This window comes from Salvelinus alpinus, chromosome 11 (genome assembly GCF_045679555.1).
Source record: "Salvelinus alpinus chromosome 11, SLU_Salpinus.1, whole genome shotgun sequence".
NCBI classification, from domain to species: domain Eukaryota; kingdom Metazoa; phylum Chordata; class Actinopteri; order Salmoniformes; family Salmonidae; genus Salvelinus; species Salvelinus alpinus.
The window spans coordinates 34853289-34911211 of NC_092096.1; the positions used below are offsets into that span (position 1 = coordinate 34853289).

Consider the following 57923-nt stretch of genomic DNA (forward strand, 5'->3'; position numbering starts at 1 on the left):
TTTCCCGTTACATACAGTAGGTCGCCAGTAGACCTAGTACATGTACCATTAATCCCCCATGATTTAGTTACATGAATGTATATTAATGCATGTATTAATTACAGTCATCCAGGTCTGGTGTGGCAGAGCCCCACCTGTTTTGAGCCCCACATTTTTTGCACTCCACCCCCAAATCTATATTAGATTTTTTTGATTGCTTGTTTTGCATGTTTTTTTGGCATTAATACGAGTCACATATCAGTTTGCAAACAATGTAAAACAAAATATATATATATTATTGAGTTAATAGGGCCGCATACAAACATAGTCTCTTTTTTGTTTTCTTGAGTAAGGCAGCTCCAAAATGCAGGTGTTTCAGCCTAGCTCAGTGCTTTCTGTGGTGAAGGGGCAGAGGAAAATACGGAGCGTTGCGTCGTGATTGTCTCAGTGTTCTGTCACTCATGCGGACACTATGTTGCTGCCAAGTCTAAAGGAAGAGCTAGAAAATCCCAGCCACTTGTGTGCTGCCATAGAGTTACAATAGAAGTACCCATCCAAGAAGGCTCAAGGTCATTGGCCACAGATAAAATGACTCAAATCATGTTATATCTACAGTAGCTTTGATTGGTCAACATCATACTTTCAAAATCTTAGCTAGCAGTCATCATCATGAATCAAGTCAACAATATACTGGCAAATCATTTTTAGTCCATGTCATATGTAGAGAAATAATGAGGAGAAATTATATATAAAACGTATTGGTGCTCATCGGCCATTGAACATAAACATTACACAACAAGTTGGAAATCGCAAATTCAACAATGAGTTTGGAAGGAATCAGTGGCTAACTGCAAGCATTGCAAAGCAATCATTAGCCTGATATTCAGTGGAGTGGCTGTGTGGTCCCAAGTCTAAGATTAAGGGTCTCTTTTCCTAGTTAGTGCAATTCATGTATTGTTTAGTGTTGTGTTGTGTAGTTGCTTTGCTGGCATGCATCCCACTTTTTTTCCCCCACCAAGATTTACATGCTAAAATCACCACTGCATTTTTTCATTGTTTTTCGTTCGGGGTGCTGCATGTCGGCAATGAGCATGTGTCTGGTTTCTCGGTCCTGATCATGTTGAGAGGGCCCGCGCGCCTGAGCATGCATTGAAGTATGTAGGAAGGTGCCCATTTGGGATGTTTTATTTCTTATTGTCTTAACTCACCACATCCATCCCTAATAAGCTGAGCTTCTCAATATTTGTATTCTTTATCGCAACAGTTTTTTTTCTATCCATTGCGAATACTAATAGTTCTTCACATTATTTGAAAAAACTTTCCAACACTCCAGGCCTCGATAACCACCAAGCCTTGATCTGATGATCCCATATATCCAGTGGAAACGTCATATAAAACAGATGTCTGTCCCGATCGAGTTCACTGGCGCAGGAAACTGAGGGCCCAGAATAGGCTGATTGATACAACGTTGCAAGTTCGCTAGCGACAGCTTCGGCTGGACCCAGTTGGAGCCAGTTGATGATTTGATCAAATGTTTCACTTCACTAGCAATAGCTCAAGTCAAGACCGAGAGAAAGGGAGGCAGACAGGCGGAGTACATGAATGTGATTGAAAGAACCAGAATTTTCATCAGGATATTTGATTGTTTTTATTTTGTCAGCTTCAGGCCTATGTATTTTACTTAGATGACAATGGAAGTACAGGCCTACTGCTGCATTGGCATATAGGGTATGTTTGATTTCCATGCGCTCATTTATTTAGCCAATGGATCACAGTGTAGTGTAGCCTATCAATGTGTCTATATACCCTACATTACTCATCTCATATGTATATACTGTACTCTATACCATCTACTGCATCTTGCCTATGCCGTTCGGCCATCGCTCATTCATATATTTTTATGTACATATTCTTATTCATTCCTTTACACTTGCGTGTATAAGGTAGTTGTTGTGAAATTGTTAGGTTAGATTACTTGTTAGATATTACTGCATGGTCGGAACTAGAAGCACAAGCATTTCGCTACACTCGCATTAACATCTGCTAACCATGTGTATGTGACAAATACAATTTGATTTGATATGTCAGAGACTGGTGCTCTCGCCTTAGTTGATTTTGAACTTTTAGATATTTTTATTTCATATTTTTATGATTAACCACGTAACAATGATTTTGAGAAACGAAAACATTATTATTGAAATGAAACTGTTCCACGAAAATGCGCATATACAACTAATAATAACTGGCACCCAGATCGGTAGAAATTGTAGGATAAATTGTAGGGTACTAAGAGGTAACTATAGCCCTCCCTAAGAACAATGTCTAATTGCTGACACATAAAAGCAATGTTTGGAAAATGGGTATGAGGGTCATGCTTAGGCAAATTAACTATAAAGGGAAATAAATGGCTACAGTTTACACTTTCTTTAGGTATTTCATTAAATGTTTGTAGAAAAGGGGCGTTCTATAAAAGTACCAGCGTTACTGGCCCCTCCCCAGGGGTGCCAGTCACATTGGTAAAAGATTATGGCATAGGGTTTCAAACAAGTGTGTTAAAATCCATTTAATCCGTTTTATTTAGAAATTATTTAGTAAGTAATACTTAAAAGCTAAGTCTCGTTTTCTTATTTTAATTATTTAAATAAAATATGGAGGGGGGAAATGGTGTTGCACATGTCCAAATTAATATTCGCACTATGAGGAGATTTGATGTAAAGTCCCTCTTTAGCTCACCTGCACATTCATTTTCTTTGTTGTTCCTTTTCCATACAATCCATTATGTACAATTGTGCTAAATATTATTTGAATATTGCAAGATTTTAAATCCTAGCAGTCTTTAAAATTACATTCAGGATCAAAATGTTTTCAATAGCTGTTTTTAATCAATGAAAAAGATATTAATTGGAAAATTGGAAGTGAATATAACTAATAACATTAAATAATATTGGAATATAACATTTAATAACAACTCATAACTTAACTCATGAATTCAGTGTAACATTGATGTGGCAACTCTCTTATGCTCTGTTATTGCACAATTCTAATTTGTACATAGGTCACAAATAAAGCTATCCCCAGTAAAATTGGAGCACAACTCATGAGCCCACCTCCTGCACTGCTCACACCTAATCCAGTCCACACCTGTGACTGAAAACGGGGGAGATACTATATATGACATACAATACTGTGGAAAATAGCTAAAAGGCTATAAAGTAACATTAACTGTAAAGCAATCAGTCACTAGTGGAAACATTTACAACTGCAATTAAGTCACGTGTCTTATTTTATGTATTTTACCACTCCTAGCAGCTTATGCTAACTAGCTAGCTGGCTAGCATGTACTGCTAGTGAAGCTGCTAGCTAGCAAGTTAGCATAAACTAGCGCTAACCGGGCTAGTCATTGTCTAAATGACAGGTAGAAAGAAGCACATTCATAGAAGCCAGTTATGAATGTGCTTGGTGGGCGATGTTGCTCATCCAACATATTACTACTTTACTCTAAAATGATCTACATTTTTCTCTCTAAACACGTGGATTATTTATCTTAAGGCTTTCCTACTTGTATATTTAACAAATATATATATATATAGATCTAACTTCATTGGAATATATCTACAACTTTTTCCAAATGTAAAAACAATTGATCAATTTACCATAAAATATTTTGTTGACATATCTCCAAAAGTTGTGATGAAGTGTTGGGGAAATAATTACCCTAAACTTTCCCAAACTTGAAACTCAAGAGCTGCCTATGGCCGCCGGCCCTGAGTCTACACACACACTTTTAAAATAGAGGTTCTCTAAGAAAAATATGTGGATCTTCTCCACTTGCACCATGTGAGGCTGGAGAAAGAGTGTTTCGGGATATTTCTTGAATGTTGTAGCTTGATGTATTACCAGTAAATAATGCAGACAAAGTAGGTAAAGGATATAAGTAGAGGACAAGGATTAAAACTAAAATCAAACGTTAAACTCTGTCTCAACTCAATTTCTTGACTGGCTCTCTCTGGCATTTAAGCAAGCCTACACAAAAGTTGGAAGGATGTCAAAACTGCATTTTTATAGCTTATAGTAGCTTAGAAATCACTTCGGCAATACAAATCCATAAATTGGATCAACACCTATTATTGGCAACAACAAAAAATCAGTCAAAATTGGACACTTTTCCATTAATTACGATACAAAAATAGCAACTTCCTCTGTCTAGTATTGCACTTCCGGTGAAGGGAACAACGTGAGAGTTTGTCACCTTGCTCCGCCTATATCTCCCTGTTAACAACAAACAGCGCCAAACTGCTGTAACCGTTTTTGGACCGAACTCCGGTGTGTAGCGTTCCTAACGGTACAATGGACCCGTTATGGAAAAAAGTAAACTCATTTACTGGACCTATTCCCCGGTCAAGACACGGACACCGAGCAGCGGCTATTCGGGAACTTATTATCGTGTTTGGAGGTGGAAACGAGGGGATAGCGGAGGAGCTCCATGTTTACAACACCGGTAGGCTAACGCGTTAGTTAACTAGTTTGGCTAGCTAATCGACGCTACACATTTTGCCTTTGAGAAGTGAGCTAACTTAGTTAGCTATTTGGTTTTCCTAGCCGTCTGGTGCGACTAATATGTTAATGCCTTGAAAGTTTCACAAACATTCCCTGAAGCGCAGCAGCCAGCTTGCTTAACGTTACCAGGCTAACGTTAGCTAGCTAAGCAAACCAAATTTTGGTCGGTCTCTGTCCCTTTGTCTAGTTTCTAAGCAGTGGTTTCTCCCAGCGGTGAGAGGGGACATCCCTCCAGGCTGTGCTGCCCATGGTTTTGCCTGTGAGGGAACCCGCATCCTGATCTTTGGAGGCATGGTGGAGTTTGGCAAATACAACAACAGCCTGTACGAGCTACAGGTGAGGCTCTCCCACCCAATAGTGTCTTCAGTAATAGGGATCCTCTTGTCATGTTTTATGTATAAGGTGAAGAGTGTGCAGCAGCATTGTCATTCACAGACCTGTAGCTCTGATGGAAGGTCTTCACAAGTACAGTGTCTTTCCCCCTTAGATTGTATGTAGTCACTCTGATGGATAAGATGCCATAGTTGACCCCTTGTCTATCAGGCGAGCCGCTGGCTGTGGAAGAAGCTGAAACCCAGGCCACCCAAGAACGGCATGCCGCCCCCCTGTCCCCGCCTCGGACACAGCTTCACCCTCATTGGGAACAAGTGCTACCTGTTCGGGGGACTGGCCAATGACAGTGAGGACCCCAATGGCAATGTCCCAAGGTATGGAGCTATGTACCTAGCTCCAACAGTCTCCAACGCAGCTTCTCTAATCAGGGTACTGAGGGTTGTAATAATCATAAGAAACCTTAATGTTTGCTCTGTCACTAATGTTGTTCTCATCTAGCCTGGACCTAGATCTGTTTGGACACACCAATGACCATAGGAGTGGGAAAGATCTGGGACCAGGCTAGTTCTCATCCCACTGGCTGTCTCTGTTTTCTCTCTGTAGGTACCTGGATGACTTTTATGAGCTGGAGCTGCAGTCAGTGTCAGGGGTGAAGGGTTGGAACATTCCAGATACTAAGGGCGTGGGTCCGTGGGCTCGAGAGTCCCACACGTCGGTAGCATACACTGGATCAGGCTCCCCCAAACTCTACATCTTCGGAGGAATGAGAGGCAGTCGCCTTGACGACCTCTGGCAGCTTGACCTCGGTAACCTCACGGCCTACTGCCATGCTTTGATGAACCACAATCTGACCACAACACTTTGAATGAACTAACCTCCTTGGTGTAAATTCAAGGTGCTGTAGCAGTAACCAACCTTCAGTTTCCATAAAACGCAACCTTGTGGTTGTGGCGATGAACTGATTCCAGTGAGGTAATCTAACTGGTTCTCTGAATCCACTCTCTTCTGTCTGCTCTTTAGAATCTATGACATGGTCTACACCTGACACTAAAGGACCCCCTCCTCTACCCAGAAGCCTTCACTCTGCCAACGTTATAGAAAACAAGTAATATTTTGTGTGTGCTGTATATGTTTGTGTGGTATCATGGATGTTTGCCTAATGTTTTTTGTTGTTGTTGCTTTGCCTCTGTGTGGGAAGGATGTATGTTTTCGGGGGGTGGGTCCCCGTTCCAGAGACAGACAAACCTAACGCCCTGGGAGCTGAATGGATCTGTACCAACTCCTTATCCGTGCTCAACTTAGGTCAGTATCATACCCTAAGTGATTAGCTTGTAATAATGAGTATCTGACTGGTCACATAATTTAATTTAATTCATCATATTGAATTGAACCCAGTTAGGTTAAACCAGTCACATTTATTTATAAAGCCCTTTTTACATAAGCAGATGTTACAAATTGCTTAAATAGTTGACCCCTTTTCCTGTTGATATCAGACACCATGACATGGCAGAGCCTAGGCCCAGATCAGCAACAGGGGCAGACAGTGAGCCAGGGTGACCAGGAAGAGCCCCAGCCCAGCAGCGGGGGACCCCGAGCCAGGGCAGGCCACTGTGCTGCCTCTATCGGCTCCCGCCTCTACATCTGGAGCGGCCGTGACGGCTACCGGAAGAGCTGGAACTACCAGGTGTGCTGCCAGGACCTGTGGTATCTGGAGACAGGTGAGAAGAGAGACAAGGATACTATTAATATCAGCACATGTCTTATTACTGTAGCTCAATATGTGCTGCAGAGTCATACCATCTTTAAAGCATATTTTTACATTTTAATTGAACCTTTATTTAGCTAGGAAAGTCAGTGGAGAGAGTGTATTTCTCATTTGTTCACACTAGCAACCCTCAGATAAAGTTAAATGGATATTGCTACCTGCTAGGCCATTTTGCTGCTACAACCTAACTGTGACTTGTGGTGTTTTCAGAGCGGCCCTCCACCCCAGCAGCAGTACTACTGGTCAAGTCCACGGTCAGCATGCTCCATGTGGCCTGGCGGCCCCTACCTGCAGCAGAGTGTTACATCCTCCAGCTGCAGCCCGTCTCCCCCTTTAACACCCCAGCCAACCCCACAGCCCGACCCAGCACAGGTGCACAGGAGAGGAACCCCCAGGACCAAGGTGAGAGGCGAAATCTACCTGCTGCTCACACACAACCAATCAGAGACCACTAGTTTGAATAGAAATGACCACAGTGAATTTCACATGGCCTTGAGAGGAGTTCTGTTTGATGCCAAGCTATTGGCTTTGAAAGTGGTTTAGAACCAGAAGCCTTTGTCCAGGGCCATCTGGTCCACTCACAAGGCCAGGGTTGAAAGGTTGATGCAGGCTAAGATATGATGAGCTAAGAAGAGGTATACGTGTAAAGCTATGCTTGATGTGCTCGTTTTCCTCCAGATGTCCAGTCAGCTCAGGTCCCAGACGACCCCACCTCACAGGAAGCCCAGAATACATCCCAACAGGTCAGATGGTGACCCCTTACATACATATCTAGTTGTCTTAGCTACAGTGCTGGGAAAGTGCTATATTCAGATGGTGTTAGTACTGCCATTGAGACCGTAACAGCTAAGCTAAATGTTACACCCCGATTGTTAATGCTACATTGACTGACACTGAATATTGCGGTCTCTTCCCCCCCGCACGCCAGGAGGTGGCTGCAGGGCAGAAAATGACTCCCATGGAAGTGTCAGTGGCTGTTAGAGACCCCCATCCAGAGGGGGAGAGTGATGCTAGTGGAAAAACACAATCCGAGCCCTTGGGACATGAGGCTGACCCCACAAAAACCTCCCAGCCCTCGGACACAGTGGCGAGCAGTGAACACCAGCCAGGTAACAGCATGGACCTCAAGCTAGCTTTTTACTCTACCAGTATGGTTTGAATATCATCTGCATAAACAATGACAGTCCTTCCTCATTCACAGGACAAGAACCTGACACCACTTCCTCAGATCTCAACACTGTCAAATGCAAGGTAGGATAAGAATACTAAAGAAGTTATTCATTTTCCTACCATAGAGACTGAAGGAAGTAACCCCTGTCTGTACCCTGTAGGTATCTGGTGAGAAATCAGATGAGTCTGAGTGGTTTGATGCTGGAGTGTTCAAAACCCTGTTTTCTGAGGTTACCCACTACTACCTGTCACCTGGGAATGACTTTATTTCCACCATCTACAGCAGACCTACTAACACTAAAGATGTAAGCCACATCTTGGTTTGAATCTTAAATGACAGTATATAATGAAAAAATATGCCCCAGAATGTGTGCAGATGACATGCAGAAACTTCAGCTAGCAGTCATTTTTTGTTAATTTGTCTCTAATCTGTTCATTGATTTCCGGATTTGACACACACACACGCACCATTTTCAACACACCCCACTCCCACAGATTAAGTTGCAGGGGCCTCAGGACTATGAGTGGAGGGAGAAGCAGGAGCTGTGTCCAGGTGTAGCCTACAGGTTCAGAGTAGCAGGCATCAACAGCTGTGGTCAGGGAGACTTCAGCCCTGCCAGCGAGTTCAAAACCTGCCAGCCCGGCTTCCCTGGAGCACCCTCTTCTGTCAAGATCACCAAGGTACTGTACACTACAACAGCAAACTTTACACTGAGATAAGGTTACTGTTGAGGGGTGTAAATGAGGCCAAGCACATTAACATAATGTGCTGCCAGCATTCGTTATTGTTCAACAGAGGCTTCAGAGAGCTCACGTGGGAGATTGTTGTGATTTCTTGCTGCCTGTTCAATTTCACAAGTTTTCTAGTTCCACAATATATTTCTCGTTTTATCATGTGTATCATTGTTTCTCCTAAATAACCTGCTTTTCCTCTCATCCTTTATCCATCAACCACTGTCTCCCCCTAGGCTAATGACTCGGTTCACATCACATGGGACTCCCCCACCTCCCCGTCAGGTAAGATCCTGGAGTACTCCATGTACCTGGCGGTGAGGAAGAGCCGGTCCAGCAGCAGCAGCTCTGAGCACCCTGGCCAGCTGGCCTTCATCAGGATCTACCGCGGCACCAAGACCTCTTGCACTGTCAGCCCCGCCCACCTGGCCAACGCCTACATTGACAGCTCCGCCCCCAACCGGCCAGCTGTCGTCTTCCGCATCGCCGCCAAGAACGAGCAGGGCTACGGGCCCGCCACACAGATCCGCTGGCTACAGGGTACGCTGCAAGACGGGTGGGGGGGAGGTTATCCTGACCCTGAATCAGTACTCTAGTGGCATACTGACTGCCACCAATGAGTGGTCTCTAACCATGGGCTCTGTCTCCTTTCAGATGCCAGTAAACTCAAAGCCTCGTCGTCACAACCAGATGGCAGCCCCACGGAGGCAGAACAGGAGGCAGCAGACAGGTGAACAAGCTCTGCTCTCATCTGACTAAACCTTAGGAGAAGGTTTATATGAGATGAGTTGTCCCCTGCCATTGTCAGGCTTGCTCTTTTTAGAGTTTGATGTTAGAGGACTTATTGTCGTTTTTCTTCTCCTCGTGTCTTGCAGCTCAGGTTGAAGATGGACTGCCAGATGCTTGCCGATACCCAGGAAAGATGATGTAACTAGTCAGAGGGCATGACTACTTTCCAACCGAGCCATGTCCCTCACAAAAAGGCTGTACAGAACTTATAGATTTTTAAATTATTTTTTAATGTTTTTTCTAATTGTTGTACATAACTGTTGCATTATACTGTATTACATTATAGTGTCAAAGTTGCACTTCCATGAGTATTTTTTAAGTTAAATAGATAACTGGTGTTAGAGCATTTCCCGTCTTGTCAAACAGACAAGGAATGAACGTGCCTTAGTGTATGAAGGGGTTTTGAATGGGGATGATGATCAACCGGCCAGCGACTGCTTCACAATAATTAACATGTAGCAAACTTGAATTGGATAATAGTGGGATATTTTGTGTATTTATCATTTGGGCCAAGTCAATGGTTGTATTTCAGCCTCAACATGCAGAAGTTTTTTGTTAAGTATAACATGATTCCAGCACAGCACTTCTTACATGCCTTGTGGGTATGGAATGTGAGGGTTTGAGTCCATCAATTTATGTTGTTCATTTACCATTTCATATTTATGGATACTGTTATTATCCTTTATTCAAAGGATTGTTTTGTAGCCATAGGAAGAAAGCCATGTGTTTGAATCTTAAGCTATCTATACTTCTGTTAATACATAAATACTGTGATTGACACTACCTTTCCTCACTGTAGCTCACTATGCAATGTGGAAATCACTAGAATTCTTTGGGCTGCTCATGTTTACGAATTGAATAGTAGATTTGATCCAGACATTAATTCCATCTGATTTCAAAGCTACTTTAGTATGGCGAAAGCGAAGATACGTATGAGCTTTTTTTTTCTTTTTTTTTTGAATCTATAACAATTTTGACCATATGTTACTCAGTGAGTATGTAGCCCAGATCTAATTTTTGTTTATATGAGCTCAATGCAGGAGATAATTGTGTTTTAACATTCCTGTTTTGTTACAGGGTTGTATTGAAAAAATAATCCAGGCGGCATGACTAACTGTTATCCCTGTCCTCTTGGTAGGTAGGTGTATGTTGTACAATTTGTCAAATGAGAACTGAGAACATTTTGGACTTCTGTTAACAGTCCAAATGTGGTTAAAAAAATGACAAGAAATAAAACTGGTCATGACAATCTGCTAATGAGCATTAATATCAGTGTGTGTGTGATTCTTGTCTGAAATCAGACAATAACCTTTTTTATTAAATTTGTGAAAATGGATCAAAATGAAAAATTCATTGTAGCGAGAGTTTTCCATGAGCCTTTGTAATGTTGCAATTTAACCACATGGGGTTAAAATTTAAGTAGAGTTAAGATAAATCTCCCATGATCCCATGCGAATCTGTAGTTCTCTGCAGGATAAGATAGCTAGTTTTGTCAAGGAGTCGAGTTCGAGGTAAGCAACGATCAAAACGGCATATTATTATCGCTGAAGTGGTAGCTTCTAGGAAGGAGAATTGTAAATTGTGCCCAAGAGCTAGCCAGTTAACTTGATAACTGATTTGACATTGTTCAGTGACCGGTTGTTAGCAAGCTAGTGTACGTTGGCTAGAACGGCGGGAGTTAAAAGCGCCACTTTCAAAAAGAGTAGCAAGAGTTGACTCTAAATGACTGGCTAACTACTGATGACAGCTTGGTGATCTGTGTCCTTGCTATTTGTTTTTGTGCGACAGTGATCAGCCAAACACAGTTGTTATGCTATCAAGTACTGTAGCTAGTTAACGTCGTATGGTCCAGGCAAGACAGTCAGCTGAACTGTTTAGTGTGCAGTGATGGGACTGTTTGTCTTTGCTGGGCTGGATTGCCTTGCCTGTATTTGTTGCATCTGAGTCTGACATTGTCTTTGTTCTTTGAGTAGCTAGCTACATTTATCCAGGGTGGGTGGGGTGCTTGAGATGAGGCCAAGATGTTCGAGTGCAGTGTTTGCAATCAAGCATAATCATCCCTCCCTTGACCACGCGTATCCACAACAGAAAGTGGAGAAATCACTTGAGACCGAGGCTGTGTAGTTACCTGAGCGGTTGTCATTTGCACAAATAGCTGGGGAATTTAGGGCTACCATGGTAACGACTGCAATTTTCCCCAAACCACTCATCACACCATCCTTACAACATCAGTCTTTACCATGTCTGACCTGCAAACAGAGGAGAGCACAGCACGTCTCTTCCCTTTGAAGTTGGTTCTGTTTTATGATTAATTTTGTTGAGCTAAAGCCTTTGTGTAGAGCTGAAGAAGTGGATCTTGCTTTGATGTCAATCTTTCTTACTAATTGGATGATGTATTTGAAAATGGATGGAGAGGAACAACCCACAGATCTCGCTTTCCCTAACCTCATTCTCTCGTCCTCCCTCGATATATCCATCCAGTAGAGGCGAGATGAACCCCTCTGCCCTTGCTCAGTCCGGCCCCCTGCTCCCAAGCCTGGACCCTGGGGGGACGGTGAAGCTGGGGGGGTCCGACATGGAGCTGCAGAAGATGCTGATCGATGAGCGGATGAGATGTGAGAACCACAAGACCAACTACCGGACTCTCAAGGCTGAACATACCAGGTAACAGCCCAGGAGAAGTGTGAGTGTGTAATACCATAATACTGATTGTTTGTGTGTGTGTGTGTGTTGTGTTCACGCTTGTATATATCTCCTTCACCGTGGTGTCTGTCCCAGGCTGCAGGATGAGTTTACCCGGGGGCAGGGAGAGCTGAAGCGTCTCCTCAGTGACAAGCAAACCGCCCAGGAGAAACTGCAGCTGCTGCTGGCTGAACTCAGAGGAGAGATGCTGGACAAGACCAGGGAGCTGGAGGAGCTACGACTACAGGTACTGGAGCTAGTCCATAGAAAACACACCTACTGACCTATGACTACTGTAGTGTCCCCTTTGTGTATGGCAGAGGTTTCTGTCTCTGTGCCAGTGTGTACAGCAGTCGGTTTGTTTTGTAAGGTGCTGACCCCCCAGCGGTTGGAGCTGTTGAGGGCCCAGGTGCAGCAGGAGATGGAGGGGCCTGTCAGAGAGCGCTTCAACAAACTGGAGGAGGTGAGCCTCGCGCCCCAGAACACTTCTGTCTATTCTCTAATGCTATTTACTGTTCTCTGCTCCTGACTGCTTTTAACCACCTCCGGCTGCCTCTGCTTCTGTTTTTTTACACTTTGTACTACTTCTATCCAGCTTTGACACTTTAGTTCCACTGTGCTCTCCAACTGTCACAGTTGTAACCGCTATCTCCATAGCAACTGCTTGAGAACTAAGCGTTGAACGTTTTTGGAGGGCAGGGAACGGTGGGCCATCACACTTACACTGTCAGATTATTGAGAATGCAAATGGTACATCCATTCAAATTCAACTTTCTCTCTTTGTTTCTGTCTTTTTCTCCTCCTCCGATTATAACAAGCCCTCTTGTCTCTGTGTTCCTTGCAGGAGACTGAGAAGTACAGGTCTGAGTATAACAAGCTGCGGTACGACTACACCTTCCTGAAGTCAGAGTTTGACCACCAGAGAGAGGAGAGCGCTCGCATACTGGAGGAGAAGAAGATCCGCTTTGATGCTGAGGTGTGTGTGAGACATAACGTTTTTAATGTGAGGTCTGATACAGTATGTTTGTCTTTCCATATACACTACATGACCAAAAGTATGTGGACACCTGCTCGTCGAACATCTCATTCCAAAATCATGGGCATTAATATGGAGTTGGTTCCCCCCCCCTTGCTACTATAACAGCCTCCACTCTTCTGGGAAGGGTTTCCACTAGATGTTGGAACATTGCTGCGGGGACTTTCTTCCATTCAGCCACGAGCATTAGTGAATTTGGGGCGATTAGGCCTGGCTCGCAGTCTGCGTTCCAATTCATCCCAAAGGTGTTCGATGGGGTTGAGGTCAGGGCTCTGCAGGCCAGTCAAGTTCTTTCACACCGATCTCGACAAACCATTTTTGTATGGATCTCGCTTTGTGCACGGGGGTATTGTCATTCTGAAACAGGAAAGGGCCTTCCCCAAACTGTTGCCACAAATTTGGAAGCACAGAATCGTCTAGAATTGTATGCTGTAGCGCTAAGATTTCCTTAATTGGAACTAAGGGGCCTAGCCCAAACCTTGAAAACCAGCCCCAGACCATTATTCCTCCTCCACCAAACGTTGACAGTTTGTACTATGTATTCGGCCATGGAAACCCATTTCATGAAGCTCCAGACGAACAGTTCTTGTGCTGATGATACTTCCAGAGGCAGTTTGAACTCTGTAGTGAGTGTTGCAACCGAGGACAGACATTTTTTTTTACATGCTTCAGTGCTACCGTTCTGTGAACTTGAGTGACCTACCACTTTGCGACTGAGCTGTTGTTCGTCCTAGACGTTTCCACTTCACAATAACAGCACTTAAGGTCGACCGGGGCGGCTCTAGCAGAGCAGAAATTTGACGAACTGACTTGTTGGAAAGGTGCCACGTTGAAAGTCACCGAGCTCTTCAGTAAGCCCAATTTTCTGCCAATATGTGTCTATGGAGATTGCATGGTTGTGTGCTCAATTTTTATACACCTGTCAGCAACTGGTGTGGCTGAAACAGCCGAATCCACTAATTTGAAGGGGTGTCTACATACTTTTGCGTGTATGTATAGACGTTGCTCTTCTGATTATGTTGTGTGTGTGTTCAGGTATCACGGCTGGAAAGGGACAGAGAGGAGCTGATGGCCCAGTATCAGGGCACAGACCCGTCTAGAGACGGTAAACGCGTTGAGTCTCTGCTGAGAGAGAAGGCCCAGCTCCACCTGCGTCTGAAGGGCCTGGAGGCTGAGGTGGCTGAGCTCCGGGCCCAGAGGGACAACTCTGGCCAGCAAGCCGAGAACGTTCAGCGCATCCAGGTCCGCCAGTTCGCAGAATCCCAGGCTGCAGCCAAGTCACTGGAGGTATGAAACTGTGGTCTCTGTCTGTCAATCAATTTTTTTATTTGTTATTTTATCTGTTATTGTCACTATGAAACTTAAGCTAGATGATGAAATAAATCTGTTGATGGAGTAAGTCCTAACTTGGGTAGAATGACTTTACTGTGTGTGCTTGTTTTGATTTCTGGAATAATGAATAATTTGATTGTGTTTCAGGCAGAGAGGCAGTCACTGCGCCTGCAGTTGGAGCGTCTGGGGAGCGAGTTGCAGCTGAGTCATGAACAGAACACCCAGCTGACCGGCAGACTACACAAGGCTGAGAGAGAGGTCAACACTCTCACCAGCCAGGTAAGTACCTATGTGATCCTTAACCTCTAACCCCAGAGATCATCAGCTGTTACTCATAGCAGATGCTCTTATCCAGAGCGACTTACAGTCCTCACCATAAACACTTATATCAATAGATTGCTGTGTGCTCATGCCAGTTTCTCTGTTTCTCTCAGGTGGCGGGCATGAGGCACTCTCACAAGCTGGAGGTGGCCAATGTGAAGCTGGAGTGTGCCAGGTCTAGAGGGGAGGTGGAGAGGGAGAAAGACACACTACAGGGCCAAATGGAAGGTAACTCGGCAAATAACCTCTGTGTGTTTTGATCATACATGTACTGTACATCACTCTCATTTTAGTCTGCAAACTTAACTCTTTCCTTCCTGTCTCTCTCCTTTCATCTCCAACTTTCTCTCTCTCCCCCCCCCTTCCTTTCTTCTCTGTCTGTCTGTCAGGTATGCAGTCTGATGTGGAGGTGTTGAAGGGGACGGTGGAGAGACAGAAGGAGGTGCTGGCTGAGAGGGAGAGGGAACTCGTCCGGAGGGTGCAGGCTGCTCGCGAGGAGGAGTTCCACAAAACAGCCACCGTGCAAGAGGAGAAGTTAGGATCCGTCTCTCTCTCTCGCTCTCTCTCTCTCACACTCACACTCACACTCACACTCACACTCACACTCTCACTCTCACTCACTCACTCACTCACTCACTCACTCACTCACTCACTCACTCACTCTCTCTGTCTCTCACTCTCTCTGTTACACTCACTCACTCACAGTCTCACATACACACTGTCTCAGATTACTTTGTTGAAATTGTGTACATCCATCGTGTGTATATAATGTGTGTGTCACCTTAATTGGGGAGGGTGGGCTTGTGTTAATGGCTGGTGCGGAATTAGTGGAATGGTATAAAACACATGGTTTCCCTTCGTTTGATGCCATTCCATTTGCTCCATTCCAGCCATTTTATGAGCCGTCCTCCCCTCAGCAGCCTCCACTGGTGTGCGTGTGTGTATATAATGTGTGTGTGTGTTCAGGTTGGTGCTGGAGGATCGTCTGGCTGAGCTGGAGCAGCAGAGGGCGCTACAGGATGCTGCTGGCCACACCCAGAAAGAGGAGTGGGAGGAGCGTCTCCGTGGCGCCCAGCTGGGGGAGGAGGCTGCCCGTAAGGAATTGCAGATCCTCAGGTTAGTAAGAGGTGTGTTGCTTTACCCGTGCATAGTGTGCATTACTAATATATTTCACATAAGTGTGTGTGTTAATAACCCTGTGTTTGTTGCGTGTGTCAGGACTAAACTGCAGCAGCAGGGCTCTCAGCTGGAGGAACTGGAGAGACAGAAGACAGATAATGCTGATCTGAGACGGGTACTAAGCTGCCTGAGGCTCAGCGCCTGACTGACATTCAGTTTGTATTGCCCTTTCAACATTGATAGGGCATTTACATCAGCCAATGTTAATGTCCAAACAACATTGAGTTGACCACATACCCGTCTCTCCCTCTCACAGCAGAACCAGGAGCTGGGGCTGCAGCTGGGGACGTTGTCCCACTCCGAGGCTGAGCTTTTGGAGTCCAACCAGCGTCTGAGGGACACCCTGGAGAGGGCCCGGGAGGACCTGAGGAGCGCCCGCTCACAAGCTGAGAAGACCCAACACGAAGCCGAGAGGTACACTGCATCACCTTTATACTGTGGTCTGTATACTGTATAGATATGCTGTCTATATGCTGTCCAATTTGTAAGTCGCTCTGGATAAGAGCGTCTGCTAAATGACTTAAATGTAAATGTATGAGGAGGGATGGAACTGTTAGAAATTATACTGTTGGAACCATCAAGTGGTTTCTATTCTAACCTTCCTTTCTCTGCAGATTGGTGGAGGAGCGTCGTGTGGAGTGGTTAGAGGAGAAACACAAACTGCAGGAGAGGGATGCAGAGCTGCAGGAGAAGTACAGCCAGGCCAAGGAGAAACTTCAGAGGGCCGCGCTGGCACAGAAAAAGGTACCTGCCCCCCCCCCCCCCCCCATATCTTCCTTTCACCACCGTCTTTACCTCTCTTCCCTTCCTCCTTTGCTCCTCTGGCTTCTATTTCTGATGTCTCTCTCTCTGTCCCAGAGGAAAAACATGACAGAGAACAAGGAGAAGAGATACCAGGACAGGATCCAGCTACTGGAGGCTAAGATGGCAGAGCTGGAGCTACAGACCAGCTCAGCCAAGAAGTATGTATATTTTCTTACTGTGTGTATGTTAATGACTGTGTGTGTTTTTAAGACTAGTATGTGTGTTCCTCCCCAGGCGTCCTTCCTACACCGAAGAGCATGCCCTCCTTAACAGACGACTGAAGGAACTGCAGCGCCGACACAGCGAGTTCCGACGCCTCCTATTGGGCAACCAGGTGACCTCTGCCACAGGCCCCGCCCTCATGACCTCCACCACCGGCACAGGACTTGGCCCTGTCCTTGTACCCGGGTCTGAGGGGCCTAGTCTTCATGTAAGTACACTGAAGCCGGGTACCTTCTCATATACCTCATCACTGGTGTTCACAGATCAGGTACAGTCGCCACAAAGAGTCTCAGAGTAGGAGTGCAGATCTAGGATCAGTTTTACTTTCAGATCATGATGAATAAGATTATGTGGACTGGGGTGGGGGGGTCTGGTCCTAGCTAGGTGAGAGCATCCTGGAATAGCTAGGTGAGAGCATCCTGTCAGGCTGTTTCACCGCCTGGTACGGCAATCGCACCATCCGCAAGGGTGGTGCAGTCAGCCCAACGCATCACTGGGGGCACACTGCCTGCCCTCCAGGACATCTACAGCACCCAGTGTCACAGGAAGGCCAAGAAGATCATGGACCAGAGCCACGGCCTGTTCACCCTTCTAACATCTAGAAGGTGGAGATGGTACAGGTGCATCAAAGCTGGGACAGAGCGACTGAGAAACAGCTTCTATCTCCAGGGCATCAGACTGTTAAATAGCCATCACTAGCCGGCCTCCGCCCAGTACCCTGCCCTGAAGCTCAGTCACTATTACTAGCCGTCCTCCGCCCAGTACCCTGCCCTGAAGCTCAGTCACTATTACTAGCCGTCCTCCGCCCAGTACCCTGCCCTGAAGCTCAGTCACTATTACTAGCCGGCCTCCGCCCAGTACCCTGCCCTGATCCTCAGTCACTATTACTAGCCGGCCCCCGCCCAGTACCCTGCCCTGAAGCTCAGTCACTATTACTAGCCGGCCTCCGCCCAGTACCCTGCCCTGAACCTCAGTCACTATTACTAGCCGGCCTCCGCCCAGTACCCTGCCCTGAAGCTCAGTCACTATTACTAGCCGTCCTCCGCCCAGTACCCTGCCCTGATCCTCAGTCACTATTACTAGCCGTCCTCCGCCCAGTACCCTGCCCTGAAGCTCAGTCACTATTACTAGCCGGCCTCCGCCCAGTACCCTGCCCTGAACCTCAGTCACTATTACTAGCCGGCCTCCGCCCAGTACCCTGACCTGAAGCTCAGTCACTATTACTAGCCGTCCTCCGCCCAGTACCCTGCCCTGATCCTCAGTCACTATTACTAGCCGGCCTCCGCCCAGTACCCTGCCCTGAAGCTCAGTCACTATTACTAGCCGTCCTCCGCCCAGTACCCTGCCCTGATCCTCAGTCACTATTACTAGCCGTCCTCCGCCCAGTACCCTGCCCTGAAGCTCAGTCACTATTACTAGCCGGCCTCCGCCCAGTACCCTGCCCTGAAGCTCAGTCACTATTACTAGCCGGCCTCCGCCCAGTACCCTGCCCTGAAGCTCAGTCACTATTACTAGCCGGCCTCAGCCCAGTACCATGCCCTGAAGCTCAGTCACTATTACTAGCCGTCCTCCGCCCAGTACCCTGCCCTGATCCTCAGTCACTATTACTAGCCGGCTACCACCCGGTACTCTACCCTGCACCTTAAAGGCGCTGCATGGTCATTCCAACGTCTGCGTTGGCCGTGCAGCATTTTGGTGATATGGCCTCTGCAGAAGTCAGGGCATTCATACTACTAATGCTTCGCTGCACAGAGCTGTTGTCAAGGAAGTGAGTTTGTGTTTATACAGGACCTCCCGCCCTCACCTATCGTCAACCAATCATGTCAATGCGGAGCTATACGGAGCCCTCCGCGTTGTTACAACATTTGAGAGGCGCATGGCGATGTGGTATGGAGCTCAATCTGCCCACTGGGGGCTCCGCAATTTCGTCACACCATCCATATGGCGCCTCCGACCACATTTTCGGGTCAAGAATAAATTGGCTCTTGGTTAGCATAATCATTTAACACTGGCCACTAATGTTTACATACTGTTTTACTCACTTTGTTTATACTTTTAGTCATGGCTAATTTTTGTCTATTTTTCTGGATTATGTGTGTATTACTGCACAGTTAGAGCTAGAAACACAAGCATTTCGCTGAACCTGCGATAACATCTGTGTACGTGACCAACAAACTTTGATTTGATAGGTGTTAGCAACATGGTCACTCCTCCATCCCTTTCTGTCCCTCATCCTCTTTCTCCCCACCCCTCGCTCTCTCTCTCAGGAGGAGCAGCACCAGAGAGAGTTATCACTGCTGCGTCGGAGGCTGGAGGAGTTAGCCTGTACTCAGCAGCAGCAGATGGAGGAACTGGGGCCTCCCATGGACAGGAACAGGGGCTCTGGCATGCACGACTCTCTCCCTGAACTCTGACCTCTCCTCTCTGACCCCCCCCCCCCCCCCAGAGAGTGAGCATGACCTTCACCGTAGGATTTATTACTCCCTAAAAGTGATGTTTGGTAATATTCTAATTTAATCAGTGAGATCTCAAATATTTTGTGAAAAGCAGTTTGATTTTATTGGCACAAAAGAGAACTACATGGATTCAATGTTTACATTTCCCTGGTGAGTAACGGTACTCTAGTCCTTCCATGCCTTGGCTGTTGATGCCTATGTAAATAATGATTTCAATGGCCAACCAATGACTTCCGCAGAGTTTTAATTGACTGTTGTGAGATTTGTATCAGATGTTTACACTAAGGCCATCACTCTGAAACTTTAAAAGCGTGATAGTGCCAAAGGCATTTGTGTTAAAAAAAAAGTTGGTTTCACGGCTCTAAAGAGCTGTGACTTGCACAACATTTATAAAAATAAAATTAATGTTATTTCAAGATGTATGTGTTTTTGTATTTGCAATTCATACAAATAAATGTTTATGCTTTACTGAGGTTGTGTACATATTTGTTGTTGTGAGCTTTACTTGTGTGAACCATTTAACACTAGAGCTGCTGAACTCTTCTTTGTCTTTCAGTCGAGGAAACAAAAGTCCCAGCTTCAGAATACGAGTATATTCCCTGCCATCATTTGGTTCATCCCAGTAATCTGAAGAGCCTTTTTTTTTTTTTTCTTGAATTGTAAATCCCTATGTAGTCTCCTGACATATTCCATCTTTGAATCACAAAGCGGGGTGGGCATCGGTACTTCGAGCAGCTTTCTGGCCTTCAGCATGTCAGAGGGGAGGGAGTGAGCTCAGTTCCAGGAACAGCTCTTGAGGCTGTCAAACAGGCTCTTCACATGCTGCAGTTGCTCCTTCAACTCCACGGGGGCGCCGTTCTGATCCAGCTTCAGTTTAATCTGCCAGGGAAACACCACATACATCCAATTGTTTTCACAAGTGGGCAAAAAAAAAAAAAAGGCCAGCTTGTGTTCATAAATTTAAGACCTCAGCCAGTAGCAATATGCCACAATGGGGGATTATCATTCCACACAATCTAGGCAAATTTAAACAAAATATTTGGCATAGGTATGGCCAGCTGCCATTGTGGAGCTCAAACCAGTCCATAGATCATTACAAAATGAAGAACTGAAAACAGCCTGACCCCGACCCCACAGAGAAGTGGTATAGGCTGTGTTATATCCTCAGCCTTGCCACGGCAGTTATTTCTCATTTCCCAAGACCTAGGCTTTGTGCCAGTCAGCTTTACAGTTACACAGTGATCGTGTCATGTTGGCCTGAACAACAGCTTTTTCAAGATGTTTAGTCCTGGTTGAAGTGATTAGACAGTGCATGGGAAGTGTGAAGGTTGAGGGAAAAATCATGAATGCCAATTAAGGGGAGACTACTAAAGGTGGGAGTGAAAAAGACAGTTTACCTCATCAAAGTACAGCTGCACGTATTTGTAGAGTTCACGGAGGGCAGCAGATTCATTGAATTCGTTTTCATGTTTCTAAAGAAACAAATATAAATGTCATGTCCTTAAAGCACAATATCAAAAATAATTATTTATTAGAAAACTGAACCACTAGATGGGAGGTACCTTTGACTCCTTATGCAGGAACTCCTTGAACTCAGAGCTGCTGATTGGTGGCTGGTCCCTGACCTGCTTGTAGTAAGCCCTTACTTCCTGCTTGTACTGGGAGATATCTTTGGCATAGAGCAGCTTATTGGTTGGGTCATGCTGGAACAGAGAGGGGGTAGAAGAGTCATGTCAAATCTAGGTGATAGGTGTGCTTACATTTGAGCTTCTAGCATTGTCAATGCCAGGTATTCTAAGAGGCCTGCAAGTTATGGGACCAAGTCTGTGGCTTGCATTTTGTTTTACATCTATGGGCTCGATTCAAGGTAGAGCTGTCAAATCCATAAGCAGCTACTGGCATTATACCCATCGCTGCTAGTGCGGAGCGTTTAACTGACATTTGTTCTTTTAAATTTTTTAAAACAACTAATGGATTGACGTCGGTTAAGTTAATTTGAATTCAATTTCGTTCGTTTTTTCTGTGAGCTCAATGCGCAGTTTCTCTAGCGATAAATCAGATCAAGCCTGAACTGTGCGATGTAGTAGGGAGTTGTAGTTTCCAACAAGCCAATATTCTACATACTGCAAAAAAAAACATGGGAATTAACTACAATGACCATAATCCATTGTGCTTCTACTTGGCCTGTCTGTGTAGGGCAAACACAGAAAGGGAGAGAAGAGACAAGCAATGTTGCCTCAAATTCTTTGGGTCACTTAAATTTTAGGTCTTGTGAGTGGAAACTTGAAAGTTTTGACAATTATTTGGAACTTCCGATGCACATTTTTTTGTGAACACTGAGGCTGTATTCTTACAGTTTGACAATAGCCAATAGGCTACTTGAGCATAATGTAGGCCTACCAACAAAGCCAATGGAGCAAATCCCGTAACATTTTCACACGGAAATAGCTTTTGATTTCTATGATATAGCCTACAGTATTCCTAATATGCAGTGTTCAATGCAGGCCTACATTGCATGAGATTTTTTTTAAACATTATTTTGCATTATGAAGGGCTTGATATTAATTATTTTTTACTTGGTCTGTAACACTATGGACCAAATATGTGACTATAAATTGTATTGTGTTGTATGTTGCAAGAAACATCTTTGCAAAATAAAATGTATTATTACCATACAGAGCATTAGAATGTAGGCTACCCCTCTGACTATTGGCTTATTTGCATATTCAAGCCTGTCTCAAAATACAACACTGCCGCTTTAATTAAGACAAGCTTTTTACCTGACTTGCTTTTCAAAGATGGCTTGAAATGTAGACCACAAGTTTTGTGCTCTTGTAGGAAGCAGTACTCCCCATTGCTGACCTATACTTATCTATAACTAGGGTAATAACTCGCAAACTAGCAAAGAATATCAACAAATGTTCACATGAGCGGCTCTGAACTGATCTGAAAAGCACGTTCATTCACTAGCAGGTGATTGAAAGACCCCTAGTGGGCTACCCACCAATAGAATTCTACTCCGTTGCTCTGCCTATAACAAAATCACAGCCTCAAATCTTGCAAAGTTAGATTTTGTTTCGTTGCATTGAAAAGGGGCTGATATAATGTTGATTCAATCACAGAAAAACATTGCTCTATATAGTGCAAACTAATGGGGTGAACTCAGTGAAGTGCAGTCTCTTGCGTCTCTGCTCAGCCTGACATTTCTTCTGTTTGGCAGGCCTGGAGGAGGTGCGGGCCTAGCTTGTGCAGTTTAGAGGGAACATTAGAGACAAGACGCTTGAGGTATCTCTACCTGAAAATACATGATCTAAGTGATTGATAGTTGGTATTCAGCAGTCATAAAAGTATGCCTTATTTACTTTGAAGAACTACTAAAATAGTGATTTTGTCAGACAGCATAGACAGCAGCTCTATAGAGATGAGATGATGACTTGGAATGAAATAAAGTAATCAAATGTATTAAACAACTGAAATATTGTGAATAAATGATGGTTAATAAGTGATAAGCAGTAAGGGGCAGTCACTGCCATCATGGGACTTATATTAATCGTTTTATTCTGTGTTACAGCGTTCAACCCGCATAGTGCATTTCATGTTTAAAAAATATATTTGAAATCATAAACTGATAATCGAATCGAAACTACCTCGAAAGCACTCATCGCTAAGACTCACTGACCAGCAGAGTCTTCAGTAGGCAACCATGCCCAGGAGCCGGCACCTAGGTTTAAACCTACATTCCTGTCCTTAGGGGCCGAGGTTCTTGCACCAGAGCCACAAACTCCTTAACATTTAATACGCTTCTCTTTGTATATTTGAGATTGACAGTTGCAGAAACATACAAGAATTTAGGCTTGAACCTACAACCACTTGGTTGCTAGGCAGGGATTTAACCATTGGACCACTGTCTCCTTGACATTCTTTACCCGGCTCTTTGTATATTTGACATAGAGAATTGTGTAAACATACACAAAAACACAAGAAATTAACTTTGAACCTAAAACATCTCAGGTCCAAAGCAGGAATTTAACTTCACATTTTCTACTCTTCGTATAAATGACATTGAGGCTTGTAGAAACGTGCAAGAGAGGAGATTTGAACAACCAACCTTTGTGTGTTACATGGCTCCTAGTATATTTTACATTGAAAGTTGTGTGAACCACCAACTCTTTTTGCATATTTGATATTGAGATTTGCAGAAACGTACACAAAAGCACAAGAGATGAGGTGTGTTTGTCATTATATTCTGTGATGTCTCGGTCCTGTCCCCACCTTGCCCAACTGTTTCTCAGCCAGGGAGAAGGAGTCCATGAAGGCCTGGGCAATGACAGACAGACAGCCATCCAGAGGTGGGGTCTTCTCCATGTCGAACACAAACTGGGGGTTCTTCAGGATGTTCACCCAGAACCGCAGGGGCAGGCTAGGAAGGAGCAGGACAGAGGGCCAGTCAAACATTCTATCACTATCCCAATACAGTGAGTTGTGGATTGAGTATGAGTGAGTAAATACAACACATTGATTGGACATGAGGAAGACATTAAGAAAGATGGATTCTACTATAAACATACTCAAACAGGTGTACCATCAGGGTCATATTCATTAGGCACCAAATGGAAGATAACACTGAAAAATGGAGGGACTACTTGAACTTAATGCTCATAAAAATAAAATGCTCATATTTGTTTTCCATTGCAAAATGTTTTGCTACAGTGTGACCTAATGAGTATTTTTATTTGTATTTTATTAAACCTTTATTTAACTAGGCAAGTCAGTTTAGAACTAATTCTTATTTACAATGACGGCCTACCAAAAGGCAAAAGGCCTCCTGCGGGGACGAGGGCTGGGATTACAAATAAGAAATATAGGACAACACACACATCAAGAGAGACAACACACATCTACATAAAAGAAAGACCTAAGACAACAACATAGCAAGGCAGCAACACAAGACAACACAGCATGGTAGCAACAGGACAACATGGTAGCAACACAATATGGTAGAAGCACAAAACATGGTACAAACATTATTGGGCACAGACAACAGCACAAAGGGCAAGAAGGTAGAGACAACAATACATCACACAAGCAGCCACAGCTGTCAGTAAGAGTGTGCATGATTGAGTCTTTTAATGAAGAGATTGAGATAAAACTGAGTGTTTGTTGCAGCTCGTTCCAGTCGCTAGCTGCAGCGAACTGAAAAGACGAGGGATGTGTGTGCTTTGGGGACCTTTAACAGAATGTGACTGGCAGAACGGGTGTTGTATGTGGAGGATGAGGGCTGCAGTAGGTATCTCAGATAGGGGGGAGTGAGGCCTAAGAGGGTTTTATAAATAAGTATCAACCAGTGCATCTTGCGACGGGTATACAGAGATGACCAGTTTACAGAGGAGTATAGAGTGCAGTGATGTGTCCTATAAAGGAGCATTGGTGGCAAATCTGATGGCCGAATGGTAGGGAACATCTAGCCGCTCAAGAGCACCCTCACCTGCCGATCTATAAATTATGTCTGCGTAATCTAGCATGGGTAGGATGGTCATCTGAATCAGGGTTAGTTTGGCAGCTGGGGTGAAAGAGGAGCGATTACAATAGAGGAAACCAAGTCTAGATTGAACTTTAGCCTGCAGCTTTGATATGTGCTGAGAGATGGACAGTGTACCGTCTAGCCATACTTCCAAGTAATTGTATGAGTTGACTACCTCAAACTCTGTAATCACACCTTTGGGGAGAGTCGTATTCTTCTTACCAAACCACATGACCTTTGTTTTGGAGGTGTTAAGAACAAGGTTAAGGGTAGAGAAAGCTTGTCAGACACTAAGAAAGCTTTGTTGTAGAGAATTTAACACTAAATACAGGGAGGGGCCAGATGAGTTTAAGACTGTATCATCTGCATATAAATGGATGAGAGAGCTTCCTACTGCCTGAGCTATGTTGTTGATGTAAATTGAGAAGAGCGTGGGGCCTAGGATTGAGCCTTGGGGTACTCCCTTGGTGACAGGCAGTGGCTGAGACAGCAGATTTTCTGACTTTATACTCTGCACTCTTTGAGAGAGAGGAAGTTAGCAAATCAGGCCAAAGACCCCTCAGAGACACCAATACTCATTAGTGGCCCACAAGAATGGAATCGTCTACCGTATCAAAAGCCTTGGCCAAGTCAATAAAAATAGCATCACAACATTGCTTAGAATCAAGGTCAATGGTGACATCATTGAGGACCTTTAAGGTTGCAGTGACACATCCATATGACCCAGATGAACACATACCTGTTGGTTTTCCAGATGTGTAGTACATCCGGGTCACTGATCCTCTTGTTCTCTCCCTGGGCGTCCAGGAAGTCAAAGAAGTACTTGATGGCAGGCGGGGTTTTGAGGTTAGGGGTTCCCCAGATCGTTCTGAACAGGTTTTCCACAAAGGAATGCACAGCCACCTGAGAAAGGAGGAAGTGGAGGGCATATGGTCATATATAATGTCCCTTACACTGAAAACGCACTGACAGCTCCAAGCAAGCCACTTTAGTACCTATCCATGTTTTTTTTAAAGCAATGTTCATAAGGGACATGAGAAAAGGGAAGGGAACTGTTACACAGTCACTATGTATGCTGGATCTCACATAACTGAAGAGTCTAGATTTCCATCTTTCAGTTAACCATTTATCAGAGCACAGTGGCAGGTTGAAAGGGGTTGGTTTGACAGGTCAGGATGTAAGTTAACAGTGAGTTCCTCTTGCCTTGGTAGACAGCAGCTTGGTGAGGTACACTTCCTTCAGTTTCAGCTTCTTCCTCTCGGGGTTCTTATTTTGGTCCTGGTCAATGTCAGGGTCAATCTGGGGTCAAAGAGCACCATTAATCAATCATATCAAACGCAAATCAGTGACATGAAATTCAGAGGTCATGTTGGCACTTACCAGATGGAAGTACTTTGTGGAGTAGTTCTGATCGTCTGTGACAAATACACAACAACAGGTCACCATGGATGACTAAATAGCAGACAATTGTACTAAATAGCTTCCTGGTTTCTGTTAGTGTTTTATATAAGCTGACACAGGTAAGTGGTTTTGCATCTCACTTGTGTTTCACATCTGCCATATAACAATATTAGAAAGATGGGGAGGGTAAATGTGGAGCAAAACATGTCTACTTTAAAGCTAAACTTTACTGAGGAATGTTTGTTTTGTTGAATGTTGTTTTATTATTTGTATGTTTCTTTGTGTATTTCTAATGGGCCCATGCTGCCTTGATTGAGTAATTGTTTGCACGCAGGGCTCCCTTGTAAAAGAGACCTTGGTCTCAATGGGACTCCACCCTGCCAAAATAAAAGTTTAAATAAACAATAAATAAATAAAAGATGGACTTTGACAAAGCGAATCGCAAAAGTTACTCCGTGCACAAGTGTGTGGTAGTGTGATGAGCATTAACTATGAGCATGCGCTTGTGTGTATGAATACTGTTCGTGTGTACTCTGTGTGTAGTGTACTCTAGGCACCCCCCCTCCCCGCACGCACGCACACACACACACAACCATTAATTTCCTGTTTAATACAGTGTGAGGGGAAGTGTACAAGATCCACATCTCTAGGAGCTATGGAGGCATGGTGTACTGTAGCATGGCAATATCTGTTGACACCCTTACCTTTCAGGCTGCTCTGAGGACTCAGAGTGGGATGGGTCTTAGAGAGCACTTTGATGGACGCTCCATCCGGTACCTGTAGACACACACCGAGTTAGAAGGTCGATAGTTACCAGCTTCTCAACCAGCTGGTAGACCTAAAATACAGTAGTGTTCTACAGTGAGACTAATAAAGAGTACAGGAGTTCTAATCTATTTGTGGTCGGGTTTAGCCTTGTGACACAGGCAGCTCAGTCCTACCAGCCAGGCTGCCTTGAATGGAGCTAATACTGCTTGGTATTAGCCTTGAATCAGACTACTTAGTAGTCTGATTCAATGCCAAGGATGTTCTGGTCGAGTGGGACCCTCTACTTATAAGATACCTGACAAAGTTGTGCATGTGGTTTGGTGACATTAAGCAACAATTTGACAACACAATCCGTCTAGTTATTACAACTACTCAGGACTAGATTGAATCCGGATCGCGGAAGATCCGCGTTATAGCACGATTGAAATGGAAAGGTATTTTCCTATTGAGCCGACATATGCAGGGTTTACAGTGAATGCAGTCTCTGCAGACACGGGAACGTTGCCTTTAAATTCAAATCGCGCAGCTCTTCAGCGGTACTGATGGAATCCAGGCATTAGCCATTGAGTAATACTACAGCTGCCAGTGATTGGACTTTTTAATCTGCCTTTTTTTAAAGTTTAGGCCTTCAACTACATGTAAAATATATATATACACTTGTAACGTTCGATTTCCTCCTCTTCGACTGAAGAGGAGGTGTAGGGATCGGACCAAAATGCAGCGGGTGATGAATACATGATGAATTTATTAAACAAAGACGAACACGAAGAACACTTGGATAACTACAAAACAATAAACGATGTGAACAAACCTGAACTAGAGAACATAACGCACTAACAGGAACGAACACATACACGAACGAAACCGAAACAGTCCCGTGTGGTGCGACAGACACAGGAACAATCACCCACAAACAAACAGTGTGAACAACCTACCTTAATATGGTTCTCAATCAGAGGAAACGTAAAACACCTGTCCCTGATTGAGCACCATATCAGGCCAATAGACAATGAACCTAAACATAGAAACACATAACATAGAATGCCCACCCCAACTCACACCCTGACCATACTAAACAAATACAAAAACAAGGAAAACAGGTCAGGAACGTGACAACACTGCTCAAAAAAATAAAGGGAACACTAAAATAACACATCCTAGATTTGAATGAATGAAATATTCTTATTAAATACTTTTTTCTTTACATAGTTGAATGTGCTGACAACAAAATCACACAAAAATTATCAATGGAAATTAAATTTATCAACCCATGGAGGTCTGGATTTGGAGTCACACTCAAAATTAAAGTGGAAAACCACACTACAGGCTGATCCAACTTTGATGTAATGTCCTTAAAACAAGTCAAAATGAGGCTCAGTAGTGTGTGTGGCCTCCACGTGCCTGTATGACCTCCCTACAACGCCTGGGCATGCTCCTGATGAGGTGGCGGATGGTCTCCTGAGGGATCTCCTCCCAGACCTGGACTAAAGCATCCACCAACTCCTGGACAGTCTGTGGTGCAACGTGGCGTTGGTGGATGGAGCGAGACATGATGTCCCAGATGTGCTCAATTGGATTCAGGTCTGGGGAACGGGCCGGGCCAGTCCATAGCATCAATGCCTTCCTCTTGCAGGAACTGCTGACACACTCCAGCCACATGAGGTCTAGCATTGTCTTGCATTAGGAGGAACCCAGGGACAACCGCACCAGCATATGGTCTCACAAGGGGTCTGAGGATCTCATCTCGGTACAGGCAATGGCAGTCAGGCTACCTCTGGCGAGCACATGGGGGGCTGTGCGGCCCCCCAAAGAAATGCCACCCCACACCGTGACTGACCCACCGCCAAACCGGTCATGCTGGAGGATGTTGCAGGCAGCAGAACGTTCTCCACGGCGTCTCCAGACTCTGTCACGTCTGTCACATGTGCTCAGTGTGAACCTGCTTTCATCTGTGAAGAGCACAGGGCGCCAGTGGCGAATTTGCCAATCTTGGTGTTCTCTGGCAAATGCCAAACGTCCTGCACGGTGTTGGGCTGTAAGCACAACCCCCACCTGTGGACGTCGGGCCCTCATACCACCCTCATGGAGTCTGTTTCTGACCGTTTGAGCAGACACATGCACATTTGTGGCCTGCTGGAGGTCATTTTGCAGGGCTCTGGCAGTGCTCCTCCTGCTCCTCCTGCACAAAGGCGGAGGTAGCGGTCCTGCTGCTGGGTTGTTGCCCTCCTACGGCCTCCTCCACGTCTCCTGATGTACTGGCCTGTCTCCTGGTAGCGCCTCCATGCTCTGGACACCACCATGACAGACACAGCAAACCTTCTTGCCACAGCTCGCATTGATGTGCCATCCTGGATGAGCTGCACTACCTGAGCCACTTGTGTGGGTTGCAGACTCCGTCTCATGCTACCACTAGAGTGAAAGCACCGCCAGCATTCAAAAGTGACCAAAACATCAGCCAGGAAGCATAGGAACTGAGAAGTGGTCTGTGGTCACCACCTGCAGAACCACTCCTTTATTGGGGGTGTCTTGCTAATTGCCTATAATTTCCACCTGTTGTCTATTCCATTTGCACAACAGCATGTGAAATTTATTGTCAATCAGTGTTGCTTCCTAAGTGGACAGTTTGATTTCACAGAAGTGTGATTGACTTGGAGTTACATTGTGTTGTTTAAGTGTTCCCTTTATTTTTTTGAGCAGTGTATATATATTCTCTGTCCTAGATGGTGATTTGAGATATGGAGAGAAATATTGAACGTGAGATTAGGCTTATTTCCTGTATCAGGAATCTTGGTAGTGTTCTCTAACCTTGTAGTGCTTGAGTGTGTTGAGCATGGTCACTTCTCCTAGAACCTCTGAGCTGGCATCCACCTCCTTCAGTGGGACAAACCTTCCATCCTTCTCATACTCTGCAGAGTTCAAGAAACAGAGAGAGAGAGAAGTCATTCTAATGAACATTTGAAAGCCATTCCTTTACAAGAATGCATGATCGATCAAGATGTTTTCATTTGAGGTACACATGCTTTTAGAGTCATAATACTCGCTAGCACTCTTCCCTCTTGCATTCCCTCCTAATGTCTCGGACACATGAGGTACGGCAACTGACCGATGTGCATCTGTCGGAGAGGGGTGTTGTAGGGGAAGCCAAACTTGGTCTTGAAGGCCAGGAGGATCTTCTCCTTGACCTGCTCCACCGTGTCACAGTCCAGAGCACTGACCTCCAGAGGCTCACTGACCTCTCCGTCTGTTCCCACAGCAAACAGCACCTGTAGCCTCTGGGGTGGAGGGTGGAGGGCGGGGTCAGACAGACACACATACATCATGATGTAGGCTACTTACATGAGGTTTGGGTTAGAAAATTAAACGTGAGATAAGATCTATTCATCAGTGTGGCTAACCACTGAAGCTAACCTTCATTCCCACTATCTTTCTAGTTGGGTCTGGGAAACCACACAATTAGCTAAAGCTTTATAAAGCCACATGTCTGTGTATATCACTTGATGGACTTCATACAATAAAACCTATACACTACAGGGATAACATTTCTCTGGTATATGAAACCACTGAGCAACTGTCTCAGCAGGATTACCATATGGCTCAACCTATGCTTATAAAGACTAGAGTCTGGGTCCATTTTGGCTTTGATCCATTTACTTCTAGACTCGTTTCTTTCATTTAAAAGGGTTAACCTTTCGCTTCTGAAAGACAAACTGAGAAATGTGCGAAAGCGGAGGCCATATCTACGAATAGCTTCCTAAAACAGCAATAGTTTCCCCTGTCAACATCGCATGTGAGGATCCCTTTCAACCCATCTACTTTTGCCCCAGCATACTGAGATATGTTTTCTAACAGACCAGCTCCTCTAACCACAACCTTTCTGATAACAATCAAAACATAAAGGAGGAACTGCCAACTACCTCTCTCGCCACGCCCTAGATCCAGGAAGGGTGTGTTCGTGGCAGTGTGCTGTGTGTGTGTGTGTGTGTGTGTGTGTGTGTGTGTGTGTGTGTGTGTGTGTGTGTGTGTGTGTGTGTGTGTGTGTGTGTGTGTGTGTGTGTGTGTGTGTGTGTGTGTGTGTGTGTGTGTGTGTGTGTGTGGCAGTGTGCTGTGTATGTTTGTGTGGCAGTATGCCGTGTGTGTGTGTGTGTTTGTGTTTGTGTGTGTGTGTGTGTGTGTGTGTGTACCATTGGGCTGAAGTCCTGAGCCTGCCACAGTAACCAGTCTTCGTTAATTGTGTAAAGAGCCTTTTCTGTGACTGAGTCCACTGGGCCTTTAGACATCTGTTGGGTCAGAGCACAAACCAGCAGGAAAAGGTGCTGGCCCACGCTCTCCTGTTGGGACACAACACAACACACACACAGCTCAGTTAAACACACACAAACCGGTATTCACATGTACAATTAGGTATAACTCATTAACATGCACTCATGTGAAAAGTTACAAAAACACACTCATTTACATAGTCACTCAAACACACGTGGAAATGTATGAGAGAAAAAAAATGTACTGTGAGCTAACCATAATGACATGGAGGCTAATAAATACATACATTATGAATGAATAAGGCTTTGATAGAAGTAGCAAGAAAATAATAAATATAGACTGATATAGATAGACGGATGGACCCCGAGGAAGCCGTAGAGGCAAATGGACGGACGCCGAGGAAGCCGTAGAGGCAAACGGACGGACCCCGAGGAAGCTGTACGTAGAGGCAAACGGACGGACCCCGAGGAAGCACCCCGAGGAAGCCGTAGAGACAGACGGACTGACCCCGAGGAAGCCGTAGAGACAGACGGACTGACCCCTAGGAAGCCGTAGAGACAGACGGACTGACCCCGAGGAAGCCGTAGAGACAGACGGACTGACCCCTAGGAAGCCGTAGAGACAGACGGACTGACCCTGAGGAAGCCGTAGAGACAGATGGACATCCAGTTGGTGAGCAGCTTCTCTACGATGGACTCGGTGCGTCGCAGCATGAGTTTGGGCTGGGAGTTACTGGGCTGCTCCATCAGAGCCCTGAGTAGTTCCTCCATCACCTGGGTCAGGTAGGGCAGGTCACCGTGGAGGGACACGGTCAGCAGGGAGGCCACCGCACACCTTGTAGGACACAACATACATCCGACTTATGACATCTCTATTACCTGCTATACACACCAACCTGCTCATCTATAATGACTTAAATGACACCTAAACCATTTCTACTGTACTATATACAGTACCTTAACCTTATCTGTCGTATATCCTATACCCAAACCAGCTAAGTGACACTTGGCCTAAATTGTGTCCTGTCCTGTCCTCACTGACTCACTTCTCCTTGACGTTGAAGTTCTTCTGCTCCTCCAGAGCCTGGACGAAGGAGGTGAGGAACACCTGATCCCGGATCAGTCTGGACAGAGCCTGACAGCTCTTGTCTGGCTGCACCTTCACCACGTCCTGACCACAGGACAGATGTTAGCTACTTATGGAAATCTATTACATCCTCTGTTTCCCTTCCAGTCATTGATCAAGTCATGTTATGGCAATCAGACGAGCAATCAGATTTCACATACGGTTCAAATCAAATCTCACCTGGCCAATGTCTTTGATACAGGAGGTCATCACAGGTCCACCCTAATAGAAACAATAGGACAAACTATGAACATTAAAACACAACCTATCTGTCCATTTAATACAACATGTCTTATTTTAAAGCAGACTGTATTAGGTATACTGCATTGACTCTGTTCTGTGTTCTGCTCCTACGTACGTCAGGGAAGAAGATCCTGGAAGCAAAGTGCTTGTAGTCCAAGAAAGGGATGGCTCCAACGTTCTCAATTAAATCACACTTTTCCGTCTGCATATCCACAAATCCTAGAGAACAGAAGGGTAAGTAAAGGGGTTTATTTGTGGTGTAACTGTACCGTATGAACCCTATGTGTGAATTGCATGTGGGTAGTAGTCATGGGCCTTTACTCTGTTAAATCCATTTTATGAGGCCAATTTGGTGCATCATTGAGTATGAGTGTGTGTGTGCCTGTCTGCGTGCGATTTAAGAATATAAATCAAATCAATGACCTTGTCTGATGTCATTTCTGATGTCACGCTCCAGCAGTTCCAGCTGCTTGTTCATTTGTGCCGCCATTTTCCTCTGTTTATTGTAGGAATACCACACCGCACCTGGTCAGGACAGGACAAGAGCTTTATTCACACACACACACACACACCACCATACCTAAACCTATTCAACCAAACCAGGTCAGACCTAATTTCAGAACCCAGAACCAAATCTTGTGTGCCAGCTACTTGATTGGACATTTACAGTCTGTCATGAGACACCAAGTCAAAACAAAGTTGATGAAGGTGAATACTTACCCACAATGACCAACATGATGATGGGTATAAGCACAAGGATGATTAGCAGTGAAGGTGCAGCTTGTTTTGGTAAAAGTGTTTTGGTGAAGTTACCAACTCTTATCTGAAAAACAAACACATCATAATGCATGTTGACTGTAAAATACTATTTCCAAGGACAGTTCTGATTCGGAGTATCCAAGAGCAACTAACAACATTTTTTGGATTTATCTGAATAAGAGGTTTACCCTCAGTGAATGGATGTTTAAGTTGGGAGTGTTCTTTATCTCACAGATGACAGAGTCAGTCTCGTTGCTTGTCTCGATGGTGTCCATGACACACTCTACATCCTGGTTCTCCTCCTGAACACCAAACACTAAGATCTCTTCTGTGGTGATGTTCAACTTGTCAGCCCTTTTCTGAAATAAAAATAGAAATGGAATGTGAGTGTATGAATGAATGAGAAAGATAGAGAGAGAGAGAGTGTGCTACCAAAGTACATATGTGTGTGTATCCGTGCCTCCATGCATGTGTGTATACCTCAATGGTGACACGCAGGTCATTTCCTGTCTTGATTGCGGTGTAGCTGGTGAATTCTGGGTCGGGATGGTAGGTGAGCTGTGATGAGCACGCCAGTGTCTGATTGGCCACTCTCAGAGAGACAGTGGAGGTGACTGCCTGGTTAATGTGTTCAAAGAGAGGTGTGTGGTACCACAGAGTCTAAAAACACCAACAACATGAATTAGAATACCTCAGATATTGAGGCCCCCATGACTGAGTTCTGTGTTGTGTGAAGGTGAACGTTTGGGGAGGTGTGGCAGTGTGCATGTTCATATTAGGTTACTGACTGGTTACGTAAGAGTGGGTGAAGACTTGACGCTTAGTCAAGAAATCAATTAAATCAGTCTGTTAAGACGCCTACCTCAGAGCTGTAGTTGGTATGGATGGTCTGAGGGGCGTGGTCATGAACAACCCCCTCCACAAACTCCAGATGGAACCCTTGGACCTTGATCTTCCTCTTCCCACTGCAGGACACATACGAAATCAACCAATCAGAGGAGGGTTGTTGGTCACACCTAGCGTGCTGATGGGTATTGTAGTCATGTCCCATCAGCATTATTTAAATAAGCCAGAGAAAGAAAAAAAAGTTGTAACACAAAACAAAGCATTTCACAGAATAAATTAAGTAAAACTATTTAACCAAACATGAAGAATCTGCTTTAGAGAGCTACCAAAAGCAAAAAGGGAAGCCAGTGCTGAGCAGCTGAGAGAAAGAGGGAAATGAAACATCTATTAAAACACTGTTGTATGAAGCATCTTCTGGGAAGCGGCCCACTTTCTTTCCCCGGTAGACAACACCATGGCCAGTAGCCATATGTGGAAACGAGTTACTGACATGTTTCTTAACCACTGTATAGCTTGTGTGTGTATATATAACAATTCTGATCATATGTGCGTACCTAAGTGTGTGTGTGTTTTTACCTAGCCCAGGTAGTGCTTGGTATTAGCCCAGTGCAGGACGGTAAGGACCCATAGGTGACAGTGGCCTTGCCCAGACAGCGACCGTCTGGCAGCACGACACACACACTGACAGAACCTTTGTCTCCACCGGGGATGTGGAACGTCAGACTGGACCCAGTGTGGTTCCACACTGGAGACCTGACCAGGTGATACACACACTACACAGGTTAGATACACACTTTACCAAAACACCGTGATAAGGCATTGGGTTTTCATGAATGAAGTGAGAACCAGTGAAAAAACCATCTAAATCATTGTTTAAAAGCATTGATTTAAATAATCCACGTTTTATTTATCTCAAAAAATGATGTTTGCGTCATTAGAAAACAAATCATATTCAACCGATTGTCCACTTTGACTCACTCCTTGAGACTGCAGTGCATGTGCCCTTGGATGCGAACCTTGGTCACATGATCCAGGTTCTCTCCATTCATCAAGGCATGGTTTCTCCCATGGAAGGACAGAACACTGGGCTTTATGGAAAAGATCACTGGCTCCTAACAAACACAAAAAATATTTCTGATAAAGACAAGTGAAACTAAATACGTGTTTGTGGCCGCAGGCTTGCTCTTTAGTTTTGGTAAATAATGATGAGTGACAAAGTTAGAGGCATACATTTCATACCCCCCAAAAATGCTAACCTCCCCTTTTATTGTAATGGTGAGAGGTTAGCATGTCTTGGGTGTATGATATTTGTGCATCTGTAACTTTCTCACTCATCATTCTTCACGATTCATTCAGGACTATCAGTAATCACAGTAGCATCCACAATAATGTAGACGTGTTCAGAAACATTCTGTTCTTATTTACAATAAAAGTGACTCCAAAATTACACAATACATTATTTACCATTAATTTCAATTGGGCAAAAAAAATATCTGAAACTTAACCAAAACAAACAGCAAATATGGGACCAAAATACTAAACTTTTGACAACTTTAATACACATGTGAATTTGTCCCAATACTTTTGGTCCCCTAAAATGGTGGGACTATGTACAAAAAGTGCTGTAATTTCTAAATGGTTCACCCGATATGGATGAAAATACCCTCAAATTAAAGCTGACAGCCTGCACTTTAACTTCATAGTCATTGTATCATTTCAAATCCAAGTGCTGAGCCAAAACAACAAATGTGTCACTGTCCCAATACTTTTGGAGCTCACTGTATGTAATTATGATGGATGGTTTGAAATCTACTACTACTGCCCTGGGGCACAGTCATGTGATCAATGATCCCCACTGTAAGAGGTATGATGACTTGACTCAGAGACAAAGGCTCTATTCTCAAACATCTTCTTACTATATAGAACCTTTTTGATCCATCTGGTTGAGATAAAATCTCTATTTTACGAGTGATCTAAATGTAGGATGCGAATCTACAAAAGATGCCCAGATCTATGAATATTGCTCTGTCTAACTGAATATAGTATCTTGGCATTGGTAGACATCCATTTGTCTCTTCATTTTGTCCTCAATCTTAGCTTTCGAGAGCGAGAGTGTGAGAGAGAGAGAGAGAGGTTTGATAAGGCCAAAGGAACTTTATGACACTTTAACAAACACCAAACCCTATAAGGAACAAACACTTCCTTCCCCACCAAACACACACAGCTATATTCATCACATCTAATTCAAGTATCCACATTTCATTCAGACTGTGAGGAGCATGATAACAAATGGATGCATGTATGTATGTATGTATGTATGTATGTATGTATGTATGTATGTATGTATGTATGTATGTATGTATGTATGTATGTATGTATGTATGTATGTATGTATGTATGTATGTATGTACAGTAAGTAGCTTACAACACACGTATGAACACATATTTTATTTTGTTTTGGTAGTGTATGGGTTGTAGTGACCATATACAAGAAAGCTTTGTCCTTGTCACATAACAGATGTCCTAAGCTATTTGATAGGTACTTTGCATGAAATGACTGTGCCGGCAATGTCACCGTGAAAATCTCAGACCACTTCAAGTCCACTCTGTGTCACATGCAGACACACACGCACACTCGCGCACAAAAAAAACCACATACAAACTTAGTTCCCTGTTCTGAGATCAAACTTCCTTATAAGGGACATAAGATCCACTGAGAGATTCTGATGAGGAGGAAAAGGCTGTGATCAGCAGGATGGACTTACAGAGTAGTTCATTCCTGACTGGCTGAGTCTGCACACGTCCTGGGGAAGGAAGTGAGAGAGGGTTGATGAACAAGATACAGGAACACACATGGGTGAAGAAGTTGCGAGATGAACTCCCTCAAAGAAGAAGGTGTGTGTGTGTGTGTGTGTGTGTGTGTGTGTGTGTGTGTGTGTGTGTGTGTGTGTGTGTGTGTGTGTGTGTGTGTGTGTGTGTGTGTGTGTGTGTGTGTGTGTGTGTGTGTGTGTGTGTGTGTGTGTGTCTCATACCTGTATGGGGTCTGAGTTGGCAGACCTGGGGGTCCAGGAGCAGGCCTCATTACTCCAGCTACATCCAGCTGTCATGCACTGAGAACACCTGAGAGACACAGAGATAGGAATAAGAATACTACAGTTTAATCATAAACATGTGTACCATCTGTTACTCAAGCAAAATGTGTACTAACAGATCTACAACATACAGAAAGGCAAGTGTGTAACACAATCTGCCCAACATATAATTTAAAAGATGTCATTATAGTAAATACTGAAGTAGGTCTAAACAAGTAGGTTGAAACATAGCCATATCAAGGTGCTGAGGAGTAGCATGACAGATCTGGGATTTCTGACTGACAGGGCAGAGGTAGGTGGTCCAGTGATGTCTGAACAGTTAGCGAGCATCAGTTTCTCAGTAAGGGCCTGCTTCCCCACTCTTATCTTCACTGTGGCATTCAACCCTATGTGGAAGAACACAGGGAAACAATCTCTAAGCAAGATGCTCCGTTTTCTGAGAAATGAGAAATCTACCGGAGAGTTAGAAGGTGAAAGGTTACCTCCAGCAGGAAGCTGGTCGCTGGAGAACAGGCAGGAGCATCGCGGAAAAGCTGGAGCGGGGCTTGTCCTCTTACACAGATCACCTCTTTGAGGTGAAGAAGTATTGAAGAAGTTGCAGGTAAAGGTGAGACTTCCTGTCCCATTCACAGTCAGGTGGACCTTGACAGTGAGTGTGATCTCCTCTCCACTGCTGCTCTTCTCCATCTGGTAAGAGACCATGTTCTGTTGTTGGGAGTCCTCAGAGATGGAGATCCAGGCTGAAGCCTGAAGGCAGTCATCCTGAAACGAACATCTAGAACACATCACAGAGGGGTGAGGATGAGCAGGTTTAGGGTGACACAGATAAACAGGACAAGTTTGGAGTCATTTAGAAATGTCATTGTTTTTTGAAAGAAAAACATATTTTTTGTCCATTAAAATAACATAAAATTGATCAGAAATACAGTGTAGACATTGTTCATGTCGTAAATGATTATTGTAGCTGGAAAAGGCTGTTTTTTAAAACAAAAAACACCAGTCTCAATGTCAACAGTGAAGAGGCTACTCCGGGATGCTGGCCTTCTAGGCAGAGTTGCAAAGAAAAAGCCATATCTCAGACTGGCCAATAAAAATAAAAGATTAAGATGGGCATAAGAACACAGACACTGGACAGAGGAACTCTTCCTAGAAGGCCAGCATCCCGGAGTCACCTCTTCACTGCTGACGTTGAGACTGATGTTTTGTGGGTACTATTTAAGGAAGCTGCCAGTTGAGGACTTGTGAGGCACCTGTTTCTCAAACTAGACACTCTAACATGCCTCCCAATCCTCTTTCTATTCTGGTTAGAGCCAGTTTGCGCTGTTCTGTGAAGGGGGTAGTACACAGCGTTGTACGAGATCTTCAGTTTCTTGTCAATTTCTCACATGGAATAGCTTTAATTTCTCAGAACAAGAATAGACTGACGAGTTTCAGAAGAAAGTCCTTTGTTTCTGGCTATTTTGAGCCTGTAATCGAACCCACAAATGCTGTAGCTCCAGATACTCAACTAGTCTAAAGAAGGCCAGTTTTATTGCTTCTTTAATCAGAATAACAGTTTTCAGCTGTGCTAACATAATTGCAAAAGGGTTTTCTAATGATCAATTAGCCTTTTAAAATTATAAACTTGGATTAGCTAACACAACGTGCAATTGGAATACAGGAGGGATGGTTGCTGATACGCCTATGTAGATATTCCATTTTAAAGAATCCGCCGTTTCCATCTACATTAGTCATTTATAACATTAACAATGTCTACACTGTATTTCTGATCAATTTCATGTTATTTTACTGGACAAAAAAAAAAATCTTTCAAAAACAAGGACATTTCCTTATATGGTTCTCAATCAGAGACAGGTGTTTGACGTTTTCCTCTGATTGAGAACCATATATAGGTTGGCTGTTCACACTGTTTGTTTGTGGGTGATTGTCTTCCGTGTCTGTGTCTGCGCACCACACGGGATTGTTTCGGTTGTTCGTTCGTTTGATGTAGTCTGTTCCTGTTCGTGAGTTCTTTCGTGTAGTTATGTAAGTTCCATGTTCAGGTCTGTCTACTTCGTTTTTATTATTTTGTAATTTTCCAAGTGTTTTTTCGTGTTCGTCTTCGTCTTTAAATAAATTTCATTATGTCATCACACCTCGCTGCATATTAGTCCTCCGATCCTTCTCTCCTCTCCTCGTCCGAGGAGGAGGAAGATCTAGACACCCGTTACAGAATCACCCACCAACCTAGGACCAAGCGGCGGGGGAGAGCTCAACAGCGAAACCAGGACTCGTGGACTTGGGAGCAGATATTGAATGGAGAAGGACCCTGGGCTAAGGCAGGAGAGAATCGCCGATCTCAGGAGGAGAGGGAGGCAGCTAAAGCCCAGGAGCGGTGGTTTAAGGAGGCAGCAAGGAGACGTGGCTGGAAGCCCGAAAAGCCCGCGAGTACTACCCAAAAATTTCTTGGGGGGGGGGCTAAGAGGTAGTGGGCCAAGGGCAGGTAGGAGACCTGCGCCCACTTCCCAGGCTAACCGTGGAGAGCGGGAGTACGGGCAGACACCGTGTTACGCAGTAGAGCGCATGGTGTCTCCTGTACGTGTTCATAGCCCGGTGCGGGTTATTCCACCTCCCCGCACTGGTAGGGCTAGATTGGGCATTGAGCCAGGTGCCATGAAGCCGGCTCAACGCGTCTGGTCTCCAGTGCGTCTCCTCGGGCCGGCTTACATGGCACCAGCCTTACGCATGGTGTCCCCGGTTCGCCTACATAGCCCGGTGCGGGTTATTCCACCTCCCCGCACTGGGCGGGCGACGGGGACCATTCAACCAGGTAAGGTTGGGCAGGCTCGGTGCTCAAGGGAGCCAGTACGCTTGCACGGTCCGGTATTTCCGGCGCCACCTCCCCGCCCCAGCCCAATACCACCAGTGCCGGTACCACGCACCAGGCACAGAATACGCTTTGAGAGTCCAGTGTGCCCTGTCCCTGCTCCCCGCACTAGCATTAAGGTGTGTGTCCTTAGCCCGGTGCCTCCAGTTCCGGCACCACGCACCAGGTCTACAGTGCGCCTTATCCGGCCAGAGCCATCCGTCTCCCCAGCGCCATCTGAGCCATCCGTCTCCCCAGCGCCATCTGAGCCATCCGTCTCTCCAGCGCCATCTGAGCCATCCGTCTCTCCAGCGCCGTCTGAGCCATCCGTCTCCCCAGCGCCGTCTGAGCCATCCGTCTGCCCAGTGCCGTCTGAGCCATCGGTCTGTCCCGAGCCATTAGAGCCGCCCGTCTGTCCCGAGCCGTCAGAGCCGATCGTCAGTCAGGATCTGCCAGAGCCGCCAACCAGACAGGATCTGCCAGAGCCGCCAACCAGACAGGATCTGCCAGAGCCGCCAACCAGACAGGATCTGCCAGAGCCGCCAACCAGACAGGATCTGCCAGAGCTGCCAGTGAGCCATGAGCTGCCAGAGCCGCCAGTGAGCCATGAGCGTCCAGAACCGCCAGCGAGCCATGAGCGTCCAGAGCCGCCAGCCAGCCATGAGCGTCCAGAGCCGCCAGCCAGCCATGAGCGTCCAGAGCCGCCAGCCAGCCATGAGCGTCCAGAGCCGTCAGCCAGCCATGAGCGTCCAGAGCCGTCAGCCAGCCATGAGCGTCCAGAGCCGTCAGCCAGCCATGAGCGTCCAGAGCCGTCAGCCAACCAGGATCCGCCAGTCATTCTGGTGTTGCCCCCCATTCTGGTGTTGCCCCTCATCCTGGTGATGCCCCTTAATTTAGGTGGGGTTATTTGGAGGGTGGTCATTGTGAGGGGGATAAAGAAGCGGGGATTTATTATGGTGGGATGGGAACCACGCCCAGAGCCTGAGCCGCCACCGTGGACAGATGCCCACCCAGACCCTCCCCTAGACTTTTGGTGGTGCGTCCGGAGTTCGCACCTTAAGGGGGGGGGTTCTGTCACGTTCCTGACCTGTTTTATGTTATTTTTGTATGTGTTTAGTTGGTCAGGGCGTGAGTTGGGGTGGGCATTCTATGTTTTGTGTTTCTATGTTTAGGTCACTTGTAATTAGCCTTATATGGTTCTCAATCAGAGACAGGTGTTTGACGTTTTCCTCTGATTGAGAACCATATATAGGTTGGCTGTTCACACTGTTTGTTTGTGGGTGATTGTCTTCCGTGTCTGTGTCTGCGCACCACACGGGATTGTTTCGGTTGTTCGTTCGTTTGATGTAGTCTGTTCCTGTTCGTGAGTTCTTTCGTGTAGTTATGTAAGTTCCATGTTCAGGTCTGTCTACTTCGTTTTTATTATTTTGTAATTTTCCAAGTGTTTTTTCGTGTTCGTCTTCGTCTTTAAATAAATTTCATTATGTCATCACACCTCGCTGCATATTGGTCCTCCGATCCTTCTCTCCTCTCCTCGTCCGAGGAGGAGGAAGATCTAGACACCCGTTACAATTTCTAAGTGACCCCAAACTTTTGAACGGTAGTGTATATTCACAGGAAGTTTCATCTATAGTGCCACGTTTATTTTAAGAAGCTGTGGGTGATAGAGGAAATGCCCTTTGTTCTACCACTCAGATTTTTTTTAAATCAAGATCAAATGGTATGAAAAAACCTGGACCGAGGTATGTCATTAACACAGACAAACCAACTGTCCTCACTGAATTACATTGAAATGACTGCCACTGTTTATCTTCACAACAAGAATTAAAAAGTACATTTTAGAAAAGAAAATATGTGACATAATAAAGAAATCTCTATATAGTGTAAGTTGTAGAAGTGTGTAGTTGTGGTTCTTGTGACTGACCTTGACTCACACCAGCCACAGAAGGGGTCCTGAGCAGACCAACAGTCCTTCAGACTCTTGTGTTCACTGCACTGAGCCACGGGCACACGTACCATCTACAACAAACACACAATATTATGTCCTGGGTCCTATTTCAGAATGGTTGTATTGTATAATATTTATCTCTGTGTACAGTGGAACTTACCTGGTTCCTCAGTGCCATGTACACATGTTTGCGGTCCACTGGATCCAGGTGCATCTTGGGAAACACACGGCGGTCGTCATCTGACTTGTAGAGCACTCTGGGACAGGCAGGTTTGTAGGCCTTGTCTACAGCAAGCTGACATGGGACAGAGAGTGACACATTAATAACATCTCTCTGTAGATTGACACATAACACTAACAAACCACAATACATAACATGGCCCTAGGAAATCACCTATACTGCAGTTGTAAATATCAGTTGACCGCACACATTTCTCTCTGTCAACAAGAGTATGAATTTGATGATGATGATACATGATAGACTAACAATCACTGATGTGTAGTGGTGACCAAACCCCTGTCTGGTTTGTTAGAGTGTACTGCATGGCTGTGATATTTCTGTTAGAAACATTCATGGGATTTGGCTGGATTATTAAAGCTTTCCAGGGACAACACTGCATAAAGGAGACTATTGTGCCTAATAAAGTTACTGTGGGGTTTCTCCAGGCTAATTTAGACCTCAAATTCCCTCATGTGAGCCACGTTTGGTAAAAAAATGCTGTAATTCTGTTGTATGGGTATCTGTGTTCAAGGGAGAAATAATGACATGAGAAGGGTGTTATGAGGCCAGTGTGTGTGTGTGTGTGTGTTAAGAGTTCTCATAACTGTGTTCCACAGACCTTGATGAGTTGTCCGTCTCCTGTCCCGATGAAGAACACCAGCCAGGAGTTGTGTCTCACTGCCAACACTGATGTCATGGAGCTGTATTTAAACACCACTGCCTCTGGCTGCAGGTCCGAGGTGGTACCTTTATGCGATGACTGAAACAGCATACATATCAGTGTTAAAGACAATCTTAACACATTTGCTAAGAAATTAGGGTAGCGATAATGATAGTGTCTTTGCTATGGTGTTGGTTATAAACCATACATAAAATCATCATCTCACCAACCTCTACACAGCTTTTATAGCAGAAGTCTGGGTCATTGTTTTTGAGTTGAGGCCTTGTAGAGCTGATGTTATAGATGGCCAGCATGGTGTTGATGGGGTCGCTTGTGTTACCAGCCGTGAACACACCTGCCCAGAGCACCTGCCCATGGAGACCACCAGATCCTGGAATTACAGAGGAAGACAGGAGCCGCTGGCGCTCCGTGTTTCCACAGCATTTGAGTGTCGCACCTTTGAGGGACGTCAAAGTATTTTCTTTATTGTTCTCGCTCTTGAACAAAATAAGTTGAACTTGACGCCCTTGGGGAACGTTCGAGAACACGTAGATGTGTGAATTACTCTGAAAGCCGTCCACAAACTGAAACTTCTCCTTTTGTCTGGCGTCAATATACGGAGTCACTCTCTCATCTGTATCAGAAAAGATTCCCCCATGCTGTCCTTCTAGTGTATTCCGTAGGGCAATCAACTGACCTGAATTCGCACACGCTTTACGCACACGGCTCTGCAAACTTCCAGTCATAATGTAGGAGTTCGTCCCGACATCAACAATAAAGCCAATGGTTGAATCTCCAGGGTCCAATGAACCCACTTCAATATTCTCCGAATGCACAGATTTCGAGATTTCGTTGAGATCCAGTATTTCACAGTAACCGCATTTTGTGGTTCCACAGATGATCAAGGTCTTGTTTTTGATGAATGGCAGTAAAATGTTCACCTTAAATGGATGTGATTCTTGGTTAGGATAAACTACATTCGGATTATCCCTCTTCATAACGTTGGTAAAATTATGGTTCAGCTGGTAGAGTCGGTCATCCGTAATGACGTATACCGAGCGGTCACTAATGGCAAAGTCGCGGACGTCTCCATCAAATGTGTAATTCTCCTGACCCCGACCCCAGTCCACACAGGCGAGGAGAACCCCCCAGAAAACAGCCTTCATCTCGTATGTCATGTAGTCAGTCAAGCCTGAGAGAGTGCATGGTAAACTCCGGTCTGCGCCTCTGATGCCACTGTCATACTGTGCCGAAGGCCAATAAAAGGGATTCCGTAAATGCGCACAGTGGATGGATGCTGCAACTATGTGTTAACTTTAGGTCATTCAATTTAGTATCGGCGGTTATGTACTGAGATTGACTTCCGTGTTTAACTCTCTACTGTGATGTTGAAATTAACGTTAGTTCCCTACCTTTCAATCTCAGCAGAGGGTGTATCAGTAACATCGTTGTTTGAATGTTTCCAAAACGTCTCCAAACGCGCATTTGTGGTATTGCCTATATTGCCTATTCAAATGCCAGTGTCAACATCACCATCAGCTATATGATTATTGAGATTTAAATACTTTGATTCAATAATGAAATACGTAACCGAGAGTGAATATCTCACACATTACTTTGATGTCCTCATGATCCCAAGGGGGCACTTTTTGTTCGGTCCTACACTGCATTCTGGTGGTGAAAGTGTTACATTACTAGACAAAATACTACCCTAAAGACTGGCATGCAGTGGTGTAAAGTACTTAAGTAAAAATACAACTGAAGTCGTTTTTTGGGGTATCTGTACTTTATTTATGTTTGACAACTTTTACTCAACTACATTCCTAAAGAAAATAGTTTTTATTCCATACATTTTCCCTGACACTCAAAAGTACTGGTTAAATTTGAAATGCTTAGCAGGACAGGAGAATTGTCAAATTCACACACTTATCAAGAGACAGCCCAGCCTCACATTCAATTCGCGCATATATGTACAAAATGTATTTCAGCAGATTTCGTGCGGTTTTGTGCATTTTTGGGGTGGTTCAATTCGTTTGAAAATACACTAATTTCTGTGCTACTTAATTCGTGCGAAAAGACACGAATTTACATTTAAGTCATTTAGCAGACGCTCTTATCCAGAGCGACTTACAAATTGGAAAGTTCATACATATTCATCCATATTCATCCTGGTCCCCCCGTGGGGAATGAACCCACAACCCTGGCGTTGCAAGCGCCATGCTCTACCAACTGAGCCACACATGGCAGCCTTGCCATTGTCCATCAATAACAAAACTTTTTTTTTTCGTATAACATTTGGGGAAACGTATGCAGTCATTATAGTCTTACATTTTGTTGGCCAACCAAAATTACCAAAACGTTAACCCCTAATAAGGCTAGGGTGGCTGAGTGTAAATACATGGCTCTGAGTGTAAGCACCTTTTCACTAGAAACGTTCTTGTCTTCAAATTACCGTCAGTGCGAAATAGCTAGAAAGCTTTCGTATTTCCACTTGGCTGCACCTACAGTTACGATAACGATAAATCAAGTGCAATACCTGCGTCGACCTGTGTCGAGCAGCAAAACACCGGAAAGCTTCTAGCCTACCGGAAAGTTACAAGAACAAGAATAGTTACCTCATCCGGTCATGTGACACTCTGGATGCCCCCTAAAAGCAATTTCAACCGTTTTGAAAAATGACGCCTGGTAACCCCAAAAAAATACCAGGTGCACGAAAAGTTTGGACTTAGAATATTTTTTGAAAACCTCCATAAATCACTCAGGCCAGCACCCATTGATTTGTGGCGGTAGTATAGTGCTCCCAGAGCGGGTATGGAAGTCTGGATCCCCCGTAAAAGCATTTAAGGCTCTGTGTCTTTAAGCACCATACTTTTTCACTCCATCCTTGCTGTGTGTGTGTGTGTGTGTGTGAGAGCTTTTCTTTGACATCTGTTTAGAGAAATGACTGATTTACAGTTCATGAGGGTTGACCGATTCACACATTTAAAGTTTTGGAAAGATCTGACTTTTTTAAACCTTCGAAACAGCACCTATGACCCCATTTTAAGGCACTTCCGGTTGGCACAGGAAGCTATAAGTAAATACATATCCGGATCGGGGTATGCTTTTACAGAAGTCTATACGTTAAGAACTGACTGATTTACACAGGGTTGAATGCACTATATATCACAAACTGCTGGTTGGGTATGGCAAACACTTTTAGGGTGATTTTATCACTTCCGGTTGCTCCAGGAAGCTTAGAATCAACACAGGTAGACCTCATAGTGGCTTGATGGATTGTCATTGAAGACAGGTTCATAAGACATTCATAACCCACATAGGCTTCAGGTTGAATTTAGGGGTGCAGGCAATGTGTTCCTATGGGGTGAGATGTCATTGTAAACTGTTTGATGTAAACACCTTCTTTTAACTGTTAAGGGTTAATGCCACACGGTCAAGGTTAGGCTTGCACAGAGACCTTAGGAACATTCCTGAGGTCAAATTGTGCTTCTAAACCTTAACGGCTCTCCCTCTGTCTCCCAGAAGCAAAAGACTTGAAATGTAGGTCAAGGGTCATCTTCTTGTCACTGTCGCTGCGCTCAGACCGAGCAAGCTACGGTCAAGCGGGGCATCTCGTTGAACTCGGCACGGCCTGGAGACTATGGTGATGTCATTTTTAGTGGTGATTTCAGAATGCTATTTTGGTGGTTTTTCACTGTTTAAACATATTGCAAATGCACGTTACATTTGCAATATGATTCAACAGTGAAAAACATCACATCATATTGCAAATGTAACGTTACATTTGCAATAGGATTCAATGGGCATGTACCATTACGAATTTGGCATTCTCTTAAATACTGCAGAAATGCAAAATTGACTGGCCTGATGACCTCGGGGTGGCCGGGCAGTGATAGTGGTTCCTCTCCATCGCTCGTTGTGTTAAATTTCATCATGTCGATTTTGGTGATGGTACCTCACTGTTGAAACAAATTGCAAATGCACAAAAGTCAACTAGCAAGTCAGTGTCCATCAGTCAATTAGATATTTTCAGACACCAAACTGATACCATCTGACTCCAAACTCACTTTTTCCAACTCGTTTAGAAGCCAACTATCACATATTTCAGAGCAGGCCCAAAATTCACAGCGCCTTCCATTTAAACCATAATAAAACAAATAATACGTAGTTATGTTCTAGCTGCGGGTCCAGTTCTCACATTATGTTTAGCCCTATGTGAGGCGACCTCGAATCCCAAGATTCGGCTCGATAGGTCATTCGATGTCCGAGCAAAACCTTAATTGGTGCTGAAATTCCACTTTTTTCCATGCCTTGCTATGGGGTCCTTGAATGAGCTATCGGACATAAATGTCGGGGTCCGTCTCTATGGGCCGAGCCGGTTTCAATGCACCTAGTCTTGCAACTCTGGGACTTTTCTAAATGTCGCCATTTTCGTAATGCTCGTAATAATTGTGTAGTTTAGAGTAATTATCGAGGTTATCGAGGTTACCTAGCCAGTTATCGAGGTTACCTAGCCAGCTACACTTTCAAACAAAGTCAACAACGCAGCCACTGCTAGCTAGCCTACTTCACCAGCCAGCAGTACTGTATCATTTTAGTCAATAAGATTTTTTTGCAACGTAAGCTTAACTTTCTGAACATTCGAGACGTGTAGTCCACTTGTCATTCCAATCTCCTTTGCATTAGCGTAGCCTCTTCTGTAGCCTGTCAACTATGTGTCTGTCTATCCCTCTTCTCTCCTCTCTGCACAGACCATACAAACGCTTCACACCGCGTGGCCGCTGCCACTCTAACCTGGTGGTCCCAGCGCGCACGACCCACGTGGAGTTCCAGGTCTCCGGCAGTCTCTGGAACTGCCGATCTGCGGCCAACAAGGCAGAGTTCATCTCAGCCTATGCTTCCCTCCAGTCCCTCGACTTCTTGGCACTGACGGAAACATGGATTACCACAGATAACACTGCTACTCCTACTGCTCTCTCCTCGTCTGCCCACGTGTTCTCGCACACCCCGAGAGCTTCTGGTCAGCGGGGTGGTGGCACTGGGATCCTCATCTCTCCCAAGTGGATATTCTCTCTTTCTCCCCTGACCCATCTGTCTATCGCCTCCTTTGAAATCCATGCTGTCACAGTTACCAGCCCTTTCAAGCTTAACATCCTTATAATTTATCGCCCTCCAGGTTCCCTTGGAGAGTTCATCAATGAGCTTGACGCCTTGATAAGTTCCTTTCCTGAGGATGGCTCACCTCTCACAGTTCTGGGTGACTTTAACCTCCCCACGTCTACCTTTGACTCATTCCTCTCTGCCTCCTTCTTTCCACTCCTCTCCTCTTTTGACCTCACCCTCTCACCTTCCCCCCCTACTCACAAGGCAGGCAATACGCTTGACCTCATCTTTACTAGATGCTGTTCTTCCACTAATCTCATTGCAACTCCCCTCCAAGTCTCCGACCACTACCTTGTATCCTTTTCCCTCTCGCTCTCATCCAACACTTCCCACACTGCCCCTACTCGGATGGTATCGCGCCGTCCCAACCTTCGCTCTCTCTCCCCCGCTACTCTCTCCTCTTCCATCCTATCATCTCTTCCCTCTGCTCAAACCTTCTCCAACCTATCTCCTGATTCTGCCTCCTCAACCCTCCTCTCCTCCCTTTCTGCATCCTTTGACTCTCTATGTCCCCTATCCTCCAGGCCGGCTCGGTCCTCCCCTCCTGCTCCGTGGCCCGACGACTCATTGCGAGCTCACAGAACAGGGCTCCGGGCAGCCGAGCGGAAATGGAGGAAAACTCGCCTCCCTGCGGACCTGGCATCCTTTCACTCCCTCCTCTCTACATTCTCCTCTTCTGTCTCTGCTGCTAAAGCCACTTTCTACCACTCTAAATTCCAAGCATCTGCCTCTAACCCTAGGAAGCTCTTTGCCACCTTCTCCTCCCTCCTGAATCCTCCTCCCCCTCCCCCCCTCCTCCCTCTCTGCGGATGACTTCGTCAACCATTTTGAAAAGAAGGTCGACGACATCCGATCCTCGTTTGCTAAGTCAAACGACACCGCTGGTTCTGCTCACACTGCCCTACCCTGTGCTTTGACCTCTTTCTACCCTCTCTCTCCAGATGAAATCCTGCGTCTTGTGACGGCTGGCCGCCCAACAACCTGCCCACTTGACCCTATCCCCTCCTCTCTTCTCCAGACCATTTCCGGAGACCTTCTCCCTTACCTCACCTCGCTCATCAACTCATCCTTGACCGCTGGCTACGTCCCTTCCGTCTTCAAGAGAGCGAGAGTTGCACCCCTTCTGAAAAAACCTACACTCGATCCCTCCGATGTCAACAACTACAGACCAGTATCCCTTCTTTCTTTTCTCTCCAAAACTCTTGAACGTGCCGTCCTTGGCCAGCTCTCCTGCTATCTCTCTCAGAATGACCTTCTTGATCCAAATCAGTCAGGTTTCAAGACTAGTCATTCAACTGAGACTGCTCTTCTCTGTGTCACGGAGGCGCTCCGCACTGCTAAAGCTAACTCTCTCTCCTCTGCTCTCATCCTTCTAGACCTATCGGCTGCCTTTGATACTGTGAACCATCAGATCCTCCTCTCCACCCTCTCCGAGTTGGGCATCTCCGGCGCGGCCCACGCCTGGATTGCGTCCTACCTGACAGGTCGCTCCTACCAGGTGGCGTGGCGAGAATCCGTCTCCGCACCACGTGCTCTCACCACTGGTGTCCCCCAGGGCTCTGTTCTAGGCCCTCTCCTATTCTCGCTATACACCAAGTCACTTGGCTCTGTCATATCCTCACATGGTCTCTCCTATCACTGCTATGCAGACGACACACAATTCATCTTCTCCTTTCCCCCTTCTGATAACCAGGTGGCGAATCGCATCTCTGCATGTCTGGCAGACATATCAGTGTGGATGACGGATCACCACCTCAAGCTGAACCTCGGCAAGACGGAGCTGCTCTTCCTCCCGGGGAAGGACTGCCCGTTCCATGATCTCGCCATCACGGTTGACAACTACATTGTGTCCTCCTCCCAGAGTGCTAAGAACCTTGGCATGATCCTGGACAACACCCTGTCGTTCTCAACTAACATCAAGGCGGTGACCCGTTCCTGTAGGTTCATGCTCTACAACATTCGCAGAGTACGACCCTGCCTCACACAGGAAGCGGCGCAGGTCCTAATCCAGGCACTTGTCATCTCCCGTCTGGATTACTGCAACTCGCTGTTGGCTGGGCTCCCTGCCTGTGCCATTAAACCCCTACAACTCATCCAGAACGCCGCAGCCCGTCTGGTGTTCAACCTTCCCAAGTTCTCTCACGTCACCCCGCTCCTCCGCTCTCTCCACTGGCTTCCAGTTGAAGCTCGCATCCGCTACAAGACCATGGTGCTTGCCTACGGAGCTGTGAGGGGAACGGCACCTCCGTACCTTCAGGCTCTGATCAGGCCCTACACCCAAACAAGGGCACTGCGTTCATCCACCTCTGGCCTGCTCGCCTCCCTACCTCTGAGGAAGTACAGTTCCCGCTCAGCCCAGTCAAAACTGTTCGCTGCTCTGGCACCCCAATGGTGGAACAAACTCCCTCACGATGCCAGGTCAGCGGAGTCAATCACCACCTTCCGGAGACACCTGAAACCCCACCTCTTTAAGGAATACCTAGGATAGGATAAAGTAATCCTTCTAACCCCCCCCTTAAAAGAGTTAGATGCACTATTGTAAAGTGGTTGTTCCACTGGATATCATAAGGTGAATGCACCAATTTGTAAGTCGCTCTGGATAAGAGCGTCTGCTAAATGACTTAAATGTAAATGTAAATGTGCTTGTGCATTTGCAATATTATTTATTTTCCCTCTGGTGGGAATTTCCGAGACTGCGGAGATATGACCAAAATTTGTTATTTTTATAAAACGGAAACCTGAATGTCCGAGAGATTTCGTTTGATGACTTCCTGAAAGATCTTTCCCCCGCGCACGGCCCGACGCCGTCCGCGAATTTTAGAAACGTCGCCGGACGTCTAGTAAGGGACCGTACATTTGCAATGTGGTGTTTCTCACTAACCATATGGCGAGTGCTAAAATGTTCCCTTAAGGTATGGAAAGGCCTTGGAAAGGCCATAAGTGTAAGCCAACATAATTCATTATTTTACATTAACCTGTTTAACATGTAATACATGCATTATGATGAAAATGGTGTAATTTAGGCTCCACGAAATATGAAATGGGTTATGAAGAAAATCGTGTATGGTTGCCTACATGACAAAAAGGCGTTCTGATTACAAGTGCACCAGTATCCAAAGTATTAAGCGAAATCAAGCACAGAAAACAGCATTGGCATTAATAAAACAATATTTCCCACGAATTAAGTCGCACGTAAATGTGAGTCTTTTCTCAAATTCTGTTCAGCAAGTCTAAAACAGTACATATAGGCATACAACGACACATTTTAAAACATGGTTAAACAAAGACAACATTTCTGTATATTCATGACGTTGAATTAGCCATTAAGAAGAACAAAAATGAAATACAAATTATCGCGTCTATATGGTTGTTGCAAAGGCTTGTGTAGCCTACTGGTTAAATTTGTGTCTTTTCGCACTAATTAAGAAGCACATAAATTCGTGTCTTTTCTCACGAATTAAGCCAGACGAAAACGCACAAAAATGCACGAAATCTGCTGAAATACATTTTGTACATATATGCGCGATATGCGCGAATTGAATGTGAGACTGTGTTGCAGCCAAGAGAACATCCCTGGTCATTCTTACTTCCTCCGATTTGGGGGACTCACTAAATACCACTGCTGGCATTATATACACCAGAATCTACTCACATACCAGGTATTGAATGAAGATTTAGTTACAAGTTGAAAGGTAACAACCACCTCTAAGAAGTGTTTTTAAATGTTTTGTGTTCATACTGCAACGACCCTGGGTTTATAAGCGCGGAAATCGACTCTGCCGCACGAGCATGCTTTTGCGGCACAGTCGATAGCGTGCCGGACTTCGAGCTAGAAGGTCGAGGGTTCGAGACCTGCTCCTGCTGTTTCATTACATTGGTGTCAGAAGTGATCGGACCTTGCATCCATGACAGTGCGTGTGCTTGGCCGGTGAGCGCGTTCCTGTAAGACGTAGAGTCGCAAGCTAGCGCGAGGACGCGCTCTTTGAAAGGAGGGAGTAGTGTCAGTTGGCATAAGCCTTAAAGCCCAAACCGTACAAATGCCCAATCATACCAACTCAGTGGCCTTGAGGTTAGTGTCTGCCCTGAGATTGGACGGTTGGGAGTCTGATTCCCGGCTGAGTCATACCATAGACACTCATAATTAAGGAGATTGCTTGGGAAGGCCCTGCGCTTGACTAGAGACCTCTCCAGTGGGTGTACGTGTACATCAAGCTGCCTCACGCTACAGAAACAGAAGATCCTGTTCCTATGAGTTGTTCCATTTCGCAGAAGCCAAGGCTTGTGCAAGGCTACTTACTTATAGGACCTTGTGGAGAGTTGGATCACTGTGAGCTCTATGACCCCAATCTAGAGAGCACTGAGAGGGATGCCATGGGCCCATTCTCAACATTGAGTCCTGTATCAAGTGATGCAGACTACGAGTGCTGATCATTTCCCCCCCTGTCCATGTAGTCTGATTCATTGTGATCCTAAAGACAAAATGGGCCCTTAATCAATCATTTTCCCTCCTGTCCATGTAGTCTGATTCATTGTGATCCTAAAGACAAAATGGACCCTTAATCAATCATTTCCCCCCCTGTCCATGTAGTCTACTTCATTGTGATCCTAAAGACAAAATGGACCCTTAATCAATCATTTCCCCCCCTGTCCATGTAGTCTACTTCATTGTGATCCTAAAGACAAAATGGACCTTTAATCAATAATTTCCCCCCCTGTCCATGTAGTCTACTTCATTGTGATCCTAAAGACAAAATGGACCCTTAATCATGGACCCTCCTATGCTGAGTAGCTTGACCCATACGGTTCCAGGTGGTTTAAGATGAAGACAAGAGAAGTCGAAGATGCCACCTGCATTTGGGTTCTATTTTTACTGGTATTAGACCGCCATCTTCTGGTCCAAAGTTAAAAACCTTTACTGAGGTTTCTGCTGCAGTTTACACAGAGGGGACAGACATGGCCGGGGGAAGATGTTTTGGGTGAGGGGTGCTGAGGGGTATTTTTCTCGGCTCAAACAGGAGTAATAAAGGCCCAGTTTATCAGGGAGCTGCAGCACCCTCAGCACCCCTATTTACCGCGACTATGGGGACAGATGAATGTGTGTGAATGTACACCTTTCAAAAAGTATCATAGTACAAGATTTCCCTTTTTGTTACATGTATTGTGTGTGTTGATTGATCGGTAGGCCTGTGTAAAAGTATTGTAATGAAACAGCAGGTCGCAGGTCTCGAACCCTCGACCTTCTAGCCCGAAGTCCGGCGCGCTATCGACTGTGCCGCAAAATTTCTGCCCTGCTAGAGCTGCCCCGGTCAACTGCAAGTGTTGTTATTGTGAAGTGGAAGCGTCTAGGAGCAACAACGTCTCAGCCGCAAAGTCCTAGACCACACAAGCTCACAGAACGGGGACCACCGAGTGCTGGAGCGTATAAAAACTGTCTGTCCTCAGTTGCAACACTCACTACCAAGTTCCAAACTGCCTCTGGAAGCAACGTCAGCACAAAAACGGTTCATCATGAGCTTCATGAAAAGGGTTTCCATGGCTGAGCAGCAGCACACAAGCCTAAGATCCCCATGCATAATGCCAAGCGTCGGCTGGAGTGGCGAGGTCACCGCCATTGGAATCTGGAGCAGTGGTAACACGTTCTCTGGAGTGATGAGTCACGCGTTACCATCTGGCAGTCCGACAAACGATTCTGGGTTTGGCGGATGCCAGGGGAACGCTACCTGCCCCAATGCATAGTGCCAACTGTAAAGTTTGGTGTAGGAGGAATAATAGTCAGGGGCTGTTTTCATGGTTCGGGCCCCTTAGTTCCAGTGAAGGGAAATCTTAACGCTACAGCATAAAAATACATTCTAGATGGTTCTATGCTTCCAAATTTGTTTCAACAGTTTGGGGAAGGCACTTTCCTGTTTCAGAATGAATGCCCCCGTACACAAAGCGAGATCCATACAGAAATGGTTTGTCGAGATCGGTGTGGATGAACTTGACTGACCTGTACAGAGCCCTGACCTCAACCCGATTGAACATCTTTGGGATGAATTGGAACGTCGACTGCGAGCCAGGCCTAATCGCCCAACATCAGTGCCTGACCTCACGAATACTCTTGTGGCCCGAATGGAAGCAAGTCCCCGCAGCAATGTTCCAACATCTAGTGAACGCCTTCCCAGAAGAGTGGAGGCTGTTATATCAGCAAAAGGGGTACCAACATACGGTACATGACCAAAAGTATTTGTGCGTCTGTAACTTTCTCCCTCATCGTTATTCACGATTCATTCAGGATTATCCATAATAATGGTAGCATTTTTTATTTCATCCTTATTTTTACCAGGTAGGCTAGTTGAGAACAAGTTCTCATTTACAACTGCGACCTGGCCAAAATAAAGCAAAGCAGTGCGACACAAACAACAACACAGAGTTACACATGGAATAAACAAGCGCACAGTCAATAACACAATAGAAAAAAGAAAGTCTATGTACAGTGTGTGCAAATGGCGTGAGGAGGTAAGGCAATAAATAGGCCATAGTAGTGAAGTAATTACAATTTAGCAAATTAACACTGGAGTGATAGATGTGCAGATCATGATGTGCAAGTAGAAATACTGGTGTGCAAAAGAGCAGAAAAGTAAATAAAAACAATATGGGGATAAGATAGGTAGATTGGATGGGCTATTTACAGCTGCAGCAATCAGTTAGCTGCTCAGATAGCTGATGTTTAAAGTTAGTGAGGGAAATAGAAGTCTCCAGCTTCAGCAATTTTTGCAATTCGTTCCAGTCATTGGCAGCAGAGAACTGGAAGGAAAGGCAGCCAAAGCAGGTGTTGGCTTTGGAGATGACCAGTGAGATATACCTGCTGGAGAGCGTGCTACGGGTGGGTGATGTTATCATGACCAGTGAGCTAACATAAGGCGGAGCTTTACCTAGTAAAGACTTATAGATGACCTGGAGCATCCAAAATGTAGAAGTGTTTAGAAACATATTATATTCTTATTTACAATAAAAGTGACTCCAACATAACACAGTGCATTATTTCCCATTCATTTCATAAAATAATCGTTAACTCAACCAAAACTAAGTGAAAATGCACAAAGAAAATGACAGCGGCACACAAACTTGAACAAACTCAAAGAATCTTAAATATTAACATTATTACATATTCTCCAATAAACGAAATGTACTCACGTCAGTGACGCAGATCAAGGAAATGAATAACAAGTTTGGCCATTGCAATCCCCAGCAGGATAAGGAATACAGGAGGGTAAAACCGTGGCTTAAATAGTGTAGTGGTGCTAATCAGCAGTGGGGACAGGTGTGGTGAGTGGCAAAGGAGGCGCGTGAAGTTAGTGCCGAGGACATCACAACACACACCACCACACCATACCTAAAACTAGGTGCCTTACTCAATAGTACATCTTACATAAGTAACCACATTTAAAAGCCACAGAAAACCATGAGAATGAAGCTGAAGTAAGGAATACTTACCAACGATGACTATAATGATGATGGGTATAAGCAGAAAGAGTCCTAGCAGTACGGTGTGTGTTGAATCAAGGTTTATTGTGACATTGACAACTCTTATCTGATGAACAAAGACAACATAATGCATGATTATTGTTCACTATTTCCAAGGACAGTGTTCCAGCGAAACTAATAAAACGGTGGGTTGAGGTTTCTTCAGAATACATTTTTTACCTTCACTGACTTGATGTTAGCACTGGGAGTGTTCTTTATCTCACAGATGACAGAGTCAGTCCCTTCCCTCGTCTCAATGGTGTCCATGACACACTCTACATCCTGGTTCTCCTCCTGAACAACCAACACTGAGATCTCTGCTGTGTTGATGTCCAAATTGTCAGGCTTTTTCTGAAATAAAAGAGAGAGAGCATGTATGTGTGTATGTATGGGTGCATGCATGCGTGCACATGTGTGTATACCTCACTGGTGACATGCAGGTCGTTTCCTGTCTTGATTGCGGTGTAGCTGGTGAATTCTGGGTCGGGATGGTAGGTGAGCTGTGATGAGCAGGCCAGTGTCTGATTGGCCACTCTCAGAGAGACAGTGGAGGTGACTGGCTGGTTAATGTGTTCAAAGAGAGGTGTGTGGTACCACAGAGTCTAAAAACACCAACAACATGAATTAGAATACCTCAGATATTGAGGCCCCCATGACTGAGTTCTGTGTTGTGTGAAGGTGAACGTTTGGTGAGTTGTGGCAGTGTGCATGTTCATATTAGGTTACTGACTGGTTACGTGAGAGTGGGTGAAGACTTGACGCTTAGTCAAGAAATCAATTAAATCAGTCTGTTAAGACGCCTACCTCAGAGCTGTAGTTGGTATGGATGGTCTGAGGGGCGTGGTCATGAACAACCCCCTCCACAAACTCCAGATGGAACCCTTGGACCTTGATCTTCCTCTTCCCACTGCAGGACACATACGAAATCAACCAATCAGAGGAGGGTTGTTGGTCACACCTAGCGTGCTGATGGGAATTGTAGTCATGTACCATCAGCATTATTTAAATAAGCCAGAGAAAGAAAAAAAAGTTGTAACACAAAACAAAGCATTTCACAGAATAAATTAAGTAAAACTAGCTAACCAAACATGAAGAATCTGCTTTAGAGAGCTACCAAAAGCAAAAAGGGAAGCCAGTGCTGAGCAGCTGAGAGAAAGAGGGAAATGAAACATCTATTAAAACACTGTTGTATGAAGCATCTTCTGGGAAGCGGCCCACTTTCTTTCCCCGGTAGACAACACCATGGCCAGTAGCCATATGTGGAAACGAGTTACTGGCATGTTTCTTAACCACTGTATAGCTTGTGTGTGTATATATAACAATTCTGATCATATGTGCGTACCTAAGTGTGTGTGTGTGTGTGTGTTTTTACCTAGCCCAGGTAGTGCTTGGTATTAGCCCAGTGCAGGACGGTAAGGACCCATAGGTGACAGTGGCCTTGCCCAGACAGCGACCGTCTGGCAGCACGACACACACACTGACAGAACCCTTGTCTCCACCGGGGATGTGGAACGTCAGACTGGACCCTGTGTGGTTCCACACTGGAGACCTGACCAGGTGATACACACTACACAGGTCATTACAGGTCAGACCAAAGCCTTAATATGCTGATATTAACATATCAACTCCTATTAAAAAAAAACTAAGTGATATAGACTTGGAGTTGGGCTTTGGTGGGTTATATACGTGAGGAGCTACAAGAAAACTCAAAGTCAGTTCTACAAATAATTTCACTCCTTGAGACTGCAGTCCATGTGCTCTTGGATGCGAACCCAAGTCACGTGATGGAGGTTCTTCCCAGTCATCAGGGCGTGGTTTCTCCCATGGAAGGACAGGACACTGGGCACTATGGAGACGATCACTGACTCCTGAGAAACAGAATGCACAGACAAGATTTCTAATATATATACAGTATATATTTGTATTTTTTTTAATTGAACCTTTATTTAACTAGGCAAGTCAGTTAATAACAAATTCTTATTTCCATTGACGGCGTAGGAACAGTGGGTTAACTGCCTTGTTCAGGGGCAGAACGACAGATTTTTACCTTGTCAGCTCTGGGATTCGATCTAGCAACCTTTCGATTACTGACCCAAGAAAGCTAAACTAAATAATTTCTATACACTAGATATTTCTGTGGCCCTAGGCTTGGTTTTTAGTTTTGGTGATTTAAATCTGCTCTGTTCATTTATTTAATGAACCAGTGTT

The 57923-nt window shown here is 45.1% G+C and overlaps 3 protein-coding genes and 1 long non-coding RNA gene across 10 annotated transcripts; 2 read left to right on the forward strand and 2 right to left on the reverse strand.

Moving 5' to 3' along the window:
- Positions 1–4214: 4214 nt before the first annotated feature.
- LOC139534050 (host cell factor 2-like) lies at positions 4215–10592 on the forward strand. 2 transcript variants are annotated; one of them, XM_071332711.1, is made up of 16 exons: positions 4215–4477; positions 4724–4872; positions 5080–5243; positions 5473–5675; positions 5890–5974; positions 6068–6171; positions 6363–6587; positions 6845–7036; positions 7313–7377; positions 7563–7743; positions 7836–7885; positions 7966–8109; positions 8300–8485; positions 8773–9076; positions 9191–9266; positions 9412–10592. In XM_071332711.1, exons 1-16 carry the CDS (start codon positions 4327–4329, stop codon positions 9419–9421), a joined length of 2289 nt encoding a protein of 762 aa, XP_071188812.1. In that variant the 5' UTR covers positions 4215–4326; the 3' UTR covers positions 9422–10592. The 2 variants fall into 2 exon arrangements, with proteins under 2 accessions (XP_071188812.1, XP_071188813.1); XM_071332712.1 differs by lacking the exon at positions 4215–4477 and having other exon boundaries at positions 4808–4872; positions 5024–5243.
- Positions 10593–10765: 173 nt separating this feature from the next.
- Positions 10766–19825, forward strand: cep83 (centrosomal protein 83). 4 transcript variants are annotated; one of them, XM_071332726.1, is made up of 17 exons: positions 10822–10836; positions 11558–11615; positions 11807–11989; positions 12104–12254; positions 12378–12470; positions 12852–12983; positions 14079–14330; positions 14523–14654; positions 14810–14924; positions 15086–15230; positions 15663–15812; positions 15915–15990; positions 16132–16289; positions 16490–16619; positions 16734–16837; positions 16914–17109; positions 19169–19825. In XM_071332726.1, exons 2-17 carry the CDS (start codon positions 11566–11568, stop codon positions 19313–19315), a joined length of 2214 nt encoding a protein of 737 aa, XP_071188827.1. In that variant the 5' UTR covers positions 10822–10836; positions 11558–11565; the 3' UTR covers positions 19316–19825. The 4 variants fall into 4 exon arrangements, with proteins under 4 accessions (XP_071188825.1, XP_071188826.1, XP_071188827.1 ...); XM_071332724.1 differs by lacking the exon at positions 11558–11615 and having other exon boundaries at positions 10766–10836; XM_071332725.1 differs by lacking the exon at positions 11558–11615 and having other exon boundaries at positions 10774–10836; positions 11810–11989.
- Positions 19437–44509, reverse strand: LOC139534054 (plexin-C1-like). Of its 3 annotated transcripts, none has more exons than XM_071332722.1 (30): positions 43277–44509; positions 43005–43145; positions 42326–42460; positions 42142–42236; positions 37855–38147; positions 37656–37758; positions 37313–37400; positions 37046–37084; positions 35259–35392; positions 34857–35033; positions 34297–34399; positions 33915–34094; positions 33623–33793; positions 33396–33498; positions 33099–33200; positions 32791–32894; positions 32613–32654; positions 32353–32465; positions 31943–32141; positions 31229–31375; positions 30151–30319; positions 29853–29953; positions 26984–27056; positions 26259–26293; positions 26082–26177; positions 25618–25781; positions 23630–23777; positions 20920–21060; positions 20755–20829; positions 19437–20236 (listed from the first exon to the last, which is right to left on the reverse strand). In XM_071332722.1, exons 1-30 carry the CDS (start codon positions 44222–44224, stop codon positions 20132–20134), a joined length of 4524 nt encoding a protein of 1507 aa, XP_071188823.1. In that variant the 5' UTR covers positions 44225–44509; the 3' UTR covers positions 19437–20131. The 3 variants fall into 3 exon arrangements, with proteins under 3 accessions (XP_071188823.1, XP_071188824.1, XP_071188821.1); XM_071332723.1 differs by having other exon boundaries at positions 32353–32459; positions 43277–44508; XM_071332720.1 differs by having other exon boundaries at positions 32353–32477; positions 43277–44506.
- A 10891-nt stretch (positions 44510–55400) lies between these two features.
- LOC139533416 (uncharacterized) lies at positions 55401–57269 on the reverse strand. Its single transcript, XR_011666740.1, has 3 exons — positions 57088–57269; positions 56520–56622; positions 55401–56317 (listed from the first exon to the last, which is right to left on the reverse strand). It is a non-coding gene; the product is annotated as an uncharacterized lncRNA (long non-coding RNA).
- Positions 57270–57923: the final 654 nt, after the last annotated feature.

Coding starts and splice junctions, on each gene's coding strand:
- LOC139534054 (XM_071332720.1), bottom strand. CDS start 44,224: ATGACATACGAGATGAAGGCTGTTTTCTGGGGGGTTCTCCTCGCCTGT. Junction 37,085..37,312: donor CCAACTCAGACCCCATACAG/GTATGAGACACA, acceptor TTCCTTCCCCAG/GACGTGTGCAGACTCAGCCA. Junction 20,237..20,754: donor TGCAGCTGTACTTTGATGAG/GTAAACTGTCTT, acceptor TTTCCCTGGCAG/ATTAAACTGAAGCTGGATCA.
- cep83 (XM_071332724.1), top strand. CDS start 10,775: ATGCGAATCTGTAGTTCTCTGCAGGATAAGATAGCTAGTTTTGTCAAG. Junction 12,255..12,377: donor TGGAGGAGCTACGACTACAG/GTACTGGAGCTA, acceptor TTGTTTTGTAAG/GTGCTGACCCCCCAGCGGTT. Junction 15,991..16,131: donor ATAATGCTGATCTGAGACGG/GTACTAAGCTGC, acceptor TCCCTCTCACAG/CAGAACCAGGAGCTGGGGCT.
- LOC139534050 (XM_071332711.1), top strand. CDS start 4,327: ATGGACCCGTTATGGAAAAAAGTAAACTCATTTACTGGACCTATTCCC. Junction 5,244..5,472: donor CCCAATGGCAATGTCCCAAG/GTATGGAGCTAT, acceptor TTCTCTCTGTAG/GTACCTGGATGACTTTTATG. Junction 6,172..6,362: donor CTTATCCGTGCTCAACTTAG/GTCAGTATCATA, acceptor TGTTGATATCAG/ACACCATGACATGGCAGAGC.